Raw genomic sequence first — 72,089 nt, forward strand, 5'->3', positions numbered from 1 at the left:
ACGTGGTTTTCAAAAATTCTCATTTTGTTGTTTTAAAATTAGAGTGTAAGCACAACGGAAAAGAAAAAAAAAACACAAAAAGTAGACACGAGAGGAACACAAGCGGTTTACTTGGTTCGGAGCCTTCGGCTACTCCTACTCTGAGACCCAGGTCTCGTGGACTTATCGATGGGCAATTCACTATAAACCTCTTGTGATACCTCCGAGAGAGGGAATCGAAGTGCAAATAAAGTTAGAACAAGTGCAACACTCTGCACTTGTCCTTTTGTAATATTTAATTGCATAAAAAAATTATACTGACGCTTTGGAGATTGAAGTGGGAGTGCTCGTATCGATGTCGGTCTATCGGCTACGATCGAAAGTCCTCGGAGCAGTCGTCGGGCACAGCAGCTTTGCAGCGGAGTCGTAGCAGAAGCCTGGAGTAGTCAGAAGTTCAATCAGATGCACAGTAGCTCGTATAGAAGTTGTTGAAGAAGCTTTGGGCGAGCAACCTTAAATAGAGCATGGAAGGTGCCTTCCATAGCCATGGAAGGCACCTTCTATAGCCATGGAAGGCACCTTCTATAGCCATGGAAGGTGCCTCCAATGAGGCAAGTTTGATCTCGAATAGTCTGGGACTTATTCGCTGCGACGCTAAAATTTTATCCTATGGAAGGTGCCTTCGTACTGTTCATAGAAGGCAATTTCTTCTTTTGCCCTGCAAGAAAGTGTTAGTCCAAAATATCCTGCAAAATAAGTATTAGGATAATTTAATAATAATACAGAGTAGTAATCAGTTCTTGTCCTTCCAAGACCATAAACTAGTCAAAGTCTCAGCTTAGGGATCTCAAATGAACCTATACGGGACCGACGCCTACTGTCCCTTCAACCGGGACGCGTCCTCACTTGGTCACTCTCCTCCAGTGACTTACCTTAACTTACCAGTTTGTCAGACATCCGATCAACCCGTCGACTTATCTAGACGTCATGCCAACTATTCGATCGACCCGTTAACCTAGTTGGACTTCATACCAGCTATCCGGTCGGCTTGTTGACCTAGTTGGATTTCGTACTAGCTATTCGGTCGGCCCTTCAACCTAGCTGGATTTCGTACCAACTATCCAGTCGGCCTGTTGACCTAGCTGAATTTCGTACCAGCTATCTGGTTGGTCCGTTGACCTAGCTGGATTTCTTGCACACTCAATCAAGTGGTTAGATCACGATAGAACCTAACTTAACTTACTTGTCATTCATCAAAACTCAGGTTAAACCGTTAGTGTGAACCGCGCCAACAGACTAAACTATTTAGCTACTAGTCTAGCTTTATTTCTAACAATTTCCTCATTTTCACTTAGTTTATTTCTAAATACCCATTTTATTTCTATAACCTTTTTATGATCAGGTAATGATACTAAATCCCAAACTTTATTTCTCTCAAATAAGGTCAGTTCTTCCTATATGGCAATAATCCGGTCTAGGTCAAGTAGAGATTCTATTACTATTTTGGGTTCAATCTTAGAAATTAAGAATATTTAACTTAGGTTTCTAAATGATGATCTAATTTGAACCTTAGTTCTGGGTCATCTATTATTTATTCAATTGGATGATCTGAGCCGACTCTTATTATTCTAGATTCAGTTTATATTTGTTCATTTTCTTGTGGTTGATTTGTTCATCTTTATGTTCGTCTATTTGATTTAGGTTTTTACTTGCTCCCCCTAGATCAGTGCAAGCTCTAACAAAGTCAATTGGTTGAGGTTGAGTTTGATTTGAGTCAGTTTTCTTAGAGTTAGATTTATCAAATTTTACATTTGTTATTTCTTCAATTTTTAGAGTATTTTTATTATAAACTCTATACCCTCTACTATTTAGTGAGTATCTTACAAAAATTCTATTTTTAACTTTTGAGGTAAATTTTTCTAAACGTTCTCTTGTATTTAATATGTAGACCGAACACCCAAATACTTTAAAATATTTGATATTAGGTGATTTATTATAGTAAATTTCAAATGGGGGTTTATTATGTTTCTTATTAATTATTGTTCTATTTAATACATAGCAGGTTGTACTAATAACTTTTGTCCAGAATATTTTGATAGTTGGTATATTCATTAAGTATTTTCCTAGTGGCTTCTTCGATGGTTCTATTTTTTATTTCAACTATTCTATTTTGTTGAGGTGTAATAGGACATGAGAATTCTTGATGGTACCCATTTTCTAAGCAAAATTTAGTAAACCTATAGTTTTAAATTCCCTATCGTTATCACTCTTAATTCTTTTGTTTTTCAAGTCTTTTTGTTTTTAGTTTATTTACAAAAATCACTAAATATTTCAAATGTTTCATCTTTATTTTTTTTTAATTTTTACCCATGTGAATATTCAGTATTATCAATTATTACTAGACAGTGTAAATTTTCATTAATATATTTAATCCCATGTGAGTCAAATAAATCTAAGTATAATAATTCAAGTGTTGAATTGGTTTGAATTTGATTAGTTGGTTTGCGGATTAATTTGGTTTATTTTCCTTGTTGACAAGCATTACAAATTATTGAGTCTAAGTTGGGTAGTTTTGATAGTCTTCTAACTAAGCCATTTAGTTTGGTAAAGTTTCTAAAGTGAGTGTGGGGCAGTCTTTTATGTCATAGTCAGATTTTCTCCTTTTATGTCAAGTGACATTTAAGTGAGGAGTTGACTAGGCTAATTCTGTAAATACTATTATTCTTAAATTATTTTAATTTTATTATAAGGTCTTTCATATGTTTAATTAAACATTCAATAGATATAAACTTAATCTTATACTCTGAATCATACAATTGACTAACACTGAGTAAGTTGAATTTAAAATTTTCAATAAGTAGTACTTTATAAATAATGAAATTAGATTCTAGTTCAATGTTACCTATTCCAGTTATCTTAAGTTTGTCGTTGTTTCTAAAGACAACTGTTCCTTGTCTTCTGAATGCCAATTTTGTGAACATTGTTTGATCCCTGGTTATGTGTTGGGAGCAATCACTATCCAATATCCATTTAGATTCCTATAAAGAGTAGAAGTAAGAAGTTTAACTTAAGTGTTAACTTAACTTTGTTTAAGTTGTTTAATTTTGATTTTAATTGTTTGTTTAAGTTTAACTATGTTTAAGTTGTTTAAGTTTAGCTTAAGTGTTAATTTAAAATTTTTTATTTTAATTTTTAAGTTAATTTTAAATTTATGTTTAATTTTAATTTAATTTAATTAATCCTTATTCATGTCACTCAATCTATATTTTTAATCAAGGGAATCCTATAAATTTGTGAGATAAGTTAAGTTAAATTTTAGGGTTTAATTTAACTTATGTTAGATTCAAGTTTAGCTTTGGGTCCAACAAGTAAGCATTTTTTGGATAAACGTCTAGGCTGTGATGAGTCACTTGGACATCATTAGAGTGATCACGTGCTTCGAATTTTTTCAAATAGTCCTTTCCATGAAACTTAGTACAAAATTTTAGTCTAACCAGTTATGATTAGTAAGGGGTAGCTTCAGTTAGTTTCATTAAACTAAATGTACCAAGTCAAAGTCATATTTTCATAAACATGCATAGACAGAGCTTTTCTAACCTACTATCATCCTAAACTTCTCTAGTACTGTTTGTTAAGTTAAATTTTATCCCTAATTATTTTAGTTCTAATTACCCTTAATGAGTAAGGTTTATGTTTTTGAGGTGCCAATTAATTTGAAGTTTCCCCCTGAATCATAGATTTTCCTTTTAAGTTTTTGTTTAGGTTTATAGTTATAGCAAATTTGATTATAGTTTTGTTTGCGGGTTTTGTAATTTTGGTTAAATTTATGTTTTGATTTTGTAAATTTTCTTGATTGATTTAAATTATTTTGGGGTTTATTTTTAATAATATGAATTTTATCTTTAGGTACATAATATTGATTTTGTTCTCTTCTTTGTCTTGTCTTCGTTCTAGTATTCGTATTTGAAGTGCCCCTTCTTGTTGCAATCATAGTACATGACGTTTACCTTTGGGTTCTTGGATGTGAACTTAGACATCTTCTTCATATCATGCTTGGAGAAGTTTCTCTTGCGTCTAGTGAACATTTTTCTTACCATATTCACTAGTTGCTCTTCTTCATTAGACTCCGAGTCGGGCTCCGTCTCTGGCTCAAGTTTGTGCTTTGGCTTCCTTTGAAGTACCTACACGAAAGTGATCTCTTTCTAGACCTTTGTGGCATTAATTTGTTCGTGAAATTCCAATTCGCAAAATAGCTTATCTAGTTTTAACTTTGAAAAGTTTCTCGAGACTTTATAGGCATCTACGATCAATGGCGACAGTGCATTTCGAGGAAATGAATTAAGAGCATACCTAATGATGTCGCGGTTCTTGAGTTTATGTCCAATCATGTGTAGGTCGTTGAGGATATCCTTGATCCTCGCGTATAATTGGCTTGCGATTTCACTGTCCTACATTTTTATATTAAATAAAGAATTTAGAAGCAGGTCTTGTTTAGTTACCTTAGCGTCATTGGCTTCTTCGTGGAATTTGATGAGCTTGTCCCATAGCTCCTTTGTGTTCTCGTGCAGGCCAACTCGATTGAGTTCTTCTTCATAAGCCTACACTAGATCATGTTCAATGCCCTTAAGTCGATCTAAGTCTTCTTCTGGATTCCATCTTTCTGGGTCGAGGGGTACTTTAGTTGCTTCGTCTATCGGTGCCTTGTATTCTCATCGGATCGTGAACCACTGCTCGATGTCAATCTTTAGGTAGACCTCCATTCTCTTCTTCCAATACAGAAAGTCATTTCCATTGAAGAGAAGAGTACGGGCGGTATCGAACCCTTCAATTTGTGTCATTTCAAATATCTCGAAAAAAAATCAGAAAGAATGTCCCAAAACTAGGTCTTGGATTAGTAGAGTTTAAATAAAAAGAAAATATTGACGACTCAAGTGGTGTTGCACCAACTTTGAGTTAAAACTAAACAAGAAAGAATTATTTGAAGAGGTAAACTTTACCAATTCAAATAATATATGTAAAACTAAAATCTAAAATAAAACAATTCCCCCGACTTGATTGGTGATTGCACCAATTCAGAGCAGAACTTGGCTCTTGTACCACTTGTTGGAATTAAGACGCACGCTCGGGGGGAGGGGGGTGAATCACGTGATTTTAGAAAACGTTTCTTTTTCTTTTGAAATCAAAAGTATGCAGCGGAATTAAATATAGAAATAGAAGGCAAAAACACAAGTACGCAAACTCAATTGATTTTAATTAGTTCAGAACCTTTGGCGAATCTTATTCCAAGACTCAGGTCCTACGGACTTATGGACAGATAATCCACTAATTCTCTTCCGAAACCGCCAGAAGAGGAGATCGAGTACAAAAAAGAATAGGAAAAGTGTTCCGTTGCTTGGAAGGCGCATCGAGCATTGTTCATCTGAGATATTTTGTGCTCCTTTTGCCCTGCAAAATATGTTAGTTCAACACAAAATATCTGACCTGTAAAATAAAATTAACACAATAAAAAAATAGTAGTAATAATTATTTCCTGTCATTCCAAGACCAGGAACTAGTCAAGATTTCAATTTAGGGATCCAAAATGGACATAAATTAGACTGACGCCTACTATCCCCTCAAACGGGATGTGTTCTTATTGAGTCACTATCTTCCAGTAACTTACTTCTACTTACCAAATGTCAAGTTACTTCCTTGACATTCAATCTGACCCACCAGGTCTTCATGTCGGAATCACACATTCGGATTTTACCAATTGGGAATCGAATATCTCAACCTCCTACTAGAATCACACATCCGGACTTCAACCCATCGAGAATAGAACATCCCAACCTCCTACCAAAATCTCATATCTGGACTTCGTTAATCAAGAATCACACATCCTGACTGGACTTCTTGCCTGGTGTCTGTGGTCCTCTTGACCCGTCAAGTTAGTCAACCCTATGCACTCGGTAACAAGGTTAGATGAACCACACATCTAATTTTAATTCACTTATCATTCATCAAAACTCAGGTTTGATCATGAGTGTCAATTACACCAATAACATTGAGTAACAAATATAATAGATCTCTGAACAAGCTCCGTTTCACACTGAAAATTGAATCGTTTTGATATCCAAGTCAAAAGTTATGACTTTTGGAAGTTTGCTCTGTTAGGACTTCCTAGTTTCCTAACATCCGATAACTTGTGTCCTACCGAGAGTTCATTGTTGCCTAATATTAGGTCAACCTTGACTTACCGAGACTTCATGTATTATGTCATCTCCTCGTTAGACTTTTGATCGCCAAGTGTCCGGTCAATCATGACTCACTTGGATTTTTTTTTTATTGACAACTATCTATTAGACTTTCGATTACCAAGTGTTCGATTAACTGTAATCCACTTGGACTTTACTCTTGCCAATTATCTATTAGACTTCTGATCATCAAGTGTCCTGTTAACCGTGACCCATTTGGACCTTTTGTATTCTATGCACCAAGTGTCTGGTTGACCGTGACCTACTTAAACTTTTCATATCTTATAAAATATCCAGTCAACCTTAATCTACTTGACTTTTCGCTCAACTAATTTAACATATTGATCATCTGTCAAGTATTTGGTTAACATTGACCTATTTGACATCACACTCGACCAAATAATATATTGATCAAATATCGAAACCCCAACTCAAGTCAACTCAAATTTAGTCAACCTTAATCATGAGTCAATTGCACCAACATTTTTTTACGATGTGCAACTACCAAATAGCTTATATATAGTAACTACCGAGTAGCTTCTATATATTATGATTCAATCCTAAATCTTAAAATTTTAAATCTTAAATCCTAAACTTTGAACATTAAAATAGTTGAGTTTTCACATTGTAACCACTACAGAGTAGCTTCTATACGTTATGATTAAACACAAATACTATTATATCAAAATATTCATTATGAATTTAGTTAAAATTATTTAAATTTCATCAAAATAGTTTTAAATGAATCAAAATTATTTTAAAATAGTAACTAGTCGTAACTATTATAATAACTCTGAAAGTGTCCTCTTAAGATGGGCAGTTGGCTAGCGTATAGTAGTGTTGTTACCATGATGTTTGAGAGTCAAATCCCGATTAGTAGTCGGGGTGTCTACTCTCCCCTATATGTTATTCAATTGTCTAAGGCTAGTAGTCTCCCATGATTTACTTGTTTCATATTGATATAGAAACAAATTGATAGAAATATTATGAGCAAGTGAATCATTTTTTACCACCATTATAATAATGTTGAAAGTAAGAAATAATATTGTAACATTTATTCGGTAGCTATTACGGTAATGTGGGAGAAGGATGAGAAGTATTTTAGCGATGGAATGTAACGAGACTTTTTGGTTATTTTTTTTGGACTTTTTTTAAGGAACACCCTTTATATGATTTATATAATTTAAGGGGCCCATTTTATTTTTATCTGTATATAAGAAATTTAAATGTGGTTGACATGTGCACATGATTGTGTAAGAGTGCACACGATAATAAAAGGTGAATATGTTCACTCTCAATGTCTCTGTCAATTCGTCTCAGGATTAATACAGAGAAGATAAATCATAGATAACTACTAGCTTTTGGAATAATGATTAACATATAAAAATTATTTAAGAGTAGACACACAACTTGTAGAGCTTGAAGATTAAATTGGTGTTGGGCTGAAAGTGCTCTGAAGATTACACAAGGATGACAAGGGTCGACTAAGGGACTATAAGTTGGAGCATAGACTACGTTGATTGGGCAAAATCATGCTGTACAGTTGTAAGAGTTGTGAGAGTAGAGTGACATATAATTTGGATGATTAAGGTACCTCCTGACTTAGGTGATCAATCTAAAGGTAGATTGATCATGCCAATGTACTAGACAAGGTGATCTCAATTGACTAACGTATTAATTAAGTCGATTAAGGAGTCAACTTATTTGTTTATGAGTAAAATATCTATATCCAAAACTGAGATGATTGGGCAATCAAATGGTCAAATTGAGTCAATTCTAAAGTAAACTGAATCTCAATTAGAAATATATGGTAAAAATATTATGCATAGAAAATTTGCAATGCTAGATGAGTTACATGATAAAACAACTACTCACTGCAAACAACCACTGGGGAAGGAAATCAGGTTCCATCTAATTTTGGATGGATGAAAAAAAAATCAAAATTATTAGAAATTTATTCTTTCCTTAATTTACATTAAGTAAATTTTATAAAAAATCAACTCCTATATATATAGTCATGACCCTTTTATAATCATCCCTTCCCTCGACATTATTTATTTATTTTTTGAAGATAAACGACGTTAGTGAATTATTCTATTTATTAATATTAAAAATAAATGAAACGAAAAGTCAAATATTTTTAGTAATTAACAAAGGTTGGTTAATCAATAAATAATAGGTCACCAGCCCAAAGAAATAAGTCCAAGAATTAGTTAACCGACTAATTAATCATCACCCATTCCACAATTTCTAGTAAGTCAAATCAAGCAATTCAATGAAAGATAATTTTTTTAATATATAATTAATTTATAAATATTAAATTTATTGACAGTTTATTATAAGTACTTTTTAATTTATCTTATTATAAATTTTGATGATTCAGTCATTCTAAAATTAGTCAACTTAAAAATTAATATGATATTAATTCATCTACTTGAATCAAAACTAATTTTAAAATAAAATATAATAAAAGAAAATTAGAATGTGGGACATAAATTTATTTAATGCAATATTAACTTTGTTCATATCAATCACACCATGTCCATGTTAGCTTTGCAGCTGCTATCTAACTCCTATAATAATTTAATTATGATCATATTAAAATAATTTTAATTAAATTAATAAAAAATTATATAAAAAGTATTTTAAAATAATAATAATAACAACTGTAAATGCTCATTTGATTTTTACCTAAAAGTTTATAATTATATTTAATAATAATTTTAAAATTTCGCTTTTCAGTTGTTTTCGGCAACGACAACAGCCACTAACTCGCGCGGTAGCACCAAAAACGTCATTTTCTTTATATCGGCGTCTCCGTTACGTTCATGTCCCACCCATCGTTTTATTCAATTGTCGCGGTGGCCTTGCGACACGTTGTGTCGCTTCGGCAGCCCCGCTACAAGTGGTAAGCTGTACCCAACGATCGTCCCCACACCGCCCCGCACCAATCTTCCTATGCGAGTTAGCTGCGGAGCTGCATCAGAGTATATCGAACGGTTGGACGTCGTTATCGCATGGACGAGTCTATGCCACTACATCCGATTTCTTTTCAAATTCCTATACGCCTCATCATCATCATTATCGCCTTATTTGTTTGTTTATTAGGGAGCTCTCCAACCGCGTGCTGGTTTGGCTCCTGCCGCCGCCCTCGACGGCCATTTCTACTCGAATCTCTCGGTCGATCCCGGCGCCATATCCGGCGATATAAGGCAAAAAGGAAGAGCAGCGGTTCCCTCTCGGCCTCTTTGTCGGTTCTTTTCGCCGTCAACGGCGTCGGAAATTGAGGGATTCGCCCGGAGGACTCGAAGATCGAAGGAAGATCCGGGCGCTGGGTATCTCACCTTTTCAATCTCGAGATTAGCTTTCTGGAGTGTGATCTTTGGCGCAAGAGGACACGGTGATCAGGTGATTATTTATGCTTTCCTTAACTGGTCGTGTTTCTGAGCTTGCTGTATAGATCTACCAGTTCGTTTGCTACTTGTGTGTGTATTATTCCTAATCGGATAGATGTTCCCATATTTATGAACCGATTCTGGCTGCTGCTAGAGATTTGCGGGCAAAGCTGCTTCTGAGTTACTGTCTCTCTCTCTCTCTCTCTCTCTCGTCATCTTCTTCTTCTATAAAATCTTCTGCGAATTAATCAATCGGTTGAGGTTATTATAGATCCCAAGGGTTTATGCTTCTGGTCCAATTTCTTTGGAAAAAAATCTGTACCAATGGTCATTTTTAGTCCAATCTTTCTTTTCATCAAACTGGTATTTTATGAACAGTCAAAAAGGTGTGCCAAATGTCCATTATGTGTCTCGAGGGGCTCGATTTTCTCATTGAGCAGGAATTTCTTCGAGGAATCCCATCTGCATCTCTACTTTGTAATTGTTTTCCTTTGAATAATAACCCCACAAGTCACTCCTTTGACCAAAAACCGGTGGGCTAATAATATGTGAAAAGCGACAAAAAAAAAAAAGAGAGAGAGAAGATTAACGTGACAGAATGATAATCTTGGAATATACAGTGGGGTCTTCCCATGTCGTATTGAACTGCTGTTACAGGTTTTATATATTACTGTCACATCCTTAGACAATCAATTTGGGCACATTGGCTACGAAGAATCTTCTTCTCGTCTAAATGTAGAACTTTTGGTTGTTTTTGGGACATTCTTGTTCTTGGTCTATTGAAAGGAGAATGGATTCTAGTTTTCACTTTTATTTGCGTGAACATGACTGATATTATGCATCTTACAAATCACCTCAGATTTTTCTTGATATTATGAATGATGAATACCATTATTAGAGTTCTTCTTCTTGTGGTTAACATTTAGAATCCTCCAGGCAATATATTGCTTAAAGGAATAGAAGAAATGGCACCAAGCATTAGAAAGGCTCTGGGAACAGTGAAGGACCAGACTAGCATTGGCCTGGCTAAGGTTTCAAGCAACATGGCTCCTGAACTCGATGTGGCTATAGTCAAGGCAACCAGTCATGATGATGAACCTGCTAATGAGAAGTACCTACGTGAGATTTTGAACATGACATCCTACTCCAGGGGTTATGTCAGTGCTTGCATTGCTACCATTTCAAGGAGGCTTGGTAAGACTCGTGATTGGGTTGTGGCCCTCAAAGCCCTGATGCTTGTTCATCGCCTTATGGTTGATGGTGATCTTGCATTCCAACATGAGATTCTCTATGCCACCAGGAGAGGAACTCGCCTGTTGAACATGTCTGATTTCCGTGATGAGGCACATTCCAATTCCTGGGATCACTCGGCCTTTGTTCGCACCTATGCTCTCTATTTGGATCAGCGGTTAGAGTGCATAATGTATGAAAGGAAACAAGGTGGTGGCAGCAGCCGCTCAAATGAATCTGGAACCGACCGCTGGAGATCCCCACAACGACATGGTGACCATGATCCTTATGCATATGGGAGTTATGGAAGGTCCTCATACTCGCCCCCTCGGGGTAATAGAAGAGATGGGTATGAAGAACGTCAGGATGGGGAAGAGAAGAAGCCACCAACACCACTGAGAGACATGAACCCAGAGAGGGTGTTGGGCAAGATGTATCATTTACAGCAGCTACTCGGGCGTTTGCTTGCTTCCCGTCCCACAGGCAATGCAAAACATAGCAGGATGATCCTCGTTGCTCTTTACCCTCTCGTACGAGAGAGCTTTCAGCTCTACGCCGATACATGTGAGATACTCGCCGTTCTCCTAGATCGCTTCTTTGACATGGAATATCCTGACTGTGTCAAATCATTTGAGGCATATGCTAGTGCTGCAAAGCAGATAGATGAGCTGTGCAATTTCTATGCCTGGTGCAAGGATACAGGAGTGGCAAGGTATTCAGAGTACCCAGAAGTGCAACGCATTACTGACAAACTTCTGGAGACATTGGAGGAGTTTGTGAGGGATAGAGGGAGGAGGCCAAAGAGCCCTCCACAAGAAACAATCCCTGCACCTGCAGGGGATGAAGAACCAGAGCAGGACATGAACAGCATCAAAGCTCTTCCTGCACCATCTGACTACAAGGAAGAGGAGCCGGAGCCAGCAGTGGAGCCAATCAATCAGCAGCCTCCGGAATTACCACCTGACCTGGTGGATCTAAGAGAGGATGGTTTGACAGCTGACGACCACTCTAATAATCTTGCATTGGCCCTTTTCCAGGGGCCAGCAGCCGCAAATGGTTCATGGGAAGCATTCCCTTCATCAAATAGTGACCCTGGAGTGACCTCCGCCTGGCAGAATCCTGCAGCAGAACCCGGAAAAGAAGACTGGGAGCTTGTCCTTGTGGAGACTGCCAGCAATCTATCAAAGCAAAAGGCTGCAATGGGCGGAGGGTTGGATCCATTACTACTGAATGGCATGTATGATCAAGGTCTAGTGAAGCAGCAAGTTAATGCCCAGGCGAACGGAGGGAGCGCGAGCAGTGTAGCCTTGCCAGTCCCCGGACGAGGCTCCGCACCTGTGCTCGCCCTTCCTGCGCCTGATGGTTCTGTGCAGACAATTGGGCAGGACCCTTTCGCGGCATCCCTCAGTATCCCGCCACCTTCCTATGTTCAAATGGCAGAGATAGAGAAGAAACAGCAGCTGCTAGTCCAGGAGCAGCTCGTATGGCAGCAGTACTCGAAGGATGGTATGCAGGGTCAGGCCAGCTTGGTCAGGATCAACAACGCCTTCATGCCCAACCCCGGGATGCCCTATGGCATGCCGGCAGGCCGGTACTACTCTCCTACCTATTGAATATCTTGTTCCTATTCAATTATGTATTTTGTTTTGCCACAGTTTTGTTTAGTGTTGATCACCCGCTGTTATATGGGTATTGATTATAGTGTGTTCCATGGATTATGTTGTGTTGAGAGACTCTTATGGTGGTGGCATATATATTATGTGAACCTCTTAATCGAGTGCTCTCCGAACTATTCTTTCCATATTATTTGATTGCATTGGTTGGAGTTTTCTTTCTGAGTTGACTTATTAGGATCTAGAAGTTGAAATACTGATTGACGTTAGGATAAGAATGGGTTGACTTTTTCTTCTCATGCTGATTAAAAGTCGACATTGAATTTGAACTGCTGGTCAAATTGGTCTAATAGCCGTTGATTTTTATTTTTATTTTTCCTTGATTCTTGTATTATTTGTGATCGAAATTGCCATGATTAGATGATGCAATACATACACGACGAAAATTAAAATTTATATTAATTCAAAATTTATCTATTACATATGATTTTAACCTCTTTTATAGGTTATCTACTTTTTATATAAAATGATAATTTTTAAAATAAAAATTTAAATAATTTTAATTATAATTAAATTTTAGACTGTTATTCTACTGAATTAGAAAGAATTTGTCGTGTTTCTTTGTTTGAAAATTCACATAATTTATTTAATTAATTATTGATATAATAAATATTAATTTAATTAAATTACGAGTTAAATTAATTTTTTAATTAAATGTTTAAAATTTAAAATGGATAACTCATTTTAAAAATAACAGCAAAAATTCTGGGGTAAAATGAAATTTACCTTTTAATAAAATTCAAAACTCGTTTGCGATATTTTCTCACTCTACTCTCTCTGTCCCCCTCATTCTCCCATCTACGACCGCCTCTCCCCTCTCCATATCGCCGCCGCCAATGGCCGCATCGAGGTTCGCCTATCGCCCCTTTCTCCAACTCCCTTTTCTTTGTGATTTATTGATCGGATCTCGATCGATGAGTATTTGCAGGTTTTGTCGCCTATTTTGGATCGATCTGGCGATCCTGATGGCGATCGTGAATCGGTGAAAGCAGGTGAGGTAGTTCAAAACCTCAATGTTTGGTGTCTCTAGCCATTTCCCTTTTTGCTTCTTCTTGGTTTCGATCGAGCAAAGACTCCGTTGATGCTGCCTGCAATCAGCGGGGAGTTCGCCATCGTGCATATGATTCTTTCGGTGGACGTCTTCAGTTTGACATTTCTGAGGTACGATGCCCAAATTGAGTGTTCTTCTTTGTATATGCTAGATCTTTATAACATCGGATTCCGTGAACCGAAGGATTTGCTTGCATTATTCTGCTTATCATATATCGTCACTCCTATTTCTGATTCTCGGTGAATTCTTGTAGAAAATTTCAAGTTTTCTTCGGTCGAATTGGATCAAGCTCTCGAGATATCGTTTTCTGCTGGAACTTAACTGATGCTTTTCCTTTCTGTTTTAAATTTCTCATCGAATTGTAAATGGAGCCACTCCTTTGCAGGCTGTTTGTGTCCAGATTTTGTTAATGGTGCTCTTGTCTCTTTCATTGCTGGTTGATTCCAAATAATCTTAAGATGAAACTATGAAATTTTACATGGACGGCTCCGAAATTGGATGCAATTCTAAGAGATTCAAATATTGTAGCTTGGACAGTGTTCTTGATTTGCTTGCAGAGAGATTTATCAGGGTTAGTAAGCTTCTCACACTGTTTATGCTCATCTAGTTAGAGCCTCATTTGCTTGATCTCTCTGCACTACACTTTTTACAATGTTATCAAGTTTTCTGAAGGCAATACATTTCCTAATGGTGCTAACTGCAGAAGAATATACCTTATATCGTTGCACTCAAGCGAGGTCAAACTTGGGTCGTGCCGAACCTAACCTAACCTACAGGTTGTCGAGCCTTTATTGCCCAGTCCAACCTCGGCACAACCCACACCGCCCCAAGCTGGAGGCTCATACTATTTGGCACCCCTTCAGGCTGATGACCACAATCAACTACAAGTCTGGTGAGTTCTAACTGCACGACAAATAATGCCCCCAATACTGACGGGCATTCCGTCACTAGAGCCATATTGTGACGAATAACAATGAAATATGTACCGTCACATAGATATTTAATAGTCATTGACACTATAGCGACAAATATTTAATATCTGTCGCAAAATTAGCGACGGATATTTATGTATCTATCATAATAATTCATATGAAATAAAATGAACAATAGATACATAATAATAAATCCAAACATAGGTTTGAATCTAATACAAGATAAAATTTGTCATCCTAATAAAAATAAGGAATAAGACAAAATAATCCAATACCATATATCCTAAGGGAAGTCATGAACAAAATCATCTCCGGGTTCATAAGATTGTATTGATATTAGTTGTGAATATAAAATATGATGTTAAATTACAAAAGCTATAACTACTTATCTTAAATTGATAAATAGTTTAGCTAGTAGATATTTTTTAAAAATATATACCTACATCTCTGGGATAAAAAAAATATAAGATCTGAAAATCATTATGAAAATGTATAATATAACTTGAGATGCATTTAATTATTTAGAAAAATAACATTATTTTTTGATTGAAATTAAAAGTTAAGATAAATGGTGCATACCTCAAAATGATCTACTCCGCGAGAGAATCATCGGGATCCTGGGACTCCAAACGATGCGGTTGGTACATCTGTGAATCCAGAGACAACGTCGCTGCAAAAGCTTGCATATGACGAAAAATTGTCTCAGTCTGAGCATGTCGCTACCATATCTCATGTATCTCTGTGTCCCTCCCGGCCATCGTCTCCTCCAATGACAATACTCAAGTTCGCAAGTCCTCATTTTCCTCCCGCAATTCTCGTACCTCACTAGATGAGAAGGAACTAGGACGACCCTTGATCCCTAGAGCCTTTATCCGCTCATACATAACTTTAGCCTGAGAGTCAAACCGGTAGAGGGATGCCTTCCTTCCACTGATGATATCATAATAAATGTCATTAACTGCATTGGTGGAAAGAGACTGTGACTCCTCTCCCTCTGCCCTAGGCTGAGACGCCTTAGCAACTCTAGTGGACAATGCTTTTTTGTCAAAATAATGATTTTATTAACCTCCACATAAAGTCTACAAATATATTCACGAAATTTAATATTCTTACGTTAATTGTTGAGGAACGTCGATCGATAAATGACACATATTTCTTCTTATGAGTTTTATTAAATATCTCCCAACGAGTGGAAGGTCTCTATAATTCAGCAACCCGTGTACTGAAAATGTAAATATATTAAAACTAATAACAAAACATATGTAAGAAATATTTATATAATTTAATTTTAAACATACAAAGTCAGAGGCACGCTTCACAATCGAACAAGATCCAACAATATACTTTGTAAATATGGTGCTTAGTCAAATAGGCTCTGAATTGCGATTGCAGCATGCAATCGCTAAATTGTTCTACCAATGCTGGATAGCCCAAATGACTCTCCAAGACTGCCAAACTACATCAGGGTCTTCGGATGGCCTGGTGCTCCTTTGCCTCCACTTGTACAGCATGCCCCTGTACAATTTAGAGTGATGGACATTCCAAATTCTTTTGAACATTTCCTCCTAGTCCTCCTCCCAAACATATCTCTTCTGCAATAATATATTTTGACCATTAATATAATGTTAACTACAATATGTTTTCTATTCAAAATACTTACCAAACATTCACTATAATAAAAAAATTTCATGTCCTGGTCTATGAGCCGTCGTGTAGTATGAGTAAGGGACGATCATTCTTTAAACTTTTTTGATATATACGATGCTATCTGGTGACCATCTGAGACAAAATTGCATGAAAATATATCATATATTAGATATGTGTGATAATTAAAAAAAAAGATAAAGTATTGAAATAAATATTAAATAGATAATTACTTATAGTCACCAACAACTCGCAAACAGTCTAGTTACCATGTGGTCTCTCTACTAGCTGCATGATTATATGCAAAATCACAATATCATATATACATATTTAATATAATATTATCTTCTAACTAGGGAGATGAAAATATTAAAGGAAAATTCATACAATATACCATGATAATTTTAATAATTTTTAATCGCCTAATGTCATTCTGAATCAACTAAATTATGGAGCGTTTGGTTTGTAAATTTTTTTCATTTTCTATTTCTATTTTTGTGTTTTCTAACATAGGTTTTAGAAAATATAAAATGTGTTTGGTATGATAGACTGTATTTCTATCTTATAGAAAAGAAAATTGGAAAATGTGTTTAGTATGTTAATATGGAAAAGGGTAAGCAAATAGTTATTCTTATTTAGGAAAAAAGCAAAGATGATTTTTTTTAATATAGGAAATATCAGCTTTTTAATCGAAATGATTTTTTTAGTATTTAAAAATATCTACCAAAATACCAAGTTCAACATAGGCTTCAACATTAAATTCTAAAACAGCAAACAAGTTTTAAATATTCAAGTCACGAAATCAAACAAACTTCATTAACATTAAATAGTCTTTGTTAGGACCCTTGGCAGCCGGTTGGAGGGGGATGAATAGTCCTTGCACAAAATAAACAAAATAACCTTTCTCGGACAAATAACTTGATTAAAAGAACACTTGGATATAAAAATAATTAAGAAACTAAAAGACAGAGACTCAGTGGATTTATTTGGTTACAATCGGGGATGTTGTTAATCCAAGACGAAAAAATGCACTAACAATTCTCCTTCAGCCGGAGAAGTCTCTTTACAGCAGTGAACGCTCAGAAACAAAAAGCTAACCAAAAAATGAAGTGTGTACAAATGTTGTATTGATCTTTCTTGTTATTTTTTAAGCTTTGGGAGCAAGACTGCTTATATAGTCTGGAAGGGTTCCAGGCTCCTGAAAGGGGATAAAATTTTATCCCTTTGCAACGGATCATGGTCAAATGCGATCCAGATAAACTTCAGTTCTGATTGCTCGGAAGGGTTCCGAGCACCCGGACCTGGAATGCCAACCATGTTGACTTTTTCAGTCCGGGCCTTCTGCTCCGGTTTTCCTCGTCTTAGTCCCGGTCTTCCGCTCCTGTTCCTCTTGCTTAGGTGATCTCGGCCATCCGAAATAGGGCTCACTCGAACCCAACTTTTGGCCTTCCCGAGCAAGCTCCCACTCCTGGCTTCTCGTCCATCAGAAACGTCGCGCGCCTCCTTCTCGTCCGCCCACGTACTCTTCCGCAGCTCCTTGTCTCTCAGACGCACCGATCCCATCAGCTCTTTCTCATGCTATCCTTCTCACTAGCTACGTCTTTTGCTTGACGCCCTGTGCTCCTAAGTTCTTGTACACTTAGACATGGACAAGATTTATCTAAAATCAATTTCAATTCATTGTTTTCTTTTTCTAGCATGCAACAAGTTTTTGATAGCAATTTAACAAATTTAAACATCTGATCAGGTGGAAGAGATCGTACCTGACTTACCTGGTCGATCCCGTTATCCGTAGCTCCCCTTGAACTACTGCTTTCTTCCGAAGACTCTCCCTCTTCATCGATGCTCATCTGGGATGAGCTTTCTGTTTCCTCCAAAAGGAATTTCGCTATAAGGGTTGTTTCGGTAATTTCCTCGGTCTCAGATTCTTTTGATGATGACTCGGTGTCCATTGAGGAGTTAGTTTCGGCTTCAATTAGTTCTTCGTTGAGCTTCAAGAACTTTTCCCAAAGTTCTTTCACACTTTGGTAGTTGCCAATTTTGTCAAGATACGCCATCGGTAGTACGCTTATTAAATGATATTTAGCGTTACCGTTTGACGTAAAATCATCGTGTTGCTTTTTGGTCCAAAGGTGTTTTTCAATTTCTTCTCCGTTTGTGTTCTTTGGTGCTTCATAACCATATTTCATTATTAATAAAAATATTAAAATCTATTTTAAGAAATACCTCCATGCGACGTTTCCAAAAAGCAAACTCTTCCTCAAATAGTACTGGTGGGTAGATGCTAGCTCCGACCATCGTCTTTTGTTTCGATCGACAGTTAGTGCTCCTGAAGCATCCTTGCTTTGATACCACTTGTTAGGATCCTTGGCGGCCTGCTAGAGGAGGGGTGAATAGCCCCTGCACAAAATAAACAAAACAACTTTTCTCGGGCAAATAACTTGAATAAATGAACACTTACATATAAAAATAATTAAAAAACTAAAAGACAGAGACTAAACGGATTTACTTAGTTACAACCGGGGAGGTTGTTAATCCAAGACAAAAAAATTCACTAACAATTCTCCTTCAGGTGGAGAAACCTCGTTACAGCAATGAACGCTTAGAAACAAAAAGCTAAATAGAAAATGAAATATGTACAAGTGTTGTATTGATCTTTCTTGTTATTTTTTAAGCATTGGGAGCAAGGTTGCTTATATAGTCTTGCTCGGGGCGCCTAGAAGAGTTCCAGGCACTTGGAGGGGGATAAAATTTTATCCCCTTCACAATGGATCGCGGTTAAAAGCGATCCGGATAAACTTCGGTTCCGGGCGCCTGGACTTGGAAAGTCAACCACATTGACTTTTTTAATTCGGGCCTTCCGCTCAGGTTTCGCTCGTCTCGGTCCGAGTCTTCTGCTCCGGTTCCTCTTGCTTAGATGATCTCGGTCATTCGAAATAGGGCTCACCCGAACCCAACTTCCGGCCTTCTTGAGGAAGCCTCCACTCCTGGCTTCTCATCATTTGGAAATGTCGTGTGCCTCATTCTCGTCTGCCCACGTACTCTTTCGCAGCTCCTCGTCCCTTGGACACACCGAACCCATCAGCTCTCTCCTGTGTCGTCCTTCTCTCTAGCTGCGTCTTTTGCTCGACGCCCTGTGCTCCTAAGTTCCTCTACACTTAGACACATGTTAAGCACAACAGGATCTAACCTAACTTGTTTGATCACATCAAAATAACCTTGGAGTACCAACAGTCTTTAGCTAGTTAATAAAAGCACTCCCCATCAACTTGGCAACATATGATTCTACACGTGCTCCAGATTGAGACAATCTAACCATTCAACTCTCCTATTTGATGGAATTTTCATGAAAATTTCATGTAGACCAAGTTTAAGGAAAGCTTCTGTAGCTTTTGTGTATGCTTGGGTAGATAAATTATCCATCCCATTTAAAATCTGCATGCACATCTCTATATAGGAAGGATCATTGAACACACTAGTTCTAGAAGAGCAGGATATATTTTGTTCACATTCTAACTTAGCAGCTCTTAACTCTAGATATTTTTGCTTAGAAATAGAATCTCCACTTAGTTGTTGCATGGTATTACTCTACTTGTCCATACAAGCCTCATATTTTTCAATTTTTGAAAGTTTAGGATCTTTACATCTACGACTATTGGATGATTCTGCAACATGACGCTCCCGATTATTAGGTTCATATGAATTCGTCTTTCATATACATCCATGGAGGTAAGTTATATGATGTTAATATAGCTGGTCAAAATGAATATTGATGTCCATAACTTTCAAATGGCTGAAATCTATCTACAGAAAGTCCAAGTCTCACATTACGCGATTCCATTGAAAAGGAGGAAAATATTATATTAAGATGTTTCAACACAGGTGATTCACAAGGATGACACATCATATCTCATTAGTGTACATGGTTTTGATGTCACCTCATGTGGCTTACTGTTCCGGCAGATGCATACAAGCATTGGAGCCTAGCAGTTAACGGGAAGTAATACATAACTTTCATGGGAATATTTTTCTTCTTCTTCTCAGGCATGTGACTACTCTAGTTATAATGAGGGTAATTACACATTCTGCATTCCATCAGTGAGCTATATTCATTCCAAAAGATCATGCAATTATTTATACAACAATTAATCTTCTCTACTGACAAATCTCTAATCAATTCCTTTGTATTATAGAAGCTATCAGTCATGCAGTTATCAGGAGGGAACAACTCTGACATCAATTGATACATTTTATCATAACATTGTTAAGAGAAATGATGCTCTGCCTTCATGTTTAGTAATCTTGTAGTACCTGATAGTTGAAAATGACCAGAAGAAATGTCTTCCCATAATTCTCTTTCACTAGCTTGCAGCATATCATACATTTTTTTAACTTCAGGTGTAGGTGTTTCCTCTATATTTGATTAATCATATGCATTCATTCCATAATAAACTATTGATTGTATTATGTTCACATGCCTTGATGATTCCTCTGGAGCAATCAAGCAGGATAATGATGCAACAGAAAGTCCAATTTAGTTAAATACATACGACTCTTCATGATAATACCAGTTGTAATAATTTGGAACAAACACATACCTATATATGTGAGTTTTCACTATATTCTTATCATGAAAAGCTGTATTTTACATATGCACTGATTACATGGGCACCTTAACTCAACATCATTCAAACATTTTGGATGAAACTTAGCCAAGTTCACAAACTCTTCAACCCCAGCAAGAAATTATTGACTGATAAATCCATTGTCTAACCTATTGTACATCCAAACCTTGTTTATATACATTGTATCCTAATGGAAATAAAATTTTCGACATGGTTAACCATGTCAAACTAAGCATGAAGTGCCCCGGATGTTGGCGTAGGTCACGCCAGCGATGTTCTTATATGGTCTTTGTGACTAATTAATTTATGCTCTGGTCTTTATGACTTGATCATCATAAAATGTATGTGACTTATTTAATCTTTGTGACTAATTAATTTTGCTTTGGTCTTAGTGATGATCGTCAAATAGCTATATGACTCAATCGGTCTTTATGACCAATTAATGTTTGGCTTTGACATTGTGACATGATCACCTTGTGGTCTATGTGACTGACATGGTTTATGTGACCAGATAACCTTTTTGGATTGACTTGGACGAGTAGGAGATGTTGGACATTGCATCAGTTGCAACATTAGGAAGAAGGGGAGCCTATTCACCTTCATCTTCCTCCATTGAATGTCATCAAAGCATCGGTTTGTAACTGATGCTTGCTTTCTATTTATACTGGCGTCCAAGAGCAATCAGGGTAAGAGTCAGTGCGGCGATGATTGGTGCGACGGTGGGCAAAAGAGAACGTCTTATGGTCGGGATTTGGTTCATGAAAAATCTGAGGAGGTTCCAAACGGTGATCTTCTCGGCGACAATAGCAGCGTCTTTGCCAGCATCTTCTTCGATTTTTTCTCGGGAGATCACTGTGAGTGTTTACAGTTTTATTTGCTGTTTGTTTCATGCTATTAGAGGCAACATGATCCACCCCCCACATGTAGGTGTTATACTTTGATTTTATATGACAAAAGATGATTCACTCGCCCCCAATATCCTCACCAATTGATACCTAGGCTAACACAGAGGAGATAAATCACGGATAGTTACTAGCTATTAATGTAGGTGGCTAAGATATAGGGGAAAGATTACTCGGACATGTGCTTTTGATTTTATGATCTTATAGTTAAAGGTATATATTTGATTAAAATTATTAAGAGGGATGATAATCAAAGCTTAATAGAATTTTATATAAAGAAATTGTATTGGATATGAGATAATTCTTTATTTGAGATAGAAATATTAAGATCAAACCTCCTCTAATTGCATCATTATATGAATTTAAATTCTTAAAATATTTCAGATTGGACTCACTCACCACAAAATTAAATAATTGTTGAAAAAGTAAATTATATTATTTATAGAAGTGCAAGTAATATTTAAAAAATACTAACTAATCAACACCTTTTAAAACACCTTTTAACGAAAAATAATTTGCTTTAAAAAGTTGACTAATATTAAGATCTTATGACACCTTTCTTTTTTTCTTATTTTAAAAATTGATTTCACACCAATCACTGATTTTATATGTTTTTTTCTCTCACTTAGCAATGAAAAAGTCTAGTTGAGAAATTTTACATTGTACTTTTATTCCTTTTTAGTGGATTAAGCTTAATTAGGGTCGTCTATACATTGTTTTCTTTTTTCTTTTGAGTTGTGAGATAGATTATTGAGCACATGACAATTTGGACAAATGACCTAGATTTGACCCCAAAACATAGGAGACTCTATTTTATGATTATTTTGGTTAGGTTTTTTCGTGCTTTAACTACTAGGGTTGTAAGATTTCTCATAGGTGAAGAACTTTAGAGTCTTGGAGATACCTTGAGAGTCCTTTTTTTTTTGTTGGCTAAGAAGCACTAGAATTTGAGTAAGCCAAGTCAATTAAAACAGTATCAAGTACAATGCAAATAGACATCTTTTTTAGAAGTCAATTTATTCCTGCCCTCTAGAACATTGATTGCCTACAAAATCTACAATACAAATAATAAAATAATCAGATTCTTTAATATCCTAAAGATAATTCTCAGAGACAATCAAATTGTTTAATATCTTCATGGCTTGCACTATTTATATTCCACTATATGGTTTACACAATCAAGATGAGGACAAGATTTGTAAGAGTCAACTTGGGTGGGGAACAACTTGCAAAGATTTGACTTTTATTATTAAGCATCAAGTTTGTCAAAAATCTTGTGACTTGTGGGCCAAAAGAATATATCATTCACTACTCTCTTTTTTAGGGTTTAATGATCTAATGATTTGTTCTGTATATGGCTACTGTTTGAATAGAACACACACTTTCCTTGCTATAATTAAATCTATTTTGGCATTTTCCATCCACTTGTGTTTCATGGTAGAGTTGGCTCCAAGGAGTTGATTGGGATTAGGGTTAACAAAATTGATTAGTAATAAGTAATTAACTTTTGTTGTCGGTTTGCAAGAGCATGCCCATTTTTTATTTTATTATTATTAGTTTTGGTTGATATTTGGTATTTAGTTTATGTCGATTAATTAATCATAGGAGTGATTGATTTAGCCTCATAGAAAATTTTCATCGGTCATCAAAATAAATCAAGAAGCTCTCATAGCATGCAACTCAGTATTCTTAAATTAATTGGTCTATTAATAAAAATTCATCCGTTAATTTATTAAAATTGAGACTCGATCTTACATGTTTGAAGATTTGAGAAAGTACCATGCTGCAGCATGTCTATTTTTTAAATTCATATAGCAAATTGTTATCTATAGTTACATCGATAAACCTCATTTAGGGTATCAAATTAGACCTAATATAACTCCCAATTAACTGTCAAGTAATATAATCATAGACTGTGTCTCAATCTAAACCTTCAACCCTCGTGTCATTGAAGATGTGTGGGCATATGAGTCATGTTGGCCCGAATGTTATAATTTGTGAGGGTTGAAAGTGACAATCTAGAAAAAACTAATCCAATGCACGAAGTTCCATCCAATATAAGGTCCTAGAAAATGGTCAGATCATGTTAAATCTATTGGAAACAGTCTTATCCTACAGTATGAGATTATTTTCACGACTCGAATCCGTGATCTCAAGATCACACGATAGTAACTTTATTGTTGCTAAGAATATCCATACCAGCTTCACTAAATACAAAATTTATCTTAAATTTTATATTTTATGTAAAAAATATTTGCATTAGCTGCCCTATCCATTCTCAAAATTTAGATTTAATGAATAATACTTCTCTAAATTTAAAAAATGAAATATATTCCCTAAATATTAAATATCATTTAATTTGAGAGAGAAATAAATAAAAGGAATGAATTGAATAATGAAAAGTAGATATTACATAGAAAGAAAAAAAAATAAAAAATGAAAGGGGGAGAGAAGAAAATAATTAAAAAAATAAAGATAATGGAAATTTTAGGATAGTATGTAATAAAAAATAATTGTCAAAATTTAATAAAATAGATGATCTATTTCAAATTTTAGAAATATTATAAAAAAACTGATTTGAATTTTAGAAGGTAAATATCTCAAAAAAAAAAAATAATCAAGAGCATGAAATTATCATCAATGTGGATCTCGAGGAAGAGTCGGATTTACATTAAATCTATTATACATAATTTTACCATGTATTATAAAAAGTTGTTTTTATGACTTGAATTTATGATCTCAAGATCATATAACGATAATTTTATTATTACACTAAAACTCCTCTTCATATGATAAATTTTAATGTAGAATGTATCTCAATGCCAACTATAATTAATTAATTAATCTCCTTTTGCTCCTGAACATAATTAATCATCTCATTCTCATCTCTTGAATTGCTATGAGAAATTAAAGAACATCTTAATGAAAAATATAATCTCTGAATTTATTATTTACACACAGGAGGACTGCCACATCCCTCCTTCTAAAGAGATGATGATGATGGAAACATCATCATGGTATTTTCTTCTGTCTCCTTGTGGTACATCGAGCAATTGGTTAAATTGAAGCCCTAAAATTATCACAAATTAAAATTAATTAATTAGTTGATTAATTATATATCACAAAGAGCTGTGAAATTAAATTCAAGGTTTAATTAAAATCAATTCTCATTAAGCATGTTCAGTTGGGTTACCGGCTCGGTCGGCGGCTCGGTACAAGACTTCTTGGACCAGATGCTGAGCCGGATCGCTGTCGGGATTCGTTGCGAGGAACATTTCAACCTGGGTCACCGCTTCCTGGCTGGTGAAGTACTGGTAGAGGCCGTCGGAGGAGAGGATGAGGTACTTGTCCTTGGGCCCCACTCTGTGGTAGCAGAGGAAGGGATTGCAAGTGATGTAGGGCGAGTTGCCCTTGTAGTCGATCCTGAACGCCCCCAGCAGCGCATTGTTCCATTTCGGCTGCAATAATTAAAAAGAACAATTATTTATAGCACATTGTATCATTATAACATTTAATTATGTAAATATGGAATTAAAAGCTTGAAATATTAGATATATGTAATATTTATGATTGTAAAATTAAAATTTCATGATGATAAATAAGCTATTTTTACAAAATTAAATTAGATAATATGATTGGATTACCTGCTTCAGATATCCTGCTCCGAATGCTCTCGTAACCTTCAACGATCCCTTCACTCTGCCATTGACAATGGCGGCCGGGTCGTCGGGGTGCTCGCCTCTGATCCTCCTCAGTTCCTGGATCCCATCGACAACACAGACAGATAGATTCATGTATTTACGATCGGATTTTGTTCACTGATTTGGTAGAAAAAAATTCGAAAGAATGGGTGGATGATGATCTTACGTCGTCGTTGGAGGTGCTGTGATCCGGGGTGAGCTGCAGCGCCGCCAGCTCCTCGTCGTCGAAGGACTCCAGGTACTTGAGCGTCTCCTCCCTCAGCTCCTGCGTCGCCTTCCCGACCAAGTTCCAGAGGTCGGACTCCGCCCGCCGGGCTAGCACAGCGCGGCTGTCGCCGACGTTCATCAGGTACACGTCCTCGCCCTTCATCACCATCACCAGCACGCAGGAGCCCATCAGCGCCAGCTCCGGGTTGGTGGCCGCCTTCTTGTTGGCCATCTGCAGGAACGCCGCCTCCGTGTTCCTCAGCCCCTGCGACAGCGCCCTCAGCACCGCCCTGTGATCCACCGCTCCGCCGGAGGCGGGGGCGGCGGAGGAGGTTGATTTGGGGTGCGGAATTTCTGGGCGGGGGATTTCGTCGAGCACTTGGTCGGCTTGGGGCTTGTCGTCCCAGAGCAGGCCTTTGAGCTCCTTCTGGATGGATTTGTAGAGATTGGCGAGGAGGAATTCGGTGGCGTCGGGGCCGTTGAAGCCGTCGTAGATGCCGACGAACACCCACCCGTGCACCTCCGACACGATCACGTGCGTCCGGTCCTCGCCGGCCTTTCCCTGCGCCCAGTGCACGTGGGCGTTGGTGCCGTCGTGAAAGTCGGATTCGTCGCCGATGGAGTCGGAGTTGGTCGCCTCGGTGCCGCTGCTTTGGATAGTGGTCGAGTTGCTGCTGGGTTCGGTGGCGCAGTCGGGGAAGATCCCGCCTTTGATGTCGGTCAAAGTCGCGGTGGCGGACGGTGGTGGTTCCTTGGAGGGATTAGCTTCGGGCGGCGGTGGCATGCAGGTGAGCTTGGAGGCGGCGCGGCCGACGCATTTGGTGATGCGGCGGAGAAGATTGCGGCGCTGGTAGTCTGCGAGGCGGTCGGCGACGCGCTGGGACAGGGTGCGGTAGTTGTGGCCGGAGGAGGAGGAAGTGGAGGGGCGGCGGTCGAGGAGGCCGGAAGAGAATCCGGAAGAGTGGATATGCTCGATGGGGCCGGAGTGGAAGCCGCCGTCGATGGGGCCGGAGTGGAAGTGTTGGCGGTCGGAGCTGATGGGGCCGGAGAACGAACCAGAGAGACGCGGCTGCAGGGGAATCGAGGCGAACGAGGAAGAGCTCTCGAAGGAGGCGGAGAAGGAGCAGGCGAGCTCGATGCGCTGGAAGAGCGGCGCCGTGGAGAGCGGCGTGGCCACGTTGGCGCTTACCGCTGCGCCAGATATCGACCGGAAGGCGGCGCCGCCGCCGCAGCCATCGTCGCTGTGAAGGATGCGGGCGGAGGCGTTGGAGCTGGATCGGGCGAGACGGGGCACGTCGGGGACGACGAAGACGAAGGAGTGGCCGAGCCCCTCATCGACGGGCTCCGACGCGACGGCGGCCGCGGCGCTGCCAGCAGGGCAACCTCCGGCCAGGAAGCAGGGACTCAATTTCGCCGCGCGATTACCCATCGATGTGAAAACGAGAGATCACGGAGACGGTAGGAGCATCAAAATCTAGAGAGGCAGAAGATGAGAGTGGAGAGGGAGGATGGAGAGTTGACTTTGGAGGCGTTGAACTCAACAAATACATTTATTTTTTCTAAAAGAAATAATTCTTTTTTAAAAAAATTTAAAAAATAAAAAACCAAAAGAGAAAAACTCTCCATTTTGGCGTTGACATTTTGCTTGGCCATGGCGGGTTTCGGCTTATTTATTAAAACAAATCGCTCTCGGGATCGGAAGAGGCAATGGGATTAGTTAACCAGTTAATTACTTACCTTATTTAAAGTAGTGGAATTATTGAGGTCAAAGTCAAACCACCTGCGCGGGCGGCACAAAATCCAGGGGCCCGTGGACTTCGAACGAGGTGGGACACGCGGCGGCTCTCTGAATGGCTCGTCTCGCTGTTCGGCGTCCGGGATGAGCTACAGAATCCGCACACTAGTGGGCGAGTGAACAAATCTTCCGGAAGCGTTTCATTATTTTTCGGCCACTTGCGATATTAATTTGACTCTTTGTTATTTATTACCGTGAGATAAAATAAAATGGCTTCTTAACTCCGTAGTGTCTTTGATCACTTTTGACTTTTTGATCCATTTAATTCTGTTAATTCATTTTGACCTATCCACCCAGTTTTGGTCCTTTCTAGCATAATTTGTTTGGTCCGATTGCCTTGTTCATTCGGCTCTATTCAAATGGACTATCTTTGTTTATCTTTCTTCATCTCGCACGTACTCCTTTGTCCATTTTTCATGTCCAATCCATCGATTTTCATAATCACTTTCAAAATTGAGTAATGAATTTATCTTTGTTTATTGTGATATTTTCTACATATTATATAATTTCGATTTCTCCATTTGGAGTAAACTTACTAAATCATATTAAATTATTTTATTTATATTATATACATTTAAATTCTGTAACAATATTATATTTACCAGTTTTGGGATTTCATTTTTCACCTCTTAAACTATAAAATTATAATTGGCCATAATGGAATATACTTATTGCCTCACTAAAACATAATGTTAAATTTAAATTCTCTGTGTAATTAATGATACTCTACTTCGACACAAGAAAATTACCATGAATCATTATAATTGGACCCAATTAACAATTTAAGATTATTCTATCTTGAGAGCCACTGCATCTGCTGAATAAAATAATAATAATAATAAATAAGCAAACAAATAAAAAAAATCCACATAATCTTCTAGAAAGAAAGAATTTCATAAATGAAATTTTTTAAGTATAAAAATAATAAAAACAAAGCCCCTTTCCATCAAAAGTTCTTAAAATGAACAACACTTGATAATTAAGCTTAAGATTAACAAAGTGCATTGCACAAACTCAACTAGTTATTAAATTATAATTATGTTCCTAATCCGGAGCACTAATTAATTGATTAAGGCAGAGAAAGAAGCCTACTTTGAAAGGGACAGGAACCTACTGAGGCAGGCAATATAACTCATGAAAAACGTTGATTAAAATTAAATTGAGATAAAGTTAATGACTTTGACATAATTTAATTGCAAGTGTAGCTGATACTGATGCCACATTGTATGCAACTCTAACAAGTGGAATCAAGTGCAAGTGATTTTACTTGTTAGAATCAAGTGCAAGTGATTTTAAGTTAGATTGAAGTATCTATATTTAAATAAATTTTATCATATTTTTCTTACCATGGTTAATTAAATCTTCTTTAGTCTTCCTTCCTTATTTAGGCAATATCACTCATGAAAAATGTTGATTAAAAAAGTTTTTATAGCTTATTTTGATTGGGTAGCACCGAGATATATAATTTGATAGCAATTATGATATAGTTAGATAACACAGTTACAATATAATTTAGCAGCGCATATAATATAATTCAATAACAACTACAATACAATTTAGTAACACATGGGAACTAATTTGATAGCACTTATGAGACGACTTAAAAACACATACAATACAATTTAGTATAACTTTGAGGTTTTGAACACAAATAGTATTCAAGATTAGTTCAAGAATCCACTTGAAAATTTATGGTGCAAACAAATTAAGATATACTCGAAGAGGCCTTCATGCTAGTCTTATTTAGAAAATAATGTGTTATTTTAATACTCTATCTAGAAGAAGATTTAGATTTTGCTACTACTTGCTTATTTAAATGTTTGACATTTTGAATTAGGTTTGACTTTGGGTTAGATTTCACTATCTTTTTTATTTTAACAGGTGTAACTTTCACTTATTGGTCTTTACTTATGGTGCGGTAGTTAGTATAATTCAGTAAACACACATTGAAGAATATTAATAGAGTGCCTTTGTTTCATCATTAGATAATTAATCTAATCAAATGACGTGATTCATATGAGAAATAAGTGACTGAATTAAGCCACTTGTTCTTGGTAGCTTTATTTATTCCTTAACTATGTAGGTCGTGGTTATTAACCGGGTCAAGGCACCGATGTTTTGGATTAGTTTCATATTGAATATCATCATTCAAGAAATGACAAAATACAATAACATGGTTATCTAATTAAGAGCTTTTGAAGAAAGACTTCGTCTCCACCCATTTGGTCCTCTCCCACGAGTGTCTTCATCCTATTGTGAACTCATACCGTCCACAAACCCTGCTAGTTAACCTCTACATTCCTCTCTGATGAATCCACCTTCACCTTCCTATCGTCTCTCCCTAGTTTTCCAAATGACATTGCTACCACAGACAAGGAGTTCGAGGTTGAAAGCAAGGATGACTTGCTCCAACTAGTTGAAGAGCTTTAAGAATCATGTTCATAGGTTTTCATAGGTTGATGTCTAGGTTCAATGCAAGCCTTAGCGTTTTTGATCCGAGCTAGGAACCGATAATGACAGTTTTATAATTCTGAATTGTAGAAGCACAGAAATATTAAAGCTACAAAACATGAATCATACTCCACCAGATAGAAATCATTAATTTGGCTGAAAAAAATTCAGTTAAGTACTTGAATGCATTTCCTTGCAATTGTTAAGCAAAATCTATATGTAACTATCAATCTATTTTATCCTCTTCATCTAAATACCTTAAAATGCAATTTCTGCTTGAATAATCCGAGCAAAAAACTTAAGATTTGAGAATAAACACTAAGCAATTGCTACAGGTAAACACATATTTTATTTTAATCTAAATTCACAAATTTAATCTCATTAGAACTAGTATGCAGCAACAATAAATGCACCTCTGGCTAAAATACTCAAAATCCACCGCGTAGATCCTAATCCTGCCTAATTGAATGCTTTTCAGAATGAACATTCAGTGTAATTGACATTGGAAACAAAGTTGATAAATATTTGATTCGTGCTACAGGTAAAAGGAACCAAATATGAAAAATTCTAATCCGGTTTCACTGAATTTTTACCAGAATTACAAGTTCAACCAACGAAATTTCTAATCTTATACCACAGAAAACAGACGAGAATAGGGGAACAACACACACCTGACACCTGCGGTTGCAGATCAACTCCTTGAGTTGGGCGAAGGAGCTTAGCCAAGCCTCTCCATGTGATGCTCTGCTGGGAGTTCACCGGCTTCAGATCCTACACCTGCACTGCCGCCTCCGCCGCCTCTCCGGTGTCTCCGAATCGCCCCTCATTAGATCCACCGAAGCCGTCCTCCTTCCTCGATCGGAAACCCTAAAACCCCAACCAGTTCGAACAACAGCGTAGCGAGATCGGTACACGAAAGTACGAAACGAAGCCGGAATCACAGATGAGAAGAGCGAGAGTGAAGGTTGAAGGATTGGTACCATGGATCAAAACTGTCGGGGGGACGCTTCCATTCGACGATTCGCCTTCGTCGACGCCGCGACGCAAAGCGAGCGCTGTAGAGGGGACAATCCTCACTTCGTCATTTACTGCAACCGCAAGGGTAAATCATCCGGGTGATTTAATTAGAGTACGTAGAAGCTCGAGTCGAGCTCCGGCCGGCGGCTTTGATTTGAGATCCCGTCCAGACGCTCCAGTGGGCCCCGCTTATTCCTCCAAAACGAGAGGATATCGGGACCCGCGATTCGCACCGAGGTGGGACTTCAGATTCGTGCAGATGCCTCTGATCGGATTATGTCGGTCGTTGATGGAAGAGAGGGGCAGAATCGTAATTAAAGCAAAGAATTAAGTGTATAATAAACTCTCGTGCTTTCCTTCTTCACATCGGAACCCTTCCTTAAACCCCTTCTTCCTCCCCTTCGATCGATCGCTTCTCCTCCGTTATTTGAATCCTCGATCCGCTGGGATTGGCCATGGAGAATGGCTTTTCGTCGGACGAGGACGTGGATGTGAAACCCCGGATCCACAACCCCGACGGCACCTTCAGCTGCCCCTTCTGCACCGGCGAGAAGAAGCAGGACTACCTGTTCGAGGATCTACTCCAGCACGCCACCGGCATCGGCGCCTCGAACTCCCGCAAGGTGTTCCACAAGACCCGCCACTGCGCCTTCACCCGTTTCCTCCAGCTCGATCTCACCCCCTCCATCGTCCTCCGCTCGGCAGATCTTGAAGCCGCGGTTACCGCCGCTGAATCGGAGCCTCCTCCCGAAGAGGAGCTGTTCGTCTGGCCTTGGATGGCTGTCCTTGTCAATGCCGATCCGTCCAATGAAGTCAACTCACTCGCTGACCTTGGAGACGCCAACTCACCCGCTGACCAGCTCGCGGACTTCCATCCCGCCGACACTGTCTTCTTGCATTTGGAGGATGATAAGGGAGGAAGATCTTCCAGCACGACCGTGATTGTTAAGTTCCGACAAAGCTGGGACGGGTTTAAGAATGCCATAGATTTTGAGAGTCACTTTAAGGCCAACCAACGTGGTTGGAGAGAATGGATTGAGCTGCAAGGTGACGTCTCCAGCACATTGTATGGATGGATTGCCCGCTCTGATGACTACAATGAAGACAGCTACATTGGGCGGTACTTGAGGAAGCATGGCGAACTAAAGACCGTAATGCAAGCCATTAAAGAGGAGATCAAGGAGATTTTCAATCTTGTCTCCAATCTTACAAATGAAACTGTTGTTAAACATCAGCACTTGCATGACTTGGCGGTGAGATACGAGAAAACTTTTCTCGTCTTCCTCCAACTGGTGTATGGGAAAGTCAAGCCTCATCAAGCTTATAATGATGGTATGCTCATCTTACCTTGCTAAAACTATTACTTTTATCGAGTCATTTTAGTTCGAAAGCATATATGGGATTCATGACCATAACTTTGTCATAGATACAAATGTGGTGCTTGGAAATATACAAGATATATTTGCTCTTGAAACAAACATCATGGTAGGGCTAGATTAACTTTATTGTCTTGTTGCTTTCTTTAATTCAGATGTGCATTTAATATATCATAAACTTAAAATCTTGGAAATACTAATCACCATTTACAAATATTACAAATCTCTATGCTAGAATCTATTTGTGCAGGTTGCTTCCCTTCATGAGCTGTTAGTATCAGTCAATTTAGATTTATTTTCAATGTAATATGTCATTTGTTACTACATAAAATTTGGCAGTCACCGCCGCCGCTGTCCCCTCCGCCCCTCGCTCTTCACCTCCCTTGTCCTCCCTTGCCGCCACCGCGTCCGCCTCCGCCGCCTACTCGGAGCCTCCCCCGAAGACGGAGGATTTGGAGGATTTACTTACTGGCCATACATTGATTGGGATTAAAAGAATGGGTGAACTTGATGTGAAGGCCTTTCAGAATGTTGCCAGGAAAAAATTCAAGTCCGAAGAGGCTGACATCAAAGCTGCTGAATTATGTTCTAGCTGGCAACAAGAAATGAAGAATCCATCATGGCATCCGTTTAAGATAGTTGTCACGAATGGGAAGGAGGAAGTATGTATACTTTGCTACCGACTTTTCTTTTTCTGCCTATCATTTTGAAATTGTAGATATCTTTAACTCTGAAACTGGCGCATCAGTTTGTCATGTTTTTGGTTTTAAAAATCCCCAAAATATTAACATTCTGTGTTATGACTTGTTTTACTTGTCTGCCTTCATGTTATCCTCTTGCCTCTGAATTGGGACAATTGATTACTAATACATAGACTTTGCGTCCTACAGGAATTCCTCGTCGAGGACGACCCAAAGCTTAAAAAACTATGGATCGAGTATGGAGACGATGTATGCAATGCAGTGAAAACAGCTCTACAAGAACTGAACGAATATTGCCCCAGCGGAAGATACGTGGTACCAGTGCTCTGGAACTTCAAGGTTGGACGAAAGGCAACGATGAAGGAGATAGTGCGGTGCATTATGAAACACTGGAAGTCTTCAATGCGTACAAGATGAGGAGACCAAGCGTTGACTAAGGCTATCATATTTATAATATAAACCAGATCAATTAGCTGGCAAGTTTGCATCAATTAGCCAAGTCAAACTCTTCAGAAATCATCTCTGGTCTTCTGTTTTTGTGATGCTTCTAACAAGAGGTGTTTGTATTTTCTGGAGGCCAAGGTAATTTCCTTTTGACACTGCAAGTTGTAAATCTTCAAATAGGCTATTTGATGTACAGATCCTTTGTAATGTGTTCTTTTCCTTTTAGAGCACAGATATCCTAGACCACAAAAAAGTGGCCCAGGAGATCTGCCTCTTTCTTTCAGGGCATCTCCAACATGAGCACAGATCTTTTGAATCATTTTTTTTGTGATCCAAGAGATGTACCACTCGCATTTGCAGTCGGATCGTGGTCGCGATCCGGCCGTAAATCGTTGCGATCTCTTTTTGGGTTCATCGTCCCCGTCATATTATAGTTTTTGTTCAGAGCGGACGATCAAAGGTCGTTCGAAGACTTTCCGTGGTGGATAAGTGGTCAGGTTACTGAGCGTCGAACGAGGGTGTCCTCCGGACAGCCTCTAGCCGCGTCCGTTCCGAACAAAAATTATAATCTGGTGGGGATGGTAAATCCAGGAAGGGATCGCAATGATTTACGGTCGGATCATAGTCGTGATTCAACCGTAAATACGAATAGCACATCCCTTAAATTAAAAAAATGATCAAGAGATCCTGCCTCCTCCAACACTCTCGTTTTTTTATGGATTTTTTTTCCCTTCTGAAAGTCATGTAAAAACCTAGCCAACATTGTGGTCGGGTTTTTTTTTTTTTTTCAAAAGACATGTGACTGGGTTTGATATTTCGAATTCAGGTTTTTGAGGGAGGTGGGCTTAGTTAAAAGAAATATATATATTTTAATGTGAGTTAACTATTTTTTTAGCTTGTTTTTCCTGTATTATTTTTTCCCAATTTTTTTTAACTGTTGTTTTTTTATCATTCGTTTTCTAACTTTTTTTTCTCTACTGTTTTTTCACCCGTTTTTTTTTCAACCGTTTTTTCTCACCATTTTTTTCCCAACTAATTTTTTTGTTTTCCAACAGTTGGCAACGGCTCATTTTGGTTTTTATATATATATATCATCTTCTCTTTTAAGTTTTTCACATTTAAGTCATTTCATTCTTATTTCTTATAATCCTTTTCATCGTTGGTTCTTTTACGCAAAGTTCATATTGGTATTTAATATTCTCAGTTTTTCACTTTAATACACTATCTTAACAATTTTTTAAATGTTTCATATATTTCATAATTTCTTTTAAATTTTTAAAATTTTCAAAATTTATCGGCTCTTTCAAGTAGTGTCCCTTAACCTTCATTTTATATGTATTCTCTCGAATATTGATAGTCTATGACAAATTAATTTGTAATGTTACCTCCTTATAGAATTTCTTCATCACAATTCTTATTCATGCTCTCAGACGAATCAAGAAGAATTAGCATAAACATATCCAGGGCTAACAAAGAATTAAGAACATCATCTGAAGTTCCAGAGTTGAGCAATGAAGGGAGTTTGAGTGTACGTAACATCAAATGAATCAAGTGGTTAATGGACGAAGAGATACACCTTACAAAGGCATGGATCAATATTAACACCGATCCGATTATCAATAATGATCAAAACAACAAACTTTCTGGAAACAAATCGTGGATTACTACAACAAGTATCGGTTTGATGAATTTATGAAGCGACCTTAGGTGAAGGTAAAATCACATTATAAGATTTGTCCGATGGTGAATAATTTACAGTAATATACAACAACTTTTATACATATCGTGAAAGCGGGTGGAGCAACAAGGGATGTGCTCATGAAAGCCAATAAAATGTGGCAGGAAAAAAATTGCAACAAGTCCTTTAACTATGAACATGTTTAGCGAGTTCTTAGAAATTGTGAAAATATTAAAAAGAAATATGATATATAGTGGATGTTTTTAAGATTATTTTTATAAAATTTGTTATTTTTTATTTATTCATGTAATTCATTTTTATCTGTATTAATGTTATTTGTATTGAAATAAGTTTTCTAAAACTAGGAGAAATAATTGTCCGGTATAACTAAAGAGTCGGTTTAAAAATAGTGGTTAACAAACTAGAGGTGGATAAAATTGATCGTTATAAAAGTAGTCATTATAAAACTAGCCAGTTTAAAAATAGTCGTTACAAATAACCTTTACAAACTAGCCGTTACAAATAATCCTTACAAACTAGCCATTATAAAACTAGCCGTTACAAATGCATTTATATATTCTTGTATGGAAGCTAGAATCCTCCATTCTCTAATATTGTCTTCTTAAACCACATTGATACTATTCATTTATGTCATATGTCTCATGATCCCAATCACTCTAGGCGTTTTATTCTCCGCGATAAGTGGAGAAATGTTTTGGCGGATTCAGATGATGACTTGGATCAAATGACGCTGATGTTACTAAAGCATGAAGAAATGAAAGTTCTAACAGCTCAAAGTTCTTCTGGCTGGACTAATAAAAGGTATTTAAATCAAGATCATGAAGCCGAATATAATCGCCACTTGAATGATTACTTCTCTGATCAACCGATCTATCCTGATGAAGTATTTCTATGGCGATTTCAGATGCGAAAAGAGTTATTTCTTAGCATAGTCAATGTCTTGCGACATCATTTAGAATATTTTAAATGGAGGGTTGAAGCAACGGGAAGACCTGGTTTGTCACCCCTTTAGAAATGCATAGTCGTTATCCGTCAATTAATGTATGGATCATGTGGTGACATTTGTGATGAATACCTACGCATGAGTGAAACAACTGTTCTAGATTGCTTGATCAATTTCTATCAGTGTGTGATTGAAGTATTTGGGCCACAATACTTAAGAAAGTCTAATGTTTTTGACATCCAACGTTTGCTTGAAATGCATGAACACAGACATGATCTCTCTGATATGTTAGGTAGCTTTGATTGTATGCATTAGGAATGGAGAAATTGCCATATTATTTGGAAAGACCAATTTACTCAAGGTGACATGAGGTCCCAACAATTGTGCTTGAAACGGCTACATCTGCAGACTTGTGGATATGATACCTTTTTTTGGAAATCGCAGTGTCACATAATAATATCAATATACTTAACGAATCACCTTTATTCAACGAAGTTTTACAAGTAAATGCATCAGAGATTAATTTTATAATAAATGACACTCAATATATAAAATGACAATTTACGAAAAGGCGTAGGTAGAATTACGTATTTACCAAAAGGCATACCATAGTTTTGTCTATACCAAATGGCGCACAACAAAAAATGAAGTTCTCCTTTTACCCCTCCCGCCAATCTCCTCTTGTCAATCACCATTTTCCAAGCATCCATGCCATATTTTTAACTGAAAATCATTTTGTGGTTTGGATGCACGTCCTCTCACCCTCTCTCTCCCTCCATCTCTCTTACTTGTCTTATAAACACGAAGCGATCGTGAACCTCCTCCGCTTGTTATACATTCTCGTGATGTTTGGTGGCATTGCAAAACAAGAGTTTCAAGAAAAGAATTCATAGGACAACAACAATTAAGAACCGCAACGTTGAAGAATAAATTTGTAACAAGAGGAAAATTAGTAAAAAAAGACAGTTAAAGATTTAGTGATGTATGTATAAATTTACTACTATAAGGATGTCATGTAAAAAAAAATATTACAGTTTGGTAGCAAAGGGTTATGAAAAAAATCATGTTTATAGTTTCATTCGATGTCTGAGGAATAACTATTCAACAACACTTGTAAGGTGTTCCATTGTGATGCTAGATTTTAGCTAGACTTTGCTCATGCATGTTAGGTTGATATGGTAGATATCAGGACGTTGGGCCTAATATGCAATCATATCAGGTCCACTATATTCGTTGATAAAAAATTTGGTTTGATACCATATGTACCTTCTCCTTGTTTAACTCTTCGTAGTAATTGGGAGTTTGCATAAATTCAATTACCCTAGGTCCAAAAATATGTTTAGACCAAAACCCACTTAAGGACCTAAACTTGTTTGATTACAATGAATGTGTTGTTACTTTCTGGTGTTGTAAGGAAGTAAATTATGCTATCCATTACTTATTCAGGACTCTGAGTGGTGGTCCAACGTTACCAGAATTTATGCTTCAATAAGGGTCTGATATGGGATGATATCAGGTCCACATTGGGCCTGATATTATCCCATATCAAGCCTAACATGGGCCTGATATTATCCCATATCAGGCCCAATATGGGCCTAATGTGAGATCATATCAGGTCTTGCATGAGTTTTGCTTAAAACTTATTTTTACACCATATATACAATTTCCTTGTTTAACCCTTTCTAGTGTTTGAAATTATGGAAAATTACAAATCTAGGTCCATATCAATTGAATTGTGTCACAACTACTGATAAATTATGAAATTCTAATATGTACATCGTATATATCGTTACTTGGTCCCCATAGCCTTGTAGAGCCGGGTAGGCGAAAGAAGGCAAAGATCGAGTCGAAACATAATGGGAAGGTAAAAATCAAATACAACCGGTGCAAACAACTGGACCATAATCGAAGGACTTGTAGAATGTCATCAGCTCCTGGTTCTTTCCTTTCTTGTATATGTATACAGGAATATTATGCTTGATTTAAATATTTTGTAAGTAGGAGGAGTGGATCCTTATATTTTGTATGTATTGCATCCATAATATTGTAAAAAAATAGTTGTGCAAAAAATGTTACTTATATCATTATTTGTAGTATTCGTTTTTTAATACAATGATATCTATGATATGAGAAGTGTAAACCAATATCAGGAATGCAAAATTAATACTTCACACCATATATCAATTTTGTAAAATAAAAACTCACTAGCAGTTGTGAATACTCAGAAATATAATAGGCTCGGTCGAACTATGAATTTAAAATCAATAGGTTGGGGTTGAAAATTTTAAAGTCTTATAAATTTTCAACTCTAACTAATTTATGACCAAAACAAAATAAGTGTTGTTATGCTTGAAAAATATAATAGGATAGCGGTTGCTACTAATAGAATACAATTTAGGTGCACATGTTTTGTGTCAACTGGGGCATTGCATGAGCTTCATTTGTAAAGGTTAAAACTAAGTTTTGACATCATATATAAATTCTAAAAACGCAAACCTTGATAGAGAAGGTGATTTAGAGAAATCCAAGTATCGTAGGACCATCAGTGGATTTTGACCAAAATCCACTGATGGACCTACACATCTCTGATCGTGCCCATTTCAAGTCTTATAAATTTCTAGTATTCCAAGGACTCTGATGGTACTATCCATTATTAATTTAAAGATCCTTAGAGGTGATCGAACATTACGAAACATCTCAGACTTATTTTGGGCCTGATATACTAACATATCAAGCTCACATTGGACCTGATATGCTAGAATATCATGCTCATGTTGTACCTGACATGTTAATATATCAGGTCCAACGTTGGGCCTGATAGGTTGGGACCTTGGCTGTTTTGTTTAACCGATCACTTCCAAATTCTTGCTCCATAAATCTAAAACTTGACATCATCTCTCCCTTCTATAAACTATAAACTCACTACAGATTGCGAAAAAGTATAGAAATTCCAGTAGGGCAGGTCCAAAAGTGGGTTTAAGGCTATGACGTGTGATTGAAAATTGCTAATAATAGTGCAATATCACTTTAACCTCTAACTAAGTTGTCATTAAAAAATAAAATGGTAGTGCTTGGTGTTGTTGTAAATTTAATGATGTTCATTTAAAGAAATCCAATAGGTGCACATGTTCCGTGCCAACTGGCACGGAGAATGAGCTTCATTTATAAAGGTTAAAACTAAGTTTTGACACCATATATAGATTCTACAAACTCAAATCTTGATAGGGAAGGTGATTTTAGAGAAATTCAAGTACCATAGGGTCATCAATAAGTTTTGATCAAAATGCACTGATAGACCTACATATCTCTGATCATGTCCATTTCAAGTCTTATGAGTTTATAGTATTCCAAGGACTCCAACGATACTATCCATTACTAATTTAAAGATCCTTAGAGGTGATCAAACATTACGAAATATCTTAGCCTTATTATGGGTCTGATATACTAGAATATTAGGCTCACGTTGGGCCTGATATGCTAACATATCAGTCCTAACGTTGGGCCTAATAGGTTGGGGCCTTGGCCGCTTCATGCAGCCGATCACTTCCAAATTCTTGCTCCACAAATCTAAAACTTGACACTATCTCTCTCTTCTATAAACTATAAACTTACTACAGATTACGAAAAAGTATAGAAATTCCAGTAGGTTAGGTCCAACAGTGGGTTTCAAGGCTACGGTGTGTGATTGGAAATTGCTAATAGTAGTGCAATATCACTTTAACCTCTAACTAAGTTGTCACTAAAAATAAAATGGTGGTGCCTGATGTTGTTGTAAATTTAATAATGTTCATTTAAAGAAATCCAATAGGTGCACATGTTCCGTGTCAACTGCCATGGAACAAGAGCTTCATTTTTATTAGTTAAAACTAAATTTTGACACCATATATAGATTCTACAAACTCAAACCTTGATAGGGAAGGTGATTTTAGAGAAATCCAAGTACCGTAGGGCCATCAGTGGATTTTAACCAAAATCTACTGATGTACCTACATATCTCTGATCGCGTCCATTTTAAGTCTTATGAGTTTCTAGTATTCCAAGGACTCTAACGGTACTATCCATTACTAATTTTAATATCCTTAGAGGTGATCGAACGTTATGAAACATCTCAGCCTTATTTTGGGCTTGATATGCTAACATATCAGGCCCAATGTTGGGCCTGATAAATTGGGACCTTGGCCGCTTTGTTCAGCCGATCACTTCCAAATTCTTGCTCCACAAATCTAAAACTTGACGCCATCTCTCCCTTCTATAAATTATAAAGTCACTACGGATTGCAAAAAAGTATAGAAATTCCAGTAGGCCAGGTCCAATGGTGGGTTTTAAGGCTACGACGTGTGATTGAAAATTGCTAATAGTAGTGCAATATCGCTTTAACCTCTAACTAAGTTGCCACTAAAAAATAAAATGATGGTGCTTGGTGTTGTTGTAAATTTAATGATATTCATTTAAAGAAATTCAATAGGTGCACATGATCCATGCCAACTGGCATGGAGCTTGAGCTTCATTTGTAAAGGTTAAAACTAAATTTTGACACCATATATAGATTCTACAAACTCAAATCTTGATAGGGAATGTGATTTTAGAGAAATCCAAGTATCGTAGGGCCATCAATGGGGTTTTGACTAAAATCCACTGATGGACCTACACATCTCTGATCGTGTACATTTCAAGTCTTATGAGTTTCTAGTATTCCAAGGACTCCAACGATGTTATCCATTACTAATTTAAAGATCCTTAAACGTGATCGAACGTTACGAAATATCTCAGCCTTATCGTGGGCCTGATATGCTAGAATATCAAGCCCACGTTGGGCCTGATATACTAACATATCAGGCCCAACGTGGGCCTTGTAAGATCCGACCTTGGCCGCTTTGTTCATTAATCACAACCAATATTTTGATCATGAGATCAAAAATTTCACACCATATCTTACGTCTCTAAACAAAAAAAATTGCTAGGAGTTGAGATTTTTTTTTTTTTTGAAATTCAAATAGCCAAGCACCATCAGTTGGTTCGTGTTATTATTCTAAAATAAAATTCGATATATAAAAAGAGTAATATATAGAATAAAAGTTACAGATTAAATACCAACAATTGGTTCGTGTCATTTTTTAAGGAGCTAAACCAGTCATACTATCACATATGGCATCGTCGTTTAGCACCTATCTCCGAGAGAGAGTTTAAATCGATTCAAGTAAATGGGCCAACACAAAGTAAATCATAAGTATTTGTTTATGTTGCATCATCTTTACTACAAAATAGACTCTTACAAGTTTAATATTGTTTTCTTGTAGGTTAGATTGTGCTTTTTTATGATGCACTATGCAGAGAGTTTGATGTTTCAACGATCAACAGATTTTATACAAGCTGAAATGAGAGCTTATAGATTTAGGCTTGACCAGAAAATAATAATTACTGACAAAAACTTAAAATTGTAAATTGTATATTTGTAATTTCAAATAAGTGTAATATTCTGTTCTTATAATGACTAACAACCTGTCATATTTTAATTTACAAAAATAACAACAACTAATTTAAATTATCCCATATCTATTGTTTGACCTAGCCTATTTGAAATTCTAAACTAATTTACAAATCATAATCCGTAGCAAGTTTTTAGTTTATAGAATGGAGATATAGTCTCAGGTTTTGGATATCAGGATCAAAAAATTAGATTGTGATCAGTTGAACAAAGCGGGCAAGGTCCCAACCAATCAAACCCACGTTGGGCCTGATATGATATCATATTAGGACCAATGTGGGTCTGATATAAGAGAAAAGCAGACCCAACTTGGTCCTGATATCAGATAATATTAGGCCCACGTTGTGTTGGGGCAATTTCCTTAGGTCATGTTTGACTAGTTTGACTAAGCTTGAGTTGAGTCAAACTTGAGTCGGGGTTTGAGTTTTGATGTTTAACAATATATAGAGATTGCTAGAGCAATCGTCCGGTTGTGGAGATAGTCAAAAGGTTGACCAGGTTGAGAAGAAAAGAAGTTAAGTAGGTCAAGGTTGACAAGAGACTTGACCGGGTAAGTCCTAACTGGAGGTTAGACAGTGGTGAAGTCCTAGATGGAGATTAGGCAATGGTGAAGTTCTAACTGGAGGTTAGGTAGTGGAGAAGTCCTAACTGGAGGTTAGGCAATGGGAAAGTCCTAACTGGAGTTTAGGCATCTAGGAAAGTACTAACTGAAGGTTAGGCAAGAGTGAAAATCTAAGTAGGTCAATGTTGACCAGACTTGGTGGTGAAAGTCCTAATAAGTGAGATCAGACAATTGGAAAGTCCTAGTATAGCTAGGCAAAAGGAAAGTCCTGGTAAGGAGTCAGGCAATTGGAAAGTCCAAGTGTGATCTTGGCAAAAGGAAAGTCCCGGTGAGGAGTCAGGCAATTGGAAAGTCCAAGTGTGATTTTGGCAAAGGTTGTAAGTCCAAGCATGTGGTCTTGGCAAGGTAAGTCCTAGTGTAACTTGGCGAGGAGAACCCGACAACTAGGATGAGGCCAGTGGAAGCTCCAGAATGGCAAGGCGTGAAGGATGGGGAGATATCCGAGGGTCGTAAGGCTGATGGAAGAGGCTAGAAGGCTAGTTCGAGGTTGGTTGGGAGTAGCCAAATGCTAGGCGTACAAACCCAATAGGTCATGGTTGACCGAGAGTTAGGTTTGGGAAGCTGGACTTGAGTTTGAGTCAAGTCCAGGGTGTTCAATCGATCGGGCGATCGATTGAACAAGCTCTAATCGATCAACCAATCGATTGGAGTGTGCTACGAGTGTGGGATGACTCCAATCGATCGGCCAATCGATTGGGAGCATTACTCGCAAGCACAGAAGTTTTCCCAATCGATCAGGCGATCGATTAGGATCTACCAATCGATCGGTCAATCAATTGGGGAGGAGAAGTTCTCGCGCGGACGCGAGAGCACATAATGGGTTTGAATCGATCGACCGATCGATTCAGATGGTCCCAATCGATCGGTCGATCGATTGGGAAGTGATCGTTGAGCAGGAAATGAGCAATGGACGGTTGGGATTGTGCGGATGTAACGTGGCAATCGATTGGAACTAATTTGGATCGATTGGGAGCATTGTATAAAGCCTGGGCGGAGCGTTTTCTTCGCTAGAGCTTTGCATTCCTCCTGCGATTTTTCATGCGATCTTCACCGAGCTTCTTCCGATCTTCACTGCCAGTTCTTGAAGGCTCTTGGGGTGCATCTCCAAGGTTCAAGAGTCAACCTACATCAGTAAGATCAAGCAAGGAGAGGTTTTATTTTATACCCTTGTGTATTTTCTTCTTGTTTGAGTGATTCTTGTTGTGAGGTGTTTGTGTAAGGCTCCTCCGCCTTCGGCTGCGACCAAGAAGGAGTGTTTCATAGTGGAGGTCTGTGCTCGGTGTGTGGATCCTTGGATTAGTCACCTCTTCTTGAGGTGGATACCAAGTAAATCCTTGAGTTAGCGTTGGTTGTATTTGTATTAGTATTCCGCTGCATATTATCAAGACGAAGCAACCGACGAAGCGACGAGACGCTATTCACCCCCCCTCTAGCGGGCACAAAGGTCCCAATAATTGGTATCAGAGCTAGGTCGCTCTTCTACGAACTAACCGCCAAGAGAGCAAGAAGCTAGAGGAAGAAGAAGATGGACTTGGGAGGTCCACTTGGATGGGACATCCGAATTCCTCCGCCATACGATAAGGAAGACTTCGCGTTTTGGAGGAATCAGCTGGAGACATAGTTCCAAATGGATTGGAACCAATGGGTTGTCTTGAGTGACCTATTTGAAGCTCCTACGGGCAAGAAGGGTAAACGCCTCTGACCTCGACATTGGACCGAGGAACAAAAGGAGCAAGCGGAGGCGGATAAGGAGGTAACAAATATTTTGCTAAATCTATTATCTTCTAATATCATTGTGAGTGTAGGTGAATACACAAGTGCAAGTGATCTTTGGAAAAAGATCATTGCTTATCATGAGACCCCTACGCAACTCCAAGGAGTGGAGGAGCCCAAGGAGAAGGCTCATTGGTCCAAGAAGAGAATGACCAATCGGATGTTGACACAAGTGCAACATTCGAGGAAGAAAAAGAAGAGGAGAAGGAAGAAGATGAGAGATCCTCTACATCTTCAAGAGAAGAAGAGGTGGAAGCATCCACATCCTCAAGAGTTGAAGAGGTGGAAGCGCTCACACCCTCAAGAGAAGAAGAAGAAGATGATGATACCTCCACAATTCAAGCTACATCAAATGGAGAATCAAATATCATCCCTACACATGAAGGTATAATTAGTTCAATTAAGAATAAAAATCATATTGTATGCTTTGAGTGTAGGGAGCATGGGCACTACAAGAGCAAATGTCCCAAGTTGGCCAAAAAGAAGAGTCAAGTAGTACCCAAGGGCAAGGAGAAGCCCAAGGAGACAATCCCCACAACAAAGAAGAGCAAGGAACACATTGTGTGTTTCTTGTGTAATCAAAATGGACATTCTTGAAGTCAATATCCAAAGGGGAAGAAGTCAATCAAGGTCAAAGGAGGAAGCACAAGTCAAGGGGGAGCTTTTAAGAGCAAACCCAATGTAACCTTTAATAATGCAATTCCTTTGAGTGATGATAAAATGCATGTTAGAAATAATTCTTATCATTTTAATGTAAATTATCATGAAAGTAAAAAAAGCATGATAGCTTTAAGGGAAAATACATACCTCCTCATGCTAGATCTACCATACCTAAGGTGAGGAAGATAGATAACTACTTAGGCAACAATTCTAAGGATTTTAGATATAAGCCTAAGGCTAGCAATGCTCATAGGAATCAACAAAAATCAAAATCTATGGACTTAGTAAGGGAAAACCAAGTCTTAAGGTCAAGACTTGATAACTTAGAGAGAACCTTAGCAAGAATGGAAAACTTGCTTAAGGGGCAAAGTGAGCATCACCTAGGGAGAGCTAGACAAGAGTCATTCAATGGTTATAGAGGTTTGGGATACAAACCTAAAGCCAAGAAGGATGTGACTTCCTTTCATAGGGTTCCATATAATTATGGGACCAACCCTAGGATTAGAGGTCAAGTCAAGGATACTAGGGAAGGAATCCCTAAAGGTCATTTTGGCAAGACTCATGTGACTAAGACTTCTAAGAAGTCTAACAAAGTCACAAAAAAGGTCACAAGGGAGACCATCCCTAGAGTTGACCTAGTAAAGGTGACTAAGGCTCCAAAAAGGTCAAACAAAGTCACAAATAAGGTTACAAGGGGAGTTAGCCCTAGGAGTGACCTAGTAGAAATGACCAAGGCTTCTAAGAAGCCTAGAAAGGTTCTTAGGAAGGTATCTAGGGAAGTTATCCCTAGTGAGTACCTAGAGCATCCAAGGAACACCAATAGATTTTGGATTCCTAGGAGCATATTCTCTACACCCTAGATGGGTTTAGAGAGTGTCAACTCCAATAGGAAGAGTAGTTAACCCAACCTTGTTAAAGTTAACACGTGAGAGCATTTTCAAGGTTATTGTTAACCTTTGAAAATAAAAAGGATTGTAGGGTTACTATTTGAAAGAGTAATATATGTGCTAAAATTTGAAGAGTTAAACTTAATCTAACTTGGCATACATAAGAAAAGTATAAGAAAAATCAAGTTAGAATTTTGATACTTTCTTAAGGAATTAAGAGAAAATTCATGCTTTAATCACATTTGATTAAAGGACAAGAAGCCTTGAAGAGCAAAAATGTGTCAAAATTTGAGTTAAATCTAATTTAAATTGACACATTTAGAAAATGATAAGAAATGTCAAGTTGGGGTTTTGACATTTTCTTAGAAGGCTAAAGGCGAATCTAAGCCTTAATTTGATTTCATTTACTCTTTAAAAGAGTAAAATGTGTCATACTTTGAGGAATTTGTTTAATTTAAAATGAAAAAAAAAATAGAAAGGGAAAAAAAATGTCAAAATTGGGTTTGGCACACTCTTGATGAAATTGGGCAATCAAGGATTTAATTTTAAAGTTTAGCATAGGATTAAGGATGCTTAGATAGCCTATCTAGACATATTTTATTTATGCTAAAATGTCATGTTTGATTGTCTATCATATGTCATGACATCATGTGTTGCATTCATTTTTATTATGAAAAATACAAAAATACCATGTTATGTCATACATACATCATGTAGCTATAGCATGCTTTTCTTTTGAAAATTACTTATTTTGATGTATGTCATTGATCATCATGCATTATGTTAATTTCTTTGTAATTAAGGATAAAAGGCATTTATTAAGAATGTAAATATCCCAATAAGTGGGATTATACCAAATGACATCCTAGGTGGATGATCATAAGTCTCTTAATGCCTAGATAGATATGCATGATCCCTTAGGTTAGGGTAAAACCAAATATACATCTCACAATGAATCATAAGGTGACTTGTATGTGTTTTAGTACACATTAGATACAAGTGAGATGTTAGGATGGTGAACAAAACTCAAGATGTTGATTTAGTGCATCTTGTTGAGTTTTAGGTTCATCAAAACATATAGTTATGTGTCTTCCAATCATTGGGAAAACTAATGTACAAGTCATGTGCATTGAGCCCAAAGAACATGGTTGGATATTGGTTTTGAAAATTTTTTAAAATGCTTTTGGAAAACTTTAGTGAAGACTATCTTTTGATAGTGATTATCATTGAATAGTTAGACACAAACTTGAAGAAAACACTAAAATTTTTACAAGTTTTCAAATTTGTGTCAATCTTTGAAAATAAGAAATATTTCCATAGAAACTATTTTTCCTTGATAAAGTGTACCCTAAATAATGTCTACATGAATTTTCATGATTTTTAGACTTTTATAAAATTTTTGAGGAGTTTCTAAATTTCTCTGAAATTGAATTTCAGGAAATCAGAAACTCAATCGATCAGCCGATCGATTGGGATAGGTTTGATCGATCAGTCGATCGATTGGAAGTCATTTCCCGCGAACAGAAGGGTATTGAATCGATCAGTCGATCGATTGACCCAGGCTGGATCGATCAATGGATCGATTCAGAGGGTATTTCTACGAGCAGTAGCTTGCGGAATCGATCAATGGATCGATTGAAGTGATTTCAATCGATTGAGTCACAACTTCAATCGATTGGAAAGTCTGATTTTGACCTGAAAAGCCTGATTTCAGCACTTCAAGTCACTTCGAGTCTCAATAACCATTCCAACCCCCTTGGAATACATTTGTAGACATTTAGGGGGAGTTTTCATGATGAAAGCAAGTATGGATTGGTTAAAAGAAACCAAAGTGAAGTTTAGGATAAGGTTTAGTTTCAATTCTGAATTTTGGAACCTTAAAACTTCAAGTTTTGATTTTCAAGGGTCATTAACCATTCCTAACCCTTTGACATACACTTGTATCTATTTAGGGGGAGTTTTTATGTTGAAAGCAAGTATGAATTGGTTAAGGGAGACTTAGGTGAAGTTTAGGTTGAGGTTTAGCTTCTTTATTGAATTTTGAACCTCAAAACTTTGAGTTTTGATTTTCCTAATTATTTAGGAACCCCAAATCATTATTGGTGCAATGATAGAAATTTGACCATATTTTTAGAGGGAGTTACTCTTTGAAAACGTAAAAATCTTTTCAAAGACCTTAGAAGCGGGTTAAACCTTCGTGATGAATTAATACTCAGGGTCGAGTATTGGGGAGCAATGGAAGATTGGTTATCTTCATTGCTAGGATGATAAATGCTCTCGACTGAGCATTGTGGAGTAGATTACTGCTCAAGGGGGAGCATTGGGTTAATGAAGGGGATCAAACCTTCATTAGTTAAGTGGAAAATGCTCTCGGATGAGCATTGTGAAGAAGATTACTGCTCAAGGGGGAGCATTGAATACAATGAATGGAAGGTTCATTGGGAAGTTGATGCATGCTCGAGAATGAGCATTGTGAAGTGAAGTAGAGCTCAAGGGGGAGCTTTGGAGACAATGAAGAATATGAGATCTTCATTGTGGGGTTGTTAACAACATATGAGGTTGTAAACAATGAAGAGTTAACTCTTATGGAGAAGAGTTTGTTTTCTGATTTGATGTGTGACAAACGGGGAGAATGGAATGTTAAGTTAGGCCTTCATCCCAAGCAGAGGGAGTTTGCCCTATAGGAAAAGGAGAGAATGAAGGAAACTTTCATTCATGCTTTGTCATGAGAGGATTAAGGCTATGGGATTTAGCCTTGGTATAGAGAAGAGATTAAGGCTATAGGATTTAGCCTTGTGATAAAGAAAAGGTTAAAGCTATGAGATTTAGCCTAACTTAGTAGTATTGTCAAACATCAAAAAGGGAGAGATTTTTGGGGCAATTTCCCTAGGTCATGTTTGACGAGTTTGACTAAACTTGAGTTGAGTCAAGTTTGAGTCGAGGTTTGAGTTTTGATTTTTGACAATATATGGAGATTGCTAGAGCAATCGTCTGATTGTGGAAATGGTCAAAAGGTTGACCAGGTTGAGAAGAAGAGAAGTCAAGTATGTCAAGGTTGACAGGAGACTTGACTGGGTAAGTCCTAACTGGAGATTAGGTAGTGGTGAAGTCCTAGCTAGAGATTAGGCAATGGTGAAATCCTAACTGAAGGTTAGGTAGTGGAGAAGTCCTAACTGGAGGTTAGGCAATGGGAAAGTTCTAACTGGAGTTTAGGCATCTGGGAAAGTCCTAACTAGAGGTTAGGAAAGAGTGAAAATCCAAGTAGGTCAGTGTTGACCAGACTTGGTGATGAAAGTCCTGATAAGTGAGATCAGACAATTGGAAAGTCCTAGTATAGCTAGGCAAAAGGAAAGTCCTGGTAAGGAGTCAGGTAATTGGAAAGTCCAAGTGTGATCTTGGCAAAAGGAAAGTCCTTGTGAGGAGCCAAGCAATTGGAAAGTCCAAGTATGATCTTGGCAAAGGTTGTAAGTCCAAGCATGTGGTCTTGGCAAGGTAAGTCCTAGTGTGACTTGGCGAGGAGAACCCGACAACTAGGATGAGGTCGATGGAAGCTCCAGAAGGCAAGGCGTGAAGGATGGGGAGATATCCGAGGGACGCAAGGCTGATGGAGGAGGCTAGAAGGCTAGTTCGAGGTTGGTCGGGAGTAATCAAATACTAGGCGTGCAAACCCAATAGGTCACGGTTGACCGAGAGTTGGGTTTAGGAAGCTGGACTTGAGTTTGAGTCAAGTCCAGGGTGTTCAATCGATCGGGCGATCGATTGAACAGGCTCTAATCGATCATCCAATCGATTGGAGTGTGCTGCGAGTGTGGGATGACTCCAATCGATCCACCGATCGATTGGGAGCATTACTCGCAAGCACAAAAATTTTCCCAATCGATCGGGTGATCGATTGGGATCTACCAATCGATCGGTCGATCGATTGGGGAGGAGAAGCTCTCGCGCGGGCGCGAGAGCACAGAATGGGTTTGAATCGATCGGTCGATCGATTCAGATGGTCTCAATCGATTGGTCGATCGATGGGGAAGTGACCGTTGAGCAAGAAACGAGCAATGGACGGTTGGGATTGTGCAGATGTGACGTGGCAATCGATTGAGACTAATTTGGATCGATTGGGAGCACTGTATAAAGTCTGGGTGGAGCGTTTTCTTCGCTAGAGCTTTGCGTTCCTCCTGCGATTTTTCGTGTGATCTTCACCGAGCTTCTTTCGATCTTCATCGCCAGTTCTTGAAGGCTCTTGGGGTGCATCTCCAAGGTTCAAGAGGCAACCTACATCAGCAAGATCAAGCAAGGAGAGGTTTTATTTTATACCCTTGTGTATTTTCTTCTTGTTTGAGTGATTCTTGTTGTGAGGTGTTTGTGTAAGGCTTCTCCGCCTTCGGCTGCGACCGAGAAGGAGTGTTTCATAGTGGAGGTGTGTGCTCGGTGTGTGGATCCTTGGATTAATCACCTCTTCTTGAGGTGGATACCAAGTAAATCCTTGAGTTAGCGTTGGTTGTGTTTGTATTAGTATTCCGCTTCATATTATCAAGACGAAGCAACCGACGAAGTGACGAGGCGCTATTCACCCCCCCCCCCCTCTAGTGGGCACAAAGGTCCCAACATGTTAGGCCTGATATTATCCCATGTCAGGCCCACAATTAGGTTGAAAATTTTCGTAACGGTCGATCACCTATAGAGAGCTTTAAATAAGTAATGCATAGCACCATTGGAGTCCTTGCAATACTAGAAACTCAGACCACTAGAAATGGGTTCAATCAAAGAAGTCTAAGTCTATCAATGGGTTTTGACTGAAACCCACTGATAGATCTACGACACTTGGATTTCTTTAATTTCATGTTCCCTAGGAAGGTTTGAGAGGGGAGAAGCAAGATATGGTGCTAAATCTTGGTTCTAATCACCACAAATGAAGTTCTTGCTCCGTGCTAGTTGGACGGAACATTTCAATCTTATGGATTTCCATTCAATGAACAACACACACCCTGTCGAATTTTAATATCCAGGGATAACACCTACCACTAATTTATTTTTAAGTCAAAATTTACTTAGATATTTAAGCTAAATTACAATACAATTAGATATTTCTAATTCTTGTTGTAGACTTCAAATCAAGTGTTCAACCTAGCCTATTTGAAATTATAAACTAATTCACAAATCACAATCCGTAGCAAGTTTTTAGTTTATAAAACGGAGATATAGTCTCATGTTTTAGATAGCGATATAAAAAAATTGGATTGAGATCAGTTGAACAAAGCGGGCGAGGTCCCAACCAATCAGTCCCACGTTGGGCCTAATATGATACCATATATATCAGGCCCAACGTGGGCCTAATATAAGAGAATATCAAGCTTATGTTGGGTCTGATATTATCCCATATCATGCCCACAATTAGGCTGAAAATTTTCGTAACGGTCGATCACCTATAGAGAGCTTTAAATAAGTAATGCATAGCACCATTGGAGTCCTTGCAAGACTAGAAACTGAGACCACTAGAAATCGGTTCAATCGAGAAGTCTAAGTCCATCAGTGGGTTTTGATCGAAATCCACTGATGGACCTACGACACTTGGATTTCTTTAATTTCACATTCCCTAGGAAGGATTGAGAGGGGAGAAGCAAGATATGGTGCTAAATCTTGGTTCTAACCATCGCAAATGAAGTTCTTACTCCGTGCCAGTTGACACAGAACATTTCAATCTAATGGATTTCCATTCAATGAACAACAAATTTTAATATCCGAGGATAATAATAACCATTTGTTTTAACTCTAACTTAGTTACTTTGGAGTTCTCAAATTATATGCCTACTTTATATTTCCAAGCAGACCTTGTAGACTTAAAACCAGTGTCAGACCTAGCCTATTTGGATTTTTGAAAAATCCCAACGGTTACCAAGTTTTTAGTTTTCATAAGAGAGATATAGTGTGAAGTTATGTCTCTTTTCATTGATCTATACCATCATGGCAATTTGAATATTATGATGTTTATTTCACTAAGCAATAGTATTGTTAATCTTGTGACAATTTAGTTTAAACATCTTATATCATATATACCATTGTATTCAACAACAAATACTACATACATAGATATAAAACTAACAACACTACATAATTGTACTTTTACATTCCCTACCCAACTTTTTGCTTATAACATTATGGATAATTAATCCGATGTTTTACAGATCTATCCCTCAAAATTGATATAATTACATCAATTCTAATTTTTTTTTCATGTCTTCTTGTTTGAAGTCCATCTTCAGATCGTATAGAAGACATAGAATGTATTGCATCACAGAGAAGCCACAGTCAACGCTGTAAATAACATCAGAAATTTAATATTCGATATTTTATATTAATATTTTCTATTCACACTGTTTGATCTTGACTTACCTGGCTTCTTGTTGTGGACATTCTATTGTAGTTTCTATCCAAACTAGTTCAAGCTTTTCAAATCCGATGGTTTCGAAGGTGATACCTTTACAGATAATTTAATAGCAGAGGATGAAACATCCAGCCCACCTCCTCCACCATTATGAAAGGAGAGAATCGGCATAAATCCTAAACTTCACTGTAGAGACTGAACTAATGTGGATTTTCGTCGAAAATCCTTGATGTCGCCTGACGAACACACAAAGATGCTTACGTACTCTTTCGTTGGGGGGACGATCTCACAACTAAAAATGTGTAAAAGTTTTTCACAATTGGAGAGTTAGAAAAGTGTGAGGCTTGCACGCGTTGACAGAGGGAAGGAGAAAGATGTTGACGCCATCACAATCTGAACCATCAATGAAAATTTTAAATCTAAACAATTCAAATGTGTTTCAAACGCTTTGAAAAATAGGGTAGCAAAAGATGATGTTAGCGGGAGGAGTATAAAAGGACTTTCATATTTATTAATGTGCCTTTTGGTAATTATAAAATCATAATATGCCTTTTGGTAAATACGTAATTTTGTCTATGCTTTTTGGTAAAAAACCAAAGTACTATTTAGTTGACAGGATTTACCTAGAATGGACTATATTTTATAAGAGCTTTTTGTGTTTCCAAGATTGCAAGAGAAAAATGTTTAAACAAAGACAAGAAGATCCAAGAAAGGACATTGAGCGAGCATTTGGAGTACTCAAATCTCGTTGGGTGATGATCAAAGGTCCGAGATAATTTTGGTATAAGAATAACTAAGAATATTATGTATATGTATATTATTTTACACAACATGATTATTAAGGATGAGGTTGATGCAATAAGCAATTGGCCGAATAATTTTAAGGTTCTACCTAAGAGTTTGAAAAATACATTTGAAGAAATTACGAGTTATGTGATAATCAAATACATTATCAGCTTTGAGTCGACTTAGTTGAGTATATTTAGGCACGCTACGAGTGCGATCAGTAAAAGATTATTCTTTTATAAATTATTTGTAATAACTTATTATTTAATGTTATATTTTTTATTTTTAATATTTTTTTAATAAATTAGGTGGCATAAGTAAGTTATTAACAAATAATTGATTTTTTTAACAGATATATGAATTATTGAGTGTGGGACCTGCAAAAAAAAGTTTATATGAAATTTTTTTATAGCATAAAAAAGACTGGAATTTTTTATTTTTAATGTGACAAGATGTGACATCTTGAAACTAAAAAAAATAATCTTACTTTTAATAGCTTTAGTTTCTCCTTAGTTTCTTGATATCGGTAGCCATCGTATGGGCCTGGCGGCAGTTCTGTGCTATTTCCTAATAATTTGGCAGGACTGAGTACACTCATCGATGCAGGCAGGTGCAAAGCTTTGGAATGGGAGTGTTGTCTCCGGGTAGCTTCTGGAGTATGTAAACTGATCGTCGAGGCTAGTGTTCGAAAATATCTCCGTAAACGATATTGCTCCGCTACGGTGCTTAACGGATTGTTGCAATTCGTTCCCAAGATACAATGACGACGAACGTCTCGGAATCGTAGCACTCCGACTTCCGAGACCAGCGAACCTTTAGTAGACTTCTTGGACTCTTGAATGCACAAGATGTGATGAATGATTGAGGAAGAGAAGAGAAAATTGAGTGAGTATTCCATCATCTGGAGGGTTCTATTTATACTGAACGAAGAGGTTGAGTACGTGCGAAGTGCAAAGTGCGCCTACAAAGCGCCCATTGCGCACGTGGCGGGTGGCGGGCTCACAGGTGCGAGCACCTGCTCGCCCTGGGCTAAGGGGTCACCTGTCCTTTTATTTTTTGTGTTAACTCCATTAACACATCTTCATTAATAAGTAGAGAATACACATCGAAAATTTTCGATGTGGGACTATTCTCCTATGCACTTTATTAATGAATAACAAATATTATTTTGGGTTGACTTTAAATATTAATTTCTCATTCACCCTTAATCAGTTTTGAGCAAATTAATAGTCTAAATCTATCTACGCGAATCATAGATTTCAATTTTGAAGTCAATTACGACTTTCAACAATTGATGGCTTCCTTCCTTTAAATCATTTTGGTCTATTTAAGGCCCCAATATTCAACAGGGAGAAAGTGAAAACTGTCATCTTTCTCAGCAGCAGCAGCGCCCTTCCCCTGTTGACTGGTCAGTCTTAATCTACTTTTGCTTTCAACTCCAGCTGTAAATTTGAATTCAAATTTTGGAAAGGTTCTCAATTTGAATTCAGTCTTAATTTATTTATTTTAAAAAAAATATTTATTTATAAATTTGATTAGTATTTTATTAATGAATATAATTGATCTTAGATATTAACATTTCATTAAAATATTAACTGAATACATATATTCAGATTTATTTATTTATTTTATTTAATTAATTGTTTAAATTTATTTAATTAATTGAGGTGTGTATTGAATGACATAAATAAATTTTTGCCCAATCAAATATCTTCTCTGTTACTCCCACTATATCTTTATAAATAGGGGTATAAATGAATCAAATCATTCATGAGCTATTCGAAGCTTGATTTGATAAAAATTCGTTTGAGCTTGTTTAATGAGGCTCGTTAAAATAAATAAATCAAGCTCGAGTTTCACAATATTCGACTCGTTAACTCATGAATATGTTCGTTAAACTTATGAATTAACTTTTAAATAAAAATAATAATAATTTTGATATTGAATTTATAGATTTTACACTCTAGTTATAAAATATATAGATAAATATATTAAATTTTTTTATTAGAATAAAATTATAAATTTTAATAAGAATATTATAATTTTTTTCTAAATATATAATTTAATTTTTAATAAATATTTAAATTTATAATTTATATTTATTAAGCTCGTTTATGTTCGATAAAAGTTCGAATAAACTCGTAAGTCATGAATATATTAGTTCAATAAAGCTCGAGCTTGATTCGATTATAAACGAATCAAATTTAAATATTCAAAATTTTGACTCAGCTCGACTCGATTATATCCCTAATGATTAACAGAACGGAGTCTGACCAGTCGATTGATCGAAGCGCAGGTCTACCAGCTGTGCTCATAGGACGAACTGATTTAGGTCAATTCTTCAGAAAAACTATCCTGAAGTTAACTTTTATACTTAAATCACTAAATAGGTTAAGCTTTTATATATTTTGATATATTTATCATGAACTTTTAAAATTAATAAATTTATTATAAATATTTTAAAATTACAACCAAATTAATCAGGATGCTAAATTTCTATCATCTTTGGATTAAATATTTTTTTTTTAATTTAGGTATTTGGTCAGTTTTTACTAACGGATTAATTTTAGATATCATCGGTCCAATTTCATATAAATTTAATTTTTTTTATCATTTACTTTATTAAATTTTTAAAAGAAAAGAGAAACATAATTAACCAACGGATAATTTTAAAGTTAAAATTGATCATCTTAAATTAGGCAGATAACAGCAAATTGAAATAAAATGATATATATCTCTTTTCATTCATAAAATTATAATATATAAAAAAATGATACAAGTATCTTATTTTCATTCATAAAATTATACTATATAAAAAAATAATATAAGTATTTTTTTAACTCATAAAATTACTTCATATATTTTAAAAAATAACATATATATCTTTTTTAATTATAAAATTACACCGCATATACAATCTTTCGTAATCAAAATAAATAAATAGAATAAGAGATTTATTTTTCCATTCTCTTTCCAAGGTCCTAAATTTATTTCAGTCATTCATCATCCACACCGTCAACAGAGCATATACCAAAGCACTAGAGGAATAATATATCTCAGCATTGAATAATCTCCCAACACCTTTCGTCCTGATTCGCGCGCCCATCTACTAAATTTAAAAGCGGCTGCAGCAATTTGTCCAACAGTCACTATGAGACGAGGCGAATCGAGTCGAGAAGTATTAAGTTGGAGCTCATCTCGTTTAAATTATATTCGGACTTGAGCTCGGCTCGACTTCGAATTAAACTTTTATCACAAGGCTCGAGCTCAGCTCATTTTAGAATTATCAAACTCGCGAATAGTTCGAGCTCGACTCGTTATTTGCTCGATTATCAAAATTAACGAGCCTAATTCGTTAAGCGAGCTCGAGCTCGTTTAGAGCTCGTTTTTGGCTCGTTTTAAAATTCATTTTTTGGCTCATTTTAAAGCTCATTTTAAAACTCGTTTTTTTGACTCGTTTTAGAGCTCATTTTTTGACTCGATTTAAGGCTCGTTTTAATGCTTGTTTTTGACTCGCGAGCCTATAAACGAACATGTTCGCGAGCTCACAAGTTGAATATCCTTAAGCTCGAGCTCGGCTCGATAAAACTGTCGAACTCAAAATCGAGTTCAAGCTTGACTCAATAAAATAAATGAACAAACTTGAACAAATTTTTTATCGAATCGAATTTCAAATATCTCACGAACCATTTCATTTATTTACACCCCTAACAGTCACTTCCACAATCGAAAACCACTCTAAAAACTATCCTTGCCCATCAAACACCTTGCTTATATTAGTACATGCAAGAGTTATAAAATTTAAAAGTTGAATAAAAAATTTTGAACCACGATAAAGTAAGATTTGAGATTTATAATTTAAAAATAATAATTTAATTTTTTATTTTAAATTTAATATAATAGACATAAAGTCATACAATTCATACTAATGAATACAATCATACAAAAACTTATTTTGAACTTTGACTATTAGAGATATTTTAAGGGTAATACTAAGTGGTCATAATCTAGCCAATTAGACATTATCAAAGATATTTAAGTAAAATTATCTCTCTTCGAGTAAAAAAAATTATTACATGTATTACAATTTATTTTCTAATAGGTCATATATTTTGACTAGCAAAATTTACTGATATACTGATATGGTATATTAGAATCATGAAAAAAAGCATATTTAAAATGTTAATCATTGGAGACGTGGAGTTTAAGTGCTTAAAATTTTATTATACTTAATTGGGAATGATTTACTTTCTATGAACAGTGGCCCATGGTTGCACTTGAACAGCCGTTTAAGTTTTAACTGATAAAAATTAAAAGGACGTCTTCCACTGCTGGGGATGGCCAGAACGCAGACCCCAGCCAGAATCGAGGATCGGCAGCAGTTGTGACCTGTTGGTTTGCACTTGATGACCGAGCAAGCATTTGAGCTCAGTTCTTCAAAGCATCAATAATATCATACAATTTGGGTTCTCCTAATGACACTGCTACTGCAGATCATTCTGGAAAAGATAAAATTCGTCATCCTACCATTCTGATGGAATCCGAGCGCAACAAAATATATATACTAATTTTATATAAAAATATATCTCAAGTCCTTAACATGAATGATATCACAGATAAATAAAAATTTATGTATGACTCCGCTAGTGATATTCATACGTACTAGATCATGAACTTAACACGATCCATTAGTTACTAATCTCTTGGATCGACAAAGTCTTGGAAGACTACCGATCTCTTCTGATGGAAGAAAGCGAAGAAGAAGTCAACAAGGGAGAAATGAAGAGAAGGAATTCCCTTAAATTCTTCCAAGGATGACTTCTTATAACCTTTAAGGAATACGAAGAGTTAAGATCTCCATTAAATCTTCATTAATCAGAAGATGAAGTGTTTTGATCTTCATAAATTCTTCATTTATGATCTTCATTATGATGACTCTTCGAATTCTCCATTAATTATCATGATTATGATTATTCGAATTCTCTCTTCTTTTGATCAAATAAATCCATATTTGATCTTGATCTCGAAGAGCTTCCGATATTTCAGAATTAATTAATAATTCAATTAGTTCTTATTCTGTAATAATCAATTAATTGATTATAGTATCCACTAAAATAATTAATTATAAATAATATTCATGTCTACATGTTATACGTGCGACCCTCTAGGTTTTATACATGAAGGTAATATAAATTCATACACAAACTAAGGTAACTATCTAAGAACAGTTTTTAGCCACTTAACGTGATAAAATTAATATCGATCATAAACTATAAACCACTATGAACTGATTACTGTGTAATTCAATGTGTTCATCTAAGTTTACATCTCAATTAATTCGGTACATTATGTATTACCACCAAATTAATTATTTTACTTGATTCTCAAGATATAATAGACTTCTCTTGAATGATAAATCATTCCTCCCATGGCCATGGATGTTAACTCCTAATCCAAGATAGTGATGAATCCTCTATTGACTTAACACTATTTTCTCTAAGCTTTACTATACACCCAACTACCGTATTAATCACAATTCGATTAAAGACTGCTTTTAACAACATCAAAGTGCATAATTTCATGCATAGAATAAATGAATGTCTCAAGTCAAAAGATCGATTATATTCGTTCATAAAAGGAGTAACCAATGATGCTTAATATGTTGGATCGAAAGCGCTAGAGGCGGGGACTCATGACTATTTCTCCGACTTTCGGAATTAAAAACGTATCGAGTAATGTAGAGGAAACAAAGAAATAAGTAATCACACAAACGACACAAAGGTTTTACTTGGTTTGGAGCCTAGGGCGACTCCTACTCCAAGGCTCGCGATCGTTGATCGCTTTCTGTGGGCAATAACTATATCGCGTAAACTTATTACAATCTAAGTACAATAAAAAGCTGTAAAAATTATACCGACAACAAGAAATGCTAAATCTGAAGCTCCGGGTAGTCGGGCACTTGTAGCAGCACTTCTGGGTCGTCTAGTTCGCAGCACACAAGAAGAGATTGCTTTAGAATTCCTTGTCCTGAGTTCTGCCTCCTGACCTCCTTTTATGCATTGTTGGAGGCGCCTCCAGCACCATCCAAGGCGCCTCCAACCCTCCCGAGTCGCCCACGTGGATCAGCACAGAATCGGTCACACCTCATCCACTTGAAGGCGCTTCCAAGCCACTCCAAGGCGCCTCCAAGCTGCGGTCCAAGGCGCCTCCAGCTCGGTCTAAGGCGCCTCCAGGCCTGCTGCACAGCTACCTTCAGCCTTGCACCTGAGGCCCCTCCAAGCTCCATGGAGGTGCCTCGGGCACTGTTCATCCGAGGCTTAAGGTTACTTCTTTGTTCTTGCATAATGTGTTAGTCCCAAACACATACCCTGCAAAACGAAGTTAGCACATAATAGTTATAAATAAGATATTGACAGTCTCTGGATTGTCCGGGTCTGACTTCGGATTTCTAACCAGAAATCCTAGGTCGACCCGATGCCTACTGTTCCCTCTGCAGGGAACGTGTCCTCACTTACTCCACCTAGGAGATTTACCTATTGTCAGCATGATCTTCCAGATCGACTGGACTTTTGCTCGACGCTCATGACTATTTCTCTGACTTTCGGAATTAAAAATGTATCGAGTAATGTAGAGGAAACAAAGAAATAAGTAATCACACAAACGACACCAAGGTTTTACTTGGTTTCGAGCCTAGGGCGACTCCTACTCCAAGGCTCGCGATCGTTGATCGCTTTCTGTGGGCAATAACTATATCGCGTAAATTTATTACAATCTAAGTACAATAAAAAGCTGTAAAAATTATACCGACAACAAGAAATGCTAAATCTGAAGCTCCGGGTAGTCGGGCACTTGTAGCAGCACTTCTGGGTCGTCTAGTTCGCAACACACAAGAAGAGATTGCTTTAGAATTCCTTGTCCTGAGTTCTGCCTCCTGACCTCCTTTTATGCATTGTTGGAGGCGCCTCCAGCACCATCCAAAGCGCCTCCAACTCTCCCGAGTCGCCCGCGTGGATCAGCATAGAATCGGTCGCACCTCATCCGCTTGAAGGCGCTTCCAAGCCACTCCAAGGCGCCTCCAAGCTGCGGTCCAAGGCGCCTCCAGCTCGGTCTAAGGCGCCTCCAGGCCTGCTGCACAGCTACCTTCAGCCTTGCACCTGAGGCCCCTCCAAGCTCCATGGAGGTGCCTCGGGCACTGTTCATCCGAGGCTTAAGGTTGCTTCTTTGTTCTTGCATAATGTGTTAGTCCCAAACACATACCCTGCAAAACGAAGTTAGCACATAATAGTTATAAATAAGATATTGACAGTCTCTGGATTGTCCGGGTCTGACTTCGGATTTCTAACCAGAAATCCTAGGTCGACCCGATGCCTACTGTTCCCTCTGCAGGGAACGTGTCCTCACTTACTCCACCTAGGAGATTTACCTATTGCCAGTACGATCTTCCAGATCGACTGGACTTTTGCTCGACGCTCGATGCTTCCGGACTTTCTGCTGGACGCCCGCTCCCGATCCGTCCAGTCTTCCACCTGGTTCGCGACACCAAGACTTTCCACCTAGGGTTACCACCCCTTAGGATTTTTGCCTGAAGCTTTCGACCCGCCAAGACCTTCCGCATAAGGTTACCACCCCCTATGACCTAGGGTTACCACCCCCTAGGGTTTTCCACCTGCCTAGCCGCAGTTAGGACTTTTGCCTAAGTACACTTAGGACTTTCCTGCAAGCTCATTCAAACTGTTAGATCACAAAACAACTTAACTTTGAACTCTTTGTCATTATCAAAACTTAGGTTCGATCGTCGGATGCTTCCCGCACCAACATAATATGTGGTCTCCTTTTAAGCAGGTCATGTCCAGTGTACCTCTGAACTCAAGACACCCCCAAGTACAACTTGGATATCCATCCCTTGGTCTATTTCGACCTAGTCATACTCAGTGTTGATCTAGATATTCATGTCCCCTCTAAATATCTATCCGATTAAGGATTATTTTCAGATTAATATACCCATTAATCTATGAGACTTTATCATTAATCATATACGTACAGAAAAATAAATAATTAATTATCAATACTTGCTTTTATGAAATAATTGTCAATAAAATACATAAGGAGTATCTTAGCACATAAGTGTACACACTAATAGATCCTTCCATGATTGCCCCACATTATTAAGAGAGAGTAAATTAAGAAATTGAAAAAAGCCATCATATGAAAGGATATTTCTATCAGCTTCATCGGAATTGCTACAATAGACATGGAGTTCGAGATTGATAGTAATGATGATTTCTAATTGTATCATCATCATCGAGTTACGACTTGTCGTAACTATTTGAGGAGCTTTAAGAATTATGTTCATAGGTTGATGTCCAGGTCTAATGTAACCGTCACCCTTTTTATCCGGGCTAGGAATCGATATTAATAATTTTATAATTCTGAATAGTAGAAGCACAGAGATATTAAAGCTACAAAACATGAATCATACTCCACCATATAGAAATCATTAATTTTCCTAAAAGAAATTAGTAAGTACTTGAATATTGATCATGTCTGAAATCGACGACGGCTAGACCATCAGTCAACTGATAGTTAAGTTGACAGGAAGAAGAGTCCTAGACCAGCTGGACCTACGAACAAATGGAGAAAGGAGATAAGGAAATGGAGCATTAGATGGATGGTTAGGGGTGTCTCGGCTCATCCACTCCGACACTCTATTTCCTCTCTCCTTTCTCCATTTGCCCGTAGGTCTAGCTGGTCCAAGAGTCTTCTTCCAGTCAACTTAACTATCAGTTCACTGGTGATCTAGCCTTCATCGATTTTAAATAAGATCAAATTTGATGTCGTCTGTAGGAATATAAACCTATTCTGAGATATGAAGATGGTTAATACCAGAAAACATAATAATGTCGTTTCCATGACCCAAGAAGACCTTGATTTGCTGGTGGCAACCAAAGTGCAAGTAGCATAGTAGAAGCAGCCAACAATAAACTTCTCTCCTTTTAAAGTACCTACGACGTTAGGCAAGGGAATCCACGCACATGATCGGAGGTCCAGGCTATTACACTCGACTGGATTTCCTCGAGCTTTGATCCGGACGTCAGCAGAGGAGTCCTAGAGATCCGAGTGGTCACAAGAAGCCTCTTCAGGAAACATGCCCTCTCGAGATCCTCTGAAGGTCAAAGGTCCCGCTATAGAATGTTCAAAGGGTTTGAAGAAAGACTCCACTATTGAATACTCAGAACACTTTCTGAACACTCCCTTCTCTTGGGCGATTTTGAAAGATGAACTACCTTGGCGATTAAGGTCCTTGCAGATTAAAGAGTATGTTGGGACAACTAATCGGAAGTATTACCTTATGAAGTTTGAAAATGTAGTTGTGCTAGAACAATATAATGACGATGTAGTGTTGAGTGCTAACAACACTTTCAAGTTCGACACAAATGTGGTTTAATCGGCTACCTCCATCATCCATCCTATGCTTTGGAGACTTCAAAAGAGTTTTTCTTCATCATTTCGCCAATAGTCAGAGGTACCATAAGACCCTGATCAATCTCTTTGCCCTCCTACAGAGATCGAAGGAAACACTAAAAGAATATATTGAATGATTCAACGAAGTGACCATGGATGTGATCTCAACAACTTCTGACATCTTGATGGGTGCATTCTCTCAGGCCTTATAGACGAAGGCTTCTTCCATTCTTCGGTGAAGAATACCCTTGCTAATTTTGACAATCTCTTGGTCCAAATTTTCAAAGACGTTAACATAGAGGAAGCTCAATTCACCCGAAGGAAGGAGATTACCTCTCCGACCTATGCATTTTAGGTGGAACACATAGCTCCCCCACCTCCCGCACAAAGCAGAGAGAAACAACATCGTTATCACCTGTTGCATAGAGAAAGAGCGGTGCACACGATGGAGGACGGTCGAACATCATTCACCAAACCTCCTCGGTGAATCCCCACCTTCTGGTCCTACCATAAGTCCAAGTCTCATTCCACTCAAGAGTGTAGATAATATGCTCAGGAGCTCCATCGAGCTATCGATTAGCAAAATCAGCCTTCACCCCAAGTGAATTACAAGCCAAGCAGACAGTCGGTGCCTGGCTTGTCGCCTCATTCATCCTCCCCAACTACTTTGCAGAAGGTGTTGGATCGTGTCACACGTGAGAGAGGGGTGAATTACGTGGTTTTCAAAAACTCTTTTTATTTTGTTTTAAAATCACGAGTATGTGCAATGTACAAGAAAACACAAGCGATTTTACTTAGTTCGGAGCCTTCGACGACTTCTACTCCAACCTAAGTCCCGCGAATCTATCGACGGGTAATTCTCTAAAAACCTCTTCTGGTACCTCTAGAAGAGAGAATCAAATACAGAGAAATTTAGAACAAGTGTAATACCTGTTGGAACCCCAAGGTTGTTTTGGTGTGATCAACAAGTTAAGTTAGGTCATGTTTGTTTCTAACCTTGTGTCTAAGTGTGCAGGAGCTTAGGAACATAGGTAGTCGAGCGGAAGACGCAACTAGTGAGAAGGACGGCAGTCCGAGGGAAGAGTACACCGGCGGACGAGAATGAAGCGCGTGGTGGTTCCGAGGGACGAAAGCCGGAGCGGAAGATTGCTCGGGGAGCAAGAGACGCAGCTAGCGAGAAGGTCGACGACCGAGGGACGAAGATTGCGGATAAGTACGCTGGCAGACGAGAAGGAAACACGCGGCAATTCCGAGGGACGAGAAGTCGGAGGGAAGCCCGCTCGAGAAGACCGGAAGTTGGGTTCGGGTGAGCCCTTTTCCGGATGGCAGAGATCACCCAAGTGAGCGGATCCGGAGGAGAAGAACCGGACCGAGGCGGGACTGAACCGGAGAAGAGGTCCCGGACGAAAAAGTCAACGGCTGTTGACTTTGGGCTCCGGGGCGCCCGGAACCCTTCCGGGCGCTTGGACCCAGTATTTTCTCCAGATCGAGTCAAAACTCGATCTGAACGTTGGGGGATAAAATTTATCCACCCCGGGCGCCCAGAACCCTTCCAGGCGCCCCGACCAAGGCTATAAATATAGCCTTGGTCCAGAAGCTTTTCATAAGTTCAGAAATTGTAACAACACTTGTGTGCTTCCACTGCTTTGATTAGCTTCTTTCTTTTTGTGCCTACACTGCTGTAAACGAGGCTTCTCCGCCTGAAGGAGTTCTTAGTGCAACCATCTTCCTTGGATTAACAACCTCCCCGGTTGTAACCAAGTCAAATCCGGTGCCTCGTTTTTATGCTTTATTTTCTGCTTAATCTATTTTTCAAGTGTTAGCTTAATTGTTCGAGAAAGGGTTGTGTTTTATTCAGGGCTATTCAACCTCCCCTTCTAGCCGTCCCAACGGTCCTACAATACCCTGCACTTATCCTTTTGCAGTAATTAAATACACAATAAATGTTACCGACACTTAGAGATCGATGTTGAAGTGCTCGTGTCGATGTCAATCTGCCAGTTGCGATCGGAACTCCTCAGAGCAATTGTCGGGCGTAGCAGCTTTGCAATAGAGTCATAGTAGGAGCCCGGAGTAGTTGGAACCTCAAAGGGACACGTAGTAGCTCGAATAGTCGTTGTTGTTCAATGCATTCTCGAGACAGCCTTATAAAAGGCATGGAAGGCGCCTTCCCTGGCCATATAAGGAAGGCGCCTCCAATGAGGCAAGTTTGATCTCGAATAGTTCAGTGCTTATCCATGACTTCGACCAACTTTATCCTATGGAAGACGCCTTCTATAAACAGTACGAAGGCGTCTTCTATCAAGCTTGAAGGTGCCTTCGGACACTGTTCATCCGAAGGTAATTTTCTTCTCTTAGCTTTGCAAAACAATGTTAGTCCAAAATATCTTGCAAGACAAGTATTAGGACAATAAAAATACAGAGTAGTAATTAGTTCCTATCCTCCCAGGACCAGGAACTACTCAAGGTCTCAGCTTAGGGATCCCAAATGGACCTAAACTGGACCGACTCCTACTGTCCCTTCAACCGAGACGTGCCCTCGCTTGATCACTCTCCTCCAGTGAATCAGACTCAGCCCGAAGATATACATAACGCCCTCTAGCAGCAGCTTGTGGATATCGTAGTTCTGACCGGCCAGCATATTCGCAGCATGAAGGTAATCCAGTTGGATCTTGTACTTCTTCAGGTTAGGCTGAGGTGGTATTCCGACCTGCCATTGGGTCCGGAAGCTAGGCCGTTCGGGAAGCCACATGAAGAAAAAAATACTCTTTCCAATGCTTATTGGAAAAGGGCATCTTATCAAAAAATACTAGCCCGACCCGACACTGAAAGAGATAAGTCCCTAGCTCGGACTGCTTGGGGTAGTAGAAATAATGAAAGACTTGAGGGGTCAAAGGGATGTCGTGCAGCCGAAACAGGACAACAACGTCGAACAGCAGACGAAAAGAATTTGGCATTAGTTCAGGGAGAGGAACACGGAAGTAATTACAAACTTCGATGACAAAGGGGTGGATAGGAAATCACAGGTCGATCTTGGAACAAGCAGATGATGTCGATCGGCGGGTAATTTGGTCGATCGGACAAAGAAGCCAAAATGTCCTCATGATCATAAGGGATTCCAAAGGTGTTTCTAAGACTTTTAGCGTCACCCGCATCAAACCTGGTCTCCATAGTAGAATACCAGAGCCTAGGCGAGGGGTCCGACGGCTGTGAAGAACTGGCCATTATCAAAAAAATAAGAAAACAAAGAGTTCGACAGAGAGAAAGTCAAACAGAAAACACCGCGAGCACAGGAGAAATACAGAAAGCTACGAGGGTCGCAATAGATTGAAGATAGGAGGCAGAAAGGATTCGAAGGGGCTTACAGAAGAGTAGTCGACACTAGGGAGAGCAAATGGTCGCCGGAGCACTAATCACGCAGAGGAACGCCAGCAGCTATCGCGGAGGATGCAGAGTAAGAAGATGAAGCCACCACCGCAACTTTATAAAGCTTGAGCTCGACAGACCGAGGGCGTTCGATCTAGGTCACGGAAGCCGAAGCGCGAATCCAGCCATTGAATTCAAATTGGCAAACGTCACATCAACGTCTGTCGCTTTGGGCATGTGGTGACGGTAGCAGTGACACGTGGCACCCACCTACAGGGCAGTATTTAATGAACGCCATTAACAGGCGTGGGCACGTGCTCGGCTTCAAGGGAGATGATTTGCATGAATTTCAAAGGGATTCGGATAATGTCAGTGTTGACCGCTCTTAACCGAGGATAGAAACTGTAAATTTCTCCAAGTGCGAGTATGCAAAGTACCGATCGCCCTCAATGAGCAATCTCAGGACTGTCTGATACCCTCGGGCGGACCGGTCGAGGTCCAACCAGCATCACGGTCGATCGGCCAACCGACCTCCAGACTGGCTTGTCTAGTCAGTCGGACTTGTAAACTCCTTCGACTACACTTGAGGGGGAGGCATGTGATCCGGTGATGAGGAGGGGCCCGCTCAACAGAGAGGTCAATGACACTGTGGAGGTCAAAGTTCAGGCAGTAAACACCCCGTATCGCTGGCCGATCGGACGACCCACTCGCCCGACCGGCTTGAAGGACAGCTGAGCCGATATCAACTCGATGAGTACCATAGCTCGGTCGCATACCGAGCTTCTGACGCTCAGAACAAGATACATGCTGAGTGGCCAGCCCGCTCGAACTCGCATTGAGCCTTAGAACCGGCATTCACTCTCAGACATAGCTCGGGACAAGGGAGCGTTGACTGAGCTGCCAAAGGGCCGGACCCGTCGAACGGCCAAGGGCTGGCCGAGCGGTCATCCCGCTCGACCCACTAATAAACAAAAGGAGGATCAGTCGATATCCTCGTGGAGACTCGCACTACTGACAGACGGCATGGTTGGCGGTATAGACAGACAGAGGATCATACGGCAGAAGCTTCCACTGTTATGTCAGGTATATGCCCAGGTCATTCAGGTATGGTGTCCAGGACGCTTTCCTGACATGTCTTTTCTGCGGAAGGTTTAAGAAGCGTGTCCATCTCGAGGAGCGTGCACGTGCTTCCCCGGAGCCCTATATAAAGGGCTTCAAGCTTCGACGGAGGTATGCATAATCTCTACTGTAGCTATAGTTACTATTGGACCCCGTGGTAGTTTTGATGTGATCAACCAAGTTGGTTAGGTCTTGCTGTGTTTGATCCCTGTGTCTGAGTGTGCAGGAACTTAGGAATACAGGAAGTCAAGCGGAAGACGCAGCTAGCGAGAAGGACGGCACGGGAAGGGAGCCGACGGGCTCGGTGCGTCCGAAGGACGAGAGAGCTGCGGAAGAGTACTCCGGTGGGCCTGAAGAGCATGCGTGGCGTTCGAGGGACGTTAAGCCGGGACGGAAGGCTGCTCGAGGAGAAGGCCGGAAATTGGGTTCGGGTGAGCCCTATTTCGGTTGGCCACAATCACCAAAAAGATCGGAACATCGGAAGTCGCAACAAGCTGGAAACGAAGTCAAAGGAGCTGAGCTGCCAACTTAGAGGCGCCTCCAACCTGACTGGAGGCGCCTCCATCTTGAAGGCGCCTACAACTAGGTTGAAGGCGCCTTCAGCCAGGCTGGAGGCGCCTTCAGCCTGATTAGAGGCGCCTTCAACCAGTCAAAGTGACCGTTCTGCGTGCGGATAAAGTTTTATCCGCTGACCGAGCTGGAGGCGCCTTAAACCTTGTTGGAGGCGCCTTGGACCCTCGGGATAGACTTTCCAGGAGCTATAAAAAGGCCCCTGGAGCTAGGAATTCAACAACAACTTAAACAATCAATCTGTACTCAATTCCTAGCAACTAAGTGAGCGTTCTAAGTATAAAAAGGCTTCTCCGCCTACAGTAAACGAGATTCTGATAGTAGAGCTTTTCATCGCCCTGGATTAACAACCTCCTTGGTTGTAACCAGGTTAAATTCTGTTTCTGTTTCTTTTTCTGTCTCCTTAATATAGTTGTTATTTTATATTGCTGATTTAACTTCTGAGTTGAAATCCGAGGAGGGTATAGTTTGTGTTTGTTTTCAGCAATTCACCCCCCTCTTGCCAGTCTCCGCTGCACCAACAAGTGGTATCAGAGCCTGATCGCCTCAGAAGCACTAACCACCAACTGAAGCACTACGATCAAGACGATGGCCGGAGCGAACATCCATCCCCCAAAGTTCGACGGAGACTTCGCCACATGGAAGCGCAAAATGGAGGTATTTTTTAAACGGATTTTGATATTCTTATTACAATGAAATATGGTTTTGCAGCGCCGAAAGACAAAGAAGAAAACACATGGAGCAAGAAGGAGCAAGCCGATTTCGTCGCCAACGGAAAGGCAGAGTTCCACCTGCTCAGTGTGCTGCCACCACAAGAAGTAAATCGGATCGGAAGCTACGACTCAGCGAAAGATCTCTGGGAAAAATTCCTGGAGCTACACGAAGGTACTTCCGAAGCGAAGCTAGCGAAGCGTGACATCCTCCGGAACCAGTTAACGAACCTCCGGATGAACCAAGGCGAGAAGGTAGCGCAACTCCAAGCAAGAATCAAGGAGCTGATAACGCAACTAACGAACCTTGGAGAAGAAGTAACCAACCGGGATTCCATCCGATACGCGCTCAATGCCTTCCCGAGAACTCCAGAGCGGGCCTCCTTAGTAGATGCGTATTACATCTCTAAGGACCTCGAGGTAAGTACTTTAGAACAATTATTTTCCACTTTTGAACTTCACGAATCTCGAGTTTCAGAACCCAACGGAGTAGAGAAAATAAGTCAGAACATTGCCTTAAAGGCAAAGATAAACAGTTCTAACTCCGAAGCCTCAGTCGACGAATCCGAACCGGCACTACTGGTAAAACACTTCAATAAGTTTTTTAGTACTAACAAATTTAAATCGCAGAGGCATCATCGAAAGAAGAGGACGGTTCGCTGTTACAACTACAACGAAGAGGTGCACATCAAAGATGACTGCCCAAAGCTAAAGAGAAAGGAGAAAGAAAGGGAAAAGCCAAAATACAAGAAGCCAGAAGCCTCCAAATACAAGAACCTAAAGGCAACATGGAATGATTCGTCATCCTCCGAATCGGAAGTCGAAGAATTCTCGGGACTAGCACTGATGGCCAACCATCAGCAAGAAGAAACGTCCAGCTCAGAAATGAGCATCGACGAAGGGGGAGGAACGTCAGAAGAAAGCAGCAGTGAAGGGGGAGCGTCACCTAATCAGGTAAGTAAGGTACGTAATCTAACCCCGTCTCAGTCATTTCGATTTATTAAATCACTTTCTAAAGATTTATTTGAATTAGAAAAAGAAAATAAAGAATTAAAAATAAAATTAGCAAAAGCATGCCCACTTGAAATGTATGATAGTATGAAATCAGAAAATGAAAATTTAAAATTAGAAATTGAAAAATTGAAAAATGATGCATGCTTAAAGAAATTTCCAAATTCAAAAATTAAAGTTTATGGAAAATTAAACTGGTACATTAGAAACCATCAGGGTCAACTTAGAAGAATACCCAAAAATTATGTACCCCCTAAGTATCTGAATAACCCTGTAGGTAGGAACCTCTATTGGGTTCCAAAATCTGTACTTAATTAATTTTTCAAAAATTAAAAGCTTACAGTGAGAAAATTAAACATTGAAATTCTTTATGGAAGCTTTGACTAAGGAAGTGGTTGTTGCTCCAATAACCAAGAAGGCCTAGTGCCTCGCCACTACTTGGAAGCTAAAATATTGAAAGAAAATGTTTAATTAACTTTCTGAAAAGCATTAAACAAAAATTAAATAATGCTTTGAAAGTTTATCAAATGTTTGTTAAAATAAACAAAAATTCCTTAATTTTTTTTTTTTTAAATTCTAACTTAATTTTTTTTGTTAGAAATTTTCTTATGGAAAATTCTAAAAAATCATTCACTTGACTTAGAAATTTTTCTTTTTTGGAACATTTGAACATTTACTTAGGATTTTTTTATTTTTAACTTAGCAATTTTTATTCAAAAATTCATTTTTTAACTTAGAAAATTTTCAATCTTACTTGAAAATTCTTAAGACCCCATTTTTGCTGTGATCAAAGGGGGAGAGAAAAGTACAAGTGTAGGGGGAGTTAGAAAAAATTTAAAATTTAAATTTCTTTTTCTACTTTTTGTTGCAATTTTTCTAATTGCAAAAAATTATACTTAACTTGTTAGTTTAGTAATTTTTTCTTTAAAATTACTGTTTATGTCTATTTTAACCCTAACTTGAACTTGGGTTGATGCACATCAAAAAGTGGGAGATTGTTGGACCCCGTGGTAGTTTTGATGTGATCAACCAAGTTGGTTAGGTCCTGCTATGTTTGATCCCTGTGTCTGAGTGTGCAGGAGCTTAGGAACACAGGAAGACGAGCGGAAGACGTAGCTAGCGAGAAGGACGGCACGGGAAGGGAGCCGACGGGCTCGGTGTGTCCGAAAGACGAGAGAGCTGCGGAAGAGTACTCCGGTGGGCGTGAAGAGCGTGCGCGGCGTTCGAGGGACGTTAAGCCGGGACAGAAGGCTGCTCGAGGAGAAGGCCGGAAATTCGGTTCGGGTGAGCCCTATTTCGGTTGGCCACAATCACCCAAAAGATCGGAGCATCGGAAGTCGCAACAAGCTGGAAACGAAGTCGAAGGAGCTGAGCTGCCAGCTTGGAGGCGCCTCCAACCTGACTGGAGGCGCCTTCAGCCTGATTGGAGGCGCCTTCAACCAGTCAAAGTGACTGTTCTGCGCGCGGATAAAGTTTTATCCGCTGACCGAGCTGGAGGCGCCTTAAACCTTGTTGGAGGCGCCTTGGACCCTCGGGATAGACTTTCCAGGAGCTATAAAAAGGCCCTGGAGCTAGGAATTCAACAACAACTCAAGCAATCAATTTGTACTCAATTCCTAGCAACTAAGTGAGTGTTCTAAGTGTAAAAAGGCTTCTCCGCCTACAGTAAAGGAGATTCTGATAGTAGAGCTTTTCATCGCCCTGGATTAACAACCTCCTTGGTTGTAACCAGGTTAAATTCTGTTTCTGTTTCTTTTTCTGTCTCCTTAATTTAGTTGTTATTTTATATTGCTGATTTAAATTCTGAGTTGAAATTCGAGGAGGGTATAGTTTGTTTTTGTTTTCAGCAATTCACCCCCCTCTTGCCAGTCTCCGCTGCACCAACAGTTACTGTGTCATTTTGCTTCCTCGTTCCTTCTACATCATTGGTGGTTGACTTGAGCGTCGGAGGGCTATCGCCGGGGAACCCCTCCCTGGCTCGGCACTGACGTTGCTGTGGTTGCAAGTTTCACTGACGAGAAGTCCAACGATTAACGGGAGTGCCACGTCCCAAGCATCCATCGCCTCGACTCTCAGACAGGATCAATAAGCAAGTGAGATCCCTTTTTATGTATGTGATTTGTTTGCATTATATAATTAATTAATCTCTCTTATATGTTCAATTTTGTATGTCTAAATTAAGAGAATAAAAATATCTCCTGTTAATTTACACTTAGTTTTGGACACGAATAAATTGACTAGACCAAATTTTTTAGACTAGCTTCGAAACCTGAGAATTGTTCTTAAGATTGATAAGATTGTGTATGTCCTTAAAGAGCCTCTTCCAATTGTTGGACCGTGAGATTCGATAGAGGGGGGGTGAATATCGATAAACAAAATTGTTCGAGTATAAACACAGCGGAAATAAAAAGACAATGCTAACACAAGCTGGTTTTACTTGGTTCAGAGCCTGTGTCGACTCCTACTCCAAGGCCCACACACAAGGGTGCTTTCGGTGGGCAATTACTAGCAGTTCGAAAATTATTACAAATTAAAGTACAGGAATGCTAATGGAAATAAAGCAAATACCGACAAGAACTAAAAAAAAACAGGAAAGGAGCATATTGTCGGAGCTTTGTTAGCGTCGCGGGAGCGCAGAGCAGTGGAGCAAGCAGTGGAAAACTTTCTTTTCGTTGTTGTTCTAAAGCTCCCCTCTAACCCTCCTTTTATATGAGGCTCGCGGCGCCCCGGATCCCTTCCGGGCGCCCTGGTGGGACGTGGCAGGTCCAACCAGCAAGCTCCACGTGGCGACGCGCGAGTTTGGACGAAATTTGCCTCCCGGGCGCCCGGATTCCTTCCGGGTGCCTGGATCCTGTTTTCCTGCAGAATCTGTCCTGCAAGACAAACGTTAGTCCGGAGGCAAATTTACCCTGCGACACAGATTGTTAGCAAAAGCAAAGTGAGTATGAATTAGCAAAAAGGAGTATGACTTAGATTCCATTTTTTCGAGACCGGAATCTAGTCACGATCTCGACTTAGATATCCGAAATGGATCTAAGTCGGATCGACGCATAATGTTCCCTTCCCGGGAACGCGTCCTCGCAGTCACTCCCCTCCAGTGACTTACCTTACTTACCTGCCAGACGTCCGGTCAGCCCGTCGACCCGTCTCGACTTCGTGCCAGCTATCCGGTCAGCCCGTCGACCTAGCTGGACTTCATGCCTAAGCGTCTGGTCAGCTCGTCGACTCGCTTGGACTTCGTGCCAGCTATCCGGTCAGCCT

General features: G+C 38.6%; 3 protein-coding genes across 3 annotated transcripts; 2 read left to right on the top strand and 1 right to left on the bottom strand.

The window, feature by feature from the left end:
• The first annotated feature begins 9,304 nt into the window (after positions 1 to 9,304).
• Positions 9,305 to 12,672, top strand: LOC122043326 (putative clathrin assembly protein At2g25430). Its single transcript, XM_042603897.1, has 2 exons — positions 9,305 to 9,620; positions 10,544 to 12,672. The coding sequence occupies exon 2, from the start codon at positions 10,573 to 10,575 to the stop codon at positions 12,448 to 12,450; it is 1,878 nt and encodes a 625-aa protein (XP_042459831.1). The 5' UTR covers positions 9,305 to 9,620; positions 10,544 to 10,572; the 3' UTR covers positions 12,451 to 12,672.
• Positions 12,673 to 24,503: 11,831 nt separating this feature from the next.
• On the bottom strand, positions 24,504 to 31,009 carry LOC122043327 (probable protein phosphatase 2C 4). Its single transcript, XM_042603898.1, has 5 exons — positions 30,799 to 31,009; positions 25,532 to 30,685; positions 25,309 to 25,422; positions 24,858 to 25,122; positions 24,504 to 24,734 (listed from the first exon to the last, which is right to left on the bottom strand). Exons 2-5 carry the CDS (start codon positions 26,999 to 27,001, stop codon positions 24,616 to 24,618), a joined length of 1,968 nt encoding a protein of 655 aa, XP_042459832.1. The 5' UTR covers positions 27,002 to 30,685; positions 30,799 to 31,009; the 3' UTR covers positions 24,504 to 24,615.
• Positions 31,010 to 31,204: 195 nt separating this feature from the next.
• Positions 31,205 to 33,675, top strand: LOC122040291 (factor of DNA methylation 5-like). The gene is made up of 3 exons (XM_042599617.1): positions 31,205 to 32,167; positions 32,551 to 32,873; positions 33,102 to 33,675. The coding sequence occupies exons 1-3, from the start codon at positions 31,291 to 31,293 to the stop codon at positions 33,327 to 33,329; spliced, it is 1,428 nt and encodes a 475-aa protein (XP_042455551.1). The 5' UTR covers positions 31,205 to 31,290; the 3' UTR covers positions 33,330 to 33,675.
• The last annotated feature ends 38,414 nt before the right edge of the window (positions 33,676 to 72,089 follow it).

Source organism: Zingiber officinale, chromosome 2A (genome assembly GCF_018446385.1).
Source record: "Zingiber officinale cultivar Zhangliang chromosome 2A, Zo_v1.1, whole genome shotgun sequence".
Classification (NCBI taxonomy): domain Eukaryota; kingdom Viridiplantae; phylum Streptophyta; class Magnoliopsida; order Zingiberales; family Zingiberaceae; genus Zingiber; species Zingiber officinale.

What these genes read in the sequence shown, in the direction of transcription:
- LOC122043326 (XM_042603897.1), top strand. Translation starts at nt 10,573, where the DNA reads ATGGCACCAAGCATTAGAAAGGCTCTGGGAACAGTGAAGGACCAGACT.
- LOC122043327 (XM_042603898.1), bottom strand. Translation starts at nt 27,001, where the DNA reads ATGGGTAATCGCGCGGCGAAATTGAGTCCCTGCTTCCTGGCCGGAGGT. An exon ending in ACAGCACCTCCAACGACGAC is followed by an intron (nt 25,423 to 25,531) that starts GTAAGATCATCA and finishes GATGGGATCCAG; the next exon opens with GAACTGAGGAGGATCAGAGG. An exon ending in GAGCAGGATATCTGAAGCAG is followed by an intron (nt 25,123 to 25,308) that starts GTAATCCAATCA and finishes TAATTATTGCAG; the next exon opens with CCGAAATGGAACAATGCGCT.
- LOC122040291 (XM_042599617.1), top strand. Translation starts at nt 31,291, where the DNA reads ATGGAGAATGGCTTTTCGTCGGACGAGGACGTGGATGTGAAACCCCGG. An exon ending in TCATCAAGCTTATAATGATG is followed by an intron (nt 32,168 to 32,550) that starts GTATGCTCATCT and finishes AAAATTTGGCAG; the next exon opens with TCACCGCCGCCGCTGTCCCC. An exon ending in TCACGAATGGGAAGGAGGAA is followed by an intron (nt 32,874 to 33,101) that starts GTATGTATACTT and finishes TGCGTCCTACAG; the next exon opens with GAATTCCTCGTCGAGGACGA.